General features: G+C 49.5%; 9 protein-coding genes across 9 annotated transcripts; 6 read left to right on the top strand and 3 right to left on the bottom strand.

Moving 5' to 3' along the window:
* Positions 1–1456: 1456 nt before the first annotated feature.
* Positions 1457–3134, top strand: MIND_00894200 (uncharacterized protein; the record flags this gene model as incomplete). The annotated part of the gene is made up of 8 exons (XM_037365590.1): positions 1457–1573; positions 1627–1721; positions 1850–2232; positions 2280–2484; positions 2531–2656; positions 2702–2720; positions 2771–2903; positions 2950–3134. The coding sequence occupies 8 exons, from the start codon at positions 1457–1459 to the stop codon at positions 3132–3134; spliced, it is 1263 nt and encodes a 420-aa protein (XP_037218832.1).
* A 9253-nt stretch (positions 3135–12387) lies between these two features.
* MIND_00894300 (Pribosyltran domain-containing protein) lies at positions 12388–13605 on the top strand (the record flags this gene model as incomplete). Its single annotated transcript, XM_037365591.1, has 2 exons — positions 12388–12655; positions 12713–13605. The coding sequence occupies 2 exons, from the start codon at positions 12388–12390 to the stop codon at positions 13603–13605; spliced, it is 1161 nt and encodes a 386-aa protein (XP_037218833.1).
* A 2580-nt stretch (positions 13606–16185) lies between these two features.
* Positions 16186–17861, bottom strand: MIND_00894500 (putative exopolygalacturonase X; the record flags this gene model as incomplete). Its single annotated transcript, XM_037365592.1, has 10 exons — positions 16186–16386; positions 16436–16445; positions 16492–16505; positions 16567–16739; positions 16799–16813; positions 16860–16905; positions 16961–17356; positions 17407–17508; positions 17555–17605; positions 17649–17861. The coding sequence occupies 10 exons, from the start codon at positions 17859–17861 to the stop codon at positions 16186–16188; spliced, it is 1221 nt and encodes a 406-aa protein (XP_037218834.1).
* A 238-nt stretch (positions 17862–18099) lies between these two features.
* On the bottom strand, positions 18100–19800 carry MIND_00894600 (Carbohydrate esterase family 8 protein; the record flags this gene model as incomplete). The annotated part of the gene is made up of 9 exons (XM_037365593.1): positions 18100–18236; positions 18285–18331; positions 18380–18525; positions 18576–18705; positions 18749–18770; positions 18821–19075; positions 19132–19288; positions 19336–19426; positions 19475–19800. 9 exons carry the CDS (start codon positions 19798–19800, stop codon positions 18100–18102), a joined length of 1311 nt encoding a protein of 436 aa, XP_037218835.1.
* Positions 19801–20347: 547 nt separating this feature from the next.
* Positions 20348–21557, top strand: MIND_00894700 (Dienelactone hydrolase endo-1,3,1,4-beta-D-glucanase; the record flags this gene model as incomplete). Its single annotated transcript, XM_037365594.1, has 10 exons — positions 20348–20405; positions 20455–20547; positions 20594–20625; positions 20675–20680; positions 20735–20764; positions 20812–20874; positions 20930–21062; positions 21112–21347; positions 21399–21434; positions 21483–21557. The coding sequence occupies 10 exons, from the start codon at positions 20348–20350 to the stop codon at positions 21555–21557; spliced, it is 762 nt and encodes a 253-aa protein (XP_037218836.1).
* A 103-nt stretch (positions 21558–21660) lies between these two features.
* On the bottom strand, positions 21661–22978 carry MIND_00894800 (uncharacterized protein; the record flags this gene model as incomplete). Its single annotated transcript, XM_037365595.1, has 8 exons — positions 21661–21979; positions 22032–22072; positions 22121–22194; positions 22245–22264; positions 22309–22417; positions 22464–22542; positions 22594–22749; positions 22799–22978. The coding sequence occupies 8 exons, from the start codon at positions 22976–22978 to the stop codon at positions 21661–21663; spliced, it is 978 nt and encodes a 325-aa protein (XP_037218837.1).
* Positions 22979–23382: 404 nt separating this feature from the next.
* On the top strand, positions 23383–27372 carry MIND_00894900 (Acetyl-CoA synthetase-like protein; the record flags this gene model as incomplete). The annotated part of the gene is made up of 16 exons (XM_037365596.1): positions 23383–24064; positions 24111–24271; positions 24327–24458; positions 24509–24562; positions 24612–24694; positions 24740–24774; positions 24827–24924; positions 24973–25131; positions 25184–25202; positions 25253–25403; positions 25451–25508; positions 25557–25585; positions 25630–26410; positions 26460–26493; positions 26542–26933; positions 26980–27372. The coding sequence occupies 16 exons, from the start codon at positions 23383–23385 to the stop codon at positions 27370–27372; spliced, it is 3261 nt and encodes a 1086-aa protein (XP_037218838.1).
* A 430-nt stretch (positions 27373–27802) lies between these two features.
* MIND_00895000 (MFS general substrate transporter) lies at positions 27803–29786 on the top strand (the record flags this gene model as incomplete). The annotated part of the gene is made up of 13 exons (XM_037365597.1): positions 27803–27875; positions 27932–27972; positions 28017–28150; positions 28198–28257; positions 28311–28353; positions 28399–28506; positions 28554–28599; positions 28648–29058; positions 29110–29173; positions 29226–29248; positions 29296–29353; positions 29404–29531; positions 29578–29786. The coding sequence occupies 13 exons, from the start codon at positions 27803–27805 to the stop codon at positions 29784–29786; spliced, it is 1398 nt and encodes a 465-aa protein (XP_037218839.1).
* Positions 29787–30129: 343 nt separating this feature from the next.
* Positions 30130–31525, top strand: MIND_00895100 (Polyketide synthase; the record flags this gene model as incomplete). Its single annotated transcript, XM_037365598.1, has 8 exons — positions 30130–30156; positions 30213–30346; positions 30400–30646; positions 30699–30904; positions 30954–31037; positions 31086–31170; positions 31224–31371; positions 31425–31525. 8 exons carry the CDS (start codon positions 30130–30132, stop codon positions 31523–31525), a joined length of 1032 nt encoding a protein of 343 aa, XP_037218840.1.
* Between the last annotated feature and the right edge of the window lie 22962 nt (positions 31526–54487).

The following is a 54487-nucleotide window of genomic DNA, read 5'->3' on the forward strand; positions in this document are numbered from 1 at the left end:
ATCCCTTCTCATTACGCGTTTGCTTATGAACATCTGCCTCTTTTCAAGACGCCCGCTGGCTTGATTGGCTCGATAACAAATTGATGCTGCTACTTGATCGCGAGAAGGTTGACGCACGTCTATATAGCGGGAAGGACTACGACCAGTATGTTAGCACGTATTGTGTGCTACAAATTGCTTATGTCCTTGTTCAGAGAGCTCGCCAAGGCTGTGGAACCATTTGTAAAGCTGGAAGATGAGGGCAAGTTCCGCTGCAAAACATGTCAGAAACTCTTCAAAGCAACCTCGTTTGTGGAGAAGCATGTCGCAAATAAGCATCCCGAACATGTTCGAGTGCTTGACGAGGTTTGTTCAGGTGACTCTCCCCAAGTTTAACTTGACTCAAGAGAGAATCTAGTTGCCATTCTTTAACAACTTTGCTCTTGATCCACATCATATCCAACCTTTCGCTCATCCGCCGACCAATTCTGGAAATGGGCAGGCCGCACCGCCCCAAGCATTTGGGTCCCACCGCCACAACATGGCGAATACCGACCTTATGGCCCTCCCTTGTCTTACCCACCTCAGAGTTGGGATGGAAGAGGTCGTGATTCTCATTCTTCCAATGGTCGACGTTTGAGTGATCATGATAGACTGGGAGGGTTCGCTGAGCTGCCTGCCAAGCCTGCTGGACTTGATACGGCATTATCTAGTGAAAGTGGCAGAGAGCATCACCGAGAGCGAAGAAATCGAGGTAGAGACGGTGGGCCCCCACCTGATGCAAAAGAAGACCCTCGCGCAGCATCTGGAATAAGGGTTAGCTACCACGATATGGATTTGGTTGCGGAGGGCGATGTCGAATTAACGTACTAAACTTGTATCAAGTCACATGTGAAGCACAGACTCAAATGACGACTGTCGAGGACCGCATAAAGGACCCTTCGTCTTCGTTTTCCTTCAAGCGGACGGGGACTGGCAGGCCTGGTACCCCTCCTCCAGTTGAGGAAGTTGAGTCAGACACGATGTCTGAGGCTGAAGACAGAAACGACACACCTACAAACCAAACCCATCCCCGTTTCTCCCGCGCATTTTCCGTTCCACAGCTCAATCGCTTGACGAACCCACATCGCCCACTAGGCCCTCACAAGGTCAATTCAGACCCAGACACCTTCAGCGCGGCAATAGCGGACCAACTGTATGAGCTTTCACTCGAGCTCACGGACATGGTCCAAATGGCGATCCAAACGCATTATCCAAATATCGCCCCCTCAAATACTAGAGCCGACAAAGGAGCAATTCTCAGCTTGCACACTGTCGGTACCAACCCCATCCATGTCAGCCTTGTTTACCGCGATGCGCAACTTAAATTATTTCTTGGCCCATATGTCAGAGTTTGGGAAGGAGCCTAGCAAAGACTTGACGCTACCGTCGATGTTCGAGCGCTATAGGGGAGCTGCTGCAAAGTGTTGGTGATGTGATGGGTGGAGCAGCGGCAGAAGCTGGTATCGACTTGGTGCTTTATCATGGCGACCTCAGTCTCAAATATGCGTGGGTCAGTGGTTCAGAGAGTGGCTTGACTGTTTCCCTTTCGCATGTGCGTGCTTGTTTTCTGTTTCTCTCTGAGCTCAGACCGACACTATTGCCTAGGTTCTCTGCCAAATAATAGCTGTCGCCTGTCCAGGGGATTCCATCGAAGTCGGGCTCTTCATTGGATTTGCTACCACCCATGGCCAGGACATCACGTACTTCCAGACACCATTGACGCGATTACGTCGTCACCGACATCAGAAGACGGACCAATAGAGTGCACCATCCAAATTGCTCATAATAATAATTACGGGGAGTCGCGGCCAAACCCTCATTTCTCCAGCCTCGTCCTGCGTCGCCTGCTTCGACAAATCGGCGGCTCGCTCAAGAGCGATCTCCCATCCTCAACAAGTGCTCGAACTTGCGAATTGACACTGACTCTAGATCGCGCCCCGGCAGATGCAGTCAGCCCAACAACTTCCACCGACTTTGCAGAACCTACGACAGAAGAGCTTTCTCTTTTTGCTGATAAACTGAAAGGCGCCAAAGTTGCTTTGTATGCCTCTTCAAAAAGCTCATTTACGCAACATGTAACACGGTACCTTGCCGACTGGGGCATGGATGTTAGCCACATGTCCAGAGATGGAGAGGTTGACGAACAGCCACCCGCAGCTCCAGAAGAGCCCCCAGATCCAACCTATGGCTCGTGCTCACAGTATGTTTTCTGTCCTTTTCCCGTTCAAGTTGTCGAGTGAATAATGGTGTCAAATTAGGCATGGTGCTTGCTCCGTGGGACGCCTTGGGCGGAGGAAGGCTGAGAACTGACGCGCAGGACCAAGTGCGTCGGAATACTGGTGCGAAAGGCCGCATGACTCAGATGGGCGGATTTGACTGGGAGCGCAACGAAAACGAGGTCAAAATATCTCGGGCACTCGAGAAGGTTGCTGAAGAAGTCGGGCGCAAAGTCTATTCAAGCTGGTATGTGGCTCCACGCTCGAAACCGAGCTCGCTCAATAGCCTACAGTCGCCATCGCCTACGTTATGCAAAAGACGCCTTACTGTTTCCCTATCATCGGCGGAATAAGCTTCTGCTTTTCTGCTTGATGACTCTCTGGCCTCACGCCTTCCACCCAGCAATGCGGGAGTCTACGTATAGGCCAACCGACACACACCAAGTCCCAATCTAAGCGCGCAGTGTTATAAGACGAGACGGCGTAAGAGGGTTTATTGTCGTCTATTGTCTGCTATGGCTTATTCTAACCAGCCTCCCTGTAAACCGTCATCGTCAACGTCTTCCGCTGGGTCAGAACAACTCTCCACGCGCCCTTACAACCCATACACGGCGGCATTCTTCGCTGCTGTCAACCGTAGCTCTCTCTCGAGCCGACGAGATGTCGGTATGTGATTTTTTGATGTCCTCAATCTTTGCTCACCTCCATGCAGGTTTGGAATTGTTGTGTCGCACCACCTACTACCCATGTATCTGGTCAAAGAACGATGGTTGTCTTCCGGAAACCCGCAAAGACAACATTCACGACCTTTACCAATGGGCATCATCCGTCACCACTCCCAGCCTGATAGCCTGCGTTTATGGGCCCCTGGGCGTTGGCAAATCGACAGTTCTTTGAAGCGTACAAAGTCGGCTCTATGACTCGGGAAACCTGGGGGGGACTTTCTCCTTCCAACGCGACAACGTGAAGAACGAATCCGTTATGCGCACATTGGCGCATCAACTCGCCCGAAATTTACCCAATCTCCATCCAATCATTTCGAGGGTTGTGCGGAAATCGCCATGTGTTCTGGAACAGAGCCCAGCTATTCAACTCCAAAAACTTATAGTCGAGCCATGTCGCCAGGCAGCAACTCCGCTTCCGCTCGTCTTAGTTCTCGATAGCGTTGACGAATGCGAGGGGGAATTGTTGCGGGAGGTACTCCTGCTACTGGAAAGCGCCATTCAAGAATCTGCGTCACCTTTGCATATCATATTAGTCAGCCGAATCTGGTTGGACATCTTCCGAACTGCCTCTGTTTCATCTTTCAACGTGGCCAGGTCCTTTGAAGACGTGCGAACATATCTCAAGATCGAATGCACGAAGATTCGTCATGGCGCCAGCACGTGGTTAACTCCCAAAGCTCTCGACATTGCGGTGCGCGTCTCCTGCGGTTGTTTTCAAACTGCACGAACACTGGTCAATCTTCTCGGCGATCCGGAATTCTGTCCCACAGAGCGCATTGAGCAGCTTTCCAGGCTCCGCTGCCGCACCTCCTCAGGCTTTCTCACACAATCCGCTTGATAGTCTCTTCTTCATGATTCTGTCATCAATGGACCCCTTATACCGCCCCTCAATGCTAGCGTTCCTCCATATTATTGTAACCCCACAGTTTTCTCGGTTCTCTATTCGTCACATCGAACAACTCTTGGGCCTCGAACATGGACATCTATATGCACATGTTCTGCCCTCTATCCGGTCGCTATTCCTACCGTATTCCGCAGATGATTTCGGTTGCGCAGGCGTCGAAGTTTTCCACCCATCATTCCTTGACTTTCTCGTTGACCCAGCACGGTCCGAGATGTTTTGTGTGGCAACTCCAACGTTCGATATGGCACTTGTCGGATTATCAGAACAGTTGCTCAGAGCACTATCATATCAGAACAGTGACCCTAGTGCTTACATCAAATCTCAAGAGCATGTCGCATGGTCAGCCTTTTTATCCTTTCTCTTTGTAAAGTCCTGAATATTTGTCAAGGTCCCATCTAGACGCTATGGTCGACTATATCACCTCCGTCAGCCTCGATGCCATGTACAATCGCGAGATTGTTGGTCTGGTGGACCGCATAAACCCTGACTTTTTCTTTTCATTCTCTGTCAATATTTGACCACCTGGGAGAATTGATTATTCATTGGCTGAAGGTTGGTCCAGCTGCAAGCCTTTAATGTTTAATCATACTGTGTAGGCTATGGATCCCTTACCCGCAAACACCATTTCTCGCTGGGAAGACTATGAATACCTGTTGTTCTTCTATAGCGTCATCAATGACTTGGATCTGGATGATCTAGAGACCAACACCCATTGCGATCAGCTTGCAGAACTTCTAAGAGACGCAGCAAGTCCAGTTAATCATCCTAACATCAAGCGTCTGATCCGTGCATCTCTCGCCATCCCGGCGCTTACCCCCCTCACCCAATTTCGGCTTTTACTTGGTGCAGAACATGAACTCCTCTGCGACACGATCTGCTTGGTACTGAAGCCGCTGTTTGGGCGTGACACACAGGCAATAGAGCAGCTATGGGCAGTAAATGCCAGAGCGATGCATCGTCAGCGAGCTGCGACAACCAAGGAGTCTTGTGGTGCTGGTGATGTCTATCGGGACCTAGCCTGCAACAGTCTGCAGATAATTAGGCAAGTATACGATTGTCAGATACCGTTCGAGATGATGGGGTAAGTTTGTTGCAACTGACTGTGGCCTTGCAGACTGACGCAACACAGTTTTTGGCTGGAATGGGGTCGCTATGTCCGTGAATCGCCAACAGGGGGTGAGGCATGTGACGCCCGTACTTGGTGCTTTGGGCTCGTTTGTCCCTCACGAGTGCATGTCAGAGTGGGATTTCTGTCGAAAGCGAGATTCATGATGTGTTGAAATGGCTTGAGGTATTTTCTATCTTGGTCATATTCACATTCTTACCTGCAACAGAATGTCCCAAGTGTATCTCAAAGTGAGTTGCTACGTTGGGAAGGATATTTACCTGGAGGCACTGAGCAACAGCGATATGTTGCTTTTGAGTCCCGTTGGCAATTCCTGAGTCAACTTCAAAGTTGTGTCTCTATGCGGCGCCGCCAGCCGCGTCCAGCGGACACGACCGTGCGGAACAAGTCGACTCTACTGCGGCACCTTCAAGTGCCTTATCCCTTTGCTGCGTCGCCTGGGTTGGTACACAGGAAGAGGAATATTACTACCCTGACCCTCACGTGATCGCCGACAACCTTCTCTTTCGACTTGCCTTCGACGGCCATCTCGCAGCCAGAACGGACCAGTTCAACTAACAGCGCAAACAAGGGGACCATGAGCACCATTCAATATAGCTGCTATTACTACTGCTACTGAACCGGGTTGCGCCAGGCATTCAACTGCATCGCCAAACGGCCTGGGGCCTGCTGCCTGCAGCCGCTTAAATTCCCTCGAGCATCTTGGCGCCAACACCTGCCGCCCAGCAATGTGGACAAGACAGCGCCCCTGCAACGGATGCACAGCCTGAGGCTGGCGACCTTCTCGTGTTCGAAGCAGCGAGCGCGGCCTAGCCAACCCTGCGTTCTAGCACCAGCCATCGCCCGCCATAACCCATGCTTTCCTTGGCCCGGCCAGCAACACATGCAGCCTCGTTGCTGCACCGGTACTGCCAACATCGACCGCGGCCACGACCTGTGTCAGTACAGTAGCGCCACACGATCGTCCGAGATAGCGCCGGGACGCGGGCTGCTGCTGCTAGCGCAACAAGGTCACGGTGTCAAACTGTGAGTGGATTTTGTGTGAAGTCACAGAAATTGCTTGCTGCTCACCATTGTTACAGCTTGAATATCCAACAGCGACGGGGGGTTGAAGACGCGCACCCTTCCAGGTCGTCATCGAGTATGGCGGATGGGGCAGCAGCATGGTTCACGGTCGTCGCGGTAGAAGAGATAGCCGGCAGATAGGTGGTGGAGAGAAACATGGTCGACTTATTTAGTGGTGTGTGGTGTGTTGTTCGTGCTTAATCCCAGCCAGCCGCGCAAGACCATGACCTCAGCGGAGTATGCGCCCTTGCGCTGCCCGCCTAGCGCCGGCCCCGTCGCCCGCATCACGTGCTGTGCCCGATGCGAGCACCAAAAAAAAAGACGACTAACGACCAACGCTTAGCTACTGTCTACATACGCTGCTTGCTCCAACCCCGCCTACCGCCCCGCTTCACGCGCTCGAGACGCGCATCCAACTCCTTGCTATCGACGCCCGACACCGCTGTGAAACGGTGTCAGCAATGAGAAGCGTTGTCTAAGGGCGGAATACCGACCTTGCTATCGAGCGGCCCCCACTCGCGCAACCAGCGCCGACGTCCCCGAGGGCCGACATCATCGGGCCGCCCTCGACACTGCTGTGGAACGACATCAGCAACGAGAAACGGCCCACGGGATCAAAGGGCAGGAACACTGACCTTACCGTCGTCCCGCTCGTCATTCTTCACTGGCGCAACAAGCACCGACGTCTCCGACATCACCGGGCAACGCTGCGTTGGCGCCGCAACGGGGCAGGGATGTAGAAAAACTGCGGGTTATAACGGCGACTCGGACGCAGGCTACCCCAGCGACAACAGGGCTCCTCTCCACCGAAATGACCACCTTGCGCTCCCTTCTTTCCCCGAGCAACAACCGCCGACAGCCTCGATATCAACAGGCAAGGAGACCAGCCAGCGCTGGCGCAACGAGGAGGTCTCTGTAAAAACGGGGTTAGCATTGGGTATAACGATGACAAACAGTACCCCACCAAAGACGAGGGCCTCTCGACCAATGTGAACGCCTTCCGTGCTCCCATTCACGAGCGCGGCATTCAGCACAGGTTCGATGGCATCGACTTCGCCAAAACAAGGTCAAGGCTGCGTGGAGGTCAGTTTTGGCAAGCGAGAGACATACCTTAGGAGCGCTGTTGTGGCCAGCGGCCCAACCAGACCTGTCGATTGACTCCAGTTCGGCAACGTTGGGGAAGACAAGGAGAAAACATACCTCATGACAACACCGCCTTGCTCGCGTGCGCTCTGGCTCCAGCGCGCCAACCACCACAGCTCTTCGTTGCCATTTTGGAAGAAGAACTGTAAATCGAGGTAAGTATCATCAAATTGAGACAAGATAGTAGAAATACTGAACGAATCGTCTAAGATATGCCAATCCCAACGACAAAATGCCTTCCCGCGAGATCTCCTTCGTGTGTACCACAGAAGGCCCAGATTGACGAGGAAGAGAAGCTAGCTCTGTCGATTTGTCAGTGACGTCAAGATGGAAGCGAATGGGGAGCAAGAATACGAACGACAGCTGCTGCAAGACTACAACGATCTCGAGTCAACACCGTGACTGCTGAAGTCAAGTCAGCACTGACCGCCACGGGCAAGATAGCGACAACATGCGCCTTGACAAACAGGATACCAACGTTACCAACAACCCTCCTCGCGATGGCATCGTAATGGAGCAAGACTGGAAACGAGGTTAGTTTCAACAAGTAATAGCAAGATTGACTCAACGACCTTTCAAGTTGGGAACAACAACCTCGATCTCAAGCTCCCCCTCGAAGACTCCAACTGCCGAAAGACACACGAAAAGAGCAATGACCATGTCCCCAGCACCCAATGAACATTGAACCCGGAGAGTCTGGGAAATAGTCAGTGAGGACGAGGAGGCAGAGACAACGAGCCGCGGTATGAACTTGAAAAGCTCGAGGGAGGAGAAGTTCGTCTAGAACCAGGTGAGCAACAATGAATGAAGAGTCAGTGATGACTTACATGAACTCCATGCTGGCCAGCATATTGACGACGAGCGAACCTGGGGCCCTGCTTGATGCCATAGCCAGTGCGGATGGTGTATGGGGCGCAGACAATAATTGGTATGAAGTAGCATACATGTGTAAAGCCTTGTGTGCCATATACATATTATAGTGGTTGCAGGTCAATGTCATGTAATTGCAGCAAAATGGAGGATTGAAGTGGATTATAATTAAGTATGGTCCAACTGATTGCCTTGATAGCTAATTTGGATGCCGGAAAAAATGTTATCAGCCGGATCACAGATCCGAGGGCTACATTTTCTGAAAATTTTCTGTGACAGAAAATTAGAAATCTTCTAACTCGGAAAATTTCCAGAAGATTCTCAGAAGATTGATGGAAAATTTCAAATTTTCCGTGACAGAAAATCCTCGGAAAATCTTCAGAAGATCTTCAGAAAAATTCAAATTTTCTGTGCATTTTCTGGGGCGGAAAATACATTAATGCCCGTAGTGATATTAGATTGTTTTCTTCTAGGGTAGATGGTTACTTCTCCCCAGGTAGATAGTTATTATCCCTCCCAGGTAGGCAGTTGTTTCCCCCCAGGTATATAGTTATTCACACCCTAGGTAGATCATTATGTTTCCCCCAGGTAAATAGTTGTTTTCCCCCAGTTAGATTGTGATGTTGTCACCCAGGTAAATAGTCATTTTCCCCCTAGGTAGATAGTTATGTTTTCCTCTGGCTTGGATTCAGAGTCCTGGTGGAGAAGTGTAAAATCTGGGCAGAAGCGCTCGCTGCTAATACTGTCACAGATAAGATCTGGCTTGTCCAGTGCTGGTGTCAGGCCACCGAGTATCAGGGAAACCCTGGTTCGGCCTCCTTCAGACTGTCCGAGCGCATCCAAGGCACATCCGACCGGTGCCCCCTCGGACGCCTCCAACCTACCTTGACCCTCGTCCTCGGCCTCCTTCGCCTGCACAATCACCGATCCGTCAAGACCCTCCCAATGATCACCTTGGGACAGAGCCTGCGACACCGCTCAGGCCTTCTGCGCTCTACGTCGGCAGTTACGGACGACCAGTATATAGTTGGCGCCCTAGCAGGCGAACCCTTAGAGTTTCTTCTCTTTGGATCCTCCCCTGCTAGGTCGGTCCCTCCGTGTATTTCCGTAGCTTTTATTCACGCTTTGGATCCTCCCCCTGCTAGGCTTTTGTCGGAGTCTCCAGGGTTGCCCTTACAGAAGGACAAGAGAAGAGAGAAAAGGATTGGAGTTGTTCCGCACAGAGGAGGAGTGCAAGTAACATTTATAATCAAGCTAAAGTACCGTAGCTACTTTAGCTGTTTAAATACCAATAGTAAGTAGAAAGGGAAGACCATAAGTAAGTACAAGGTACAGAGTGCACATGGAAAGTAACAAGCATAAGGACATACAGAGGTATAAGTAACAAGGTGAACGACATACAGAGTACAAGGTCGCTGGAGCGACTGGATCGGATCGGGCCTCGGCCCACCAGACCAGTCACCCGGCGGACCCGGCGGACCCGGCGGGTCGAGGCCCATGACAGATGCACGGATATGACAGCCCTAGCAGGCAGGCCCTTAGAGTTTCTTGTCTATGGATCCTCCCCTGCTAGGTCAGTCCCTCCATGTATTTCCTGTAGCATTTATTCACACTTTGGATCCTCCCCTGTGTAAGGGCAACCCCGGAGGCCTGAGATCAAGGTCCTAGCAGGGGAGGATCCAAAGCGTGAACATTGGTAAGCGAATACAAATGAAGCTGACCTAGCAGGGGAGGATCCAAAGAGAAGAAACTCTGAGGGTCCGCCTGCTAGGTAGCTGACTATATACTGCTTGTCCGTAGCTGCCGCTGTCGGGCACAGAAGGCTTGGGCGGCGTCGCAGGCGAGGTCCCAGGGCGACCGTCGGGAGGGCGTTGACGGATCGGTGATTGTGCGGGCGAGATGGAGGGCCGGACCGGAGTCGGAACCGGAATCGGACCGGAATCGGGCGCGTCTCCGGGCCGAAAGGGGAGGTTCCCCTGACACCCTGCTAGGCTTTCATCGGAATATGTGCGTTTCTCCTACTGGGGCGCCTGTTCCCCATTGTCACGTGCTGCATGTTACGGGTCCGTGGTGGCCCAACACCAGCGTCGGAGTGGATGGGCCGGGTCTTATCTGTGACAGAGCCTTGCATGGCCTGACCCAAAACCTGACAAAAATTGCCCTTTAAGGCTGTTTTGATGATAATCTGGGCCTGAACATGTAACAGAGGCCACAGATGTCTGTGCTGTGACTGTGAGTAAAGTGTAACATAGACAGTTGATTGAAATAGGATAGTGTTGTGCTCCAATGATTAGCCTCAGAGCATCCAAAGATACATAGGATATAATGCAAAGGTAATATATATTAAGAAAGAAATTTAAGCATACATTGTATTTATGGTGTAAGATATCAGAATTAAATGAGGGGGAATTTATATATCCCCATAGGGCAAAAGGCTGAGTGTGCCCAGGGTGCAGATATAACATCCCCCCATGTAATATTGAAGATCTCCCTAGGGACATGTTATTGATGCACAGGGTGCTATTTATTATTTACCCACTGTAATTGTAGAGATGTGTCCTGTGGATTCAAGGTGAAGTTGGAGTGGGTCGGGCGGACGGAGGTGGTGGCTCGGGATAACGTATCAATGTATCATGTGCTACCACATCAATCCTACTACAGGTGCCCCCTTCTGAAATGGCGACGTCCTCGTCGCCTGCTGAACTCCAGTGCCCACAGAAACCCAACTATAAACCACTATACTGCTAAAACTGCTAAAACTACTGAAATCTGCTGAGTTGGGTGTGTGGGATGTCGAAACGGCAAGTGTGATGGATGTCGACCCAGAATGGCGCCATGTCGATGATCGATGGATGGTGGTCTCGAAAGCTCTTGTGAAGACTGCGATGATGTCCTGAAAGGTGTTTGGGTGTGCGGGAAGTAGATGGGGATGATGGTCGATAGACTGTGATGGCACCCAGGCACTGCTACACTGCTGGACTCGTACTCGGTGACACCTGCAACAGTCGATGGCCAGATCGCTAGGGTAGGCGGATGGGAGACATGGGTATGGCCACCCATGGACCGAACGTGCAGAGCGGCGCACAAAGAACACTCTCGTCACCACATGGAGTGGGTCGGGCGGACGGAGGTGGTGGCTCGGGATAACGTATCGATGTATCATGTGCTACCACATCAATCCTACTACAAAGTGCATGCGACAGGCCTGTCTCATGTCTCATGTCCCATCACCAGATCAAGCGGTTTTCTGGACGGTCCATTAGCACAAACTTAAATCAGTTTGTGAACAACAAGCGCCGCTCATATCACTGAGTCGTGTTCTACATAAGGATGTTTTCGTGACTCTGGTGCCCTAGGCCATCCAAACCAAGACTTTAAGATACTCTCTTGTTCTTTCATGCCACTCCTTTTCGCCACCCCAGATGAATTCTCTACGTTCATAAAACTTCAGTCCAGCAACATTTTTCTCAAAGCACCGCAAATTCATCACAGGGTTGTGCTTCCCGAGGGGTCCTACCCCAAGGACGTGTTGTTTTACATGCTCTAGGAGAAGCGTTCCGACGCCTTGCGCTAGGAAATCTGGGTGCACAAACAAGAAGGTTATCTGCAAACTGCCATTAGGCCCCCGGAACAGCGATTCAAGCATAATTCTTGCCTCTCCTGGCTGATACTTCCCCTGGTCATCTAGTTTGGGGTCGTACCAAGCAATATAGCCAGCCAGCTTATCGTCGACTTCTGCAACCCAGATAAGCTCCTTTTGGAACTGGACTTGCAACCGCGTCCAGAGCTTTCCTGGCTCAGAGACGCCCGGCTCTCCTGGATCGAGGTCCGGCTCGAGGTCGTAGAATTCGTCACCTAATCTGCGGCCAGGGAGTGAGAAGTTGACGGAAGCGACAAAAAGCTGCGCGATGCCGCGGATGTCGTTGCGAGTTGCTTCACGGAGGTGGGGTTGCATCTAGATCCTGACGTTGCTTCGTCAGAATAATGTTTAAAAGGTATGCGCGGAGCCGGAAAGTACTGACTCGGTTCATCGTCTTCGCAGTTTCGGACTGCCGACAATTCCGTGTTATTCAGTCGTCCGACAGCGTCGATTTTTGCACCAAGATGGTTTAAATTTGACCCCGTTGCATCTGCCTGCAGAGATGGAGTACAATCTGGTACCAGAATCGACTAGTATCCTAGAGATTCTCGAAAACCACGCTCGAGCCTCTCCCTATAATCATAAGACTCTCTTTCTCCAATTATTGTGTTCTAAAATGCTCACAACGCGTTATGTTATGCCAGCCTGAGACCGTGACTGTCTGTTAGTGCTGACTCATGCCCTTACCACCCGAACTCCTACGGCTCATTGCGGGGAATATCGACGAGCAAAGCACTTTGCTTGGCCTTCGACTTGTCTCGAAGGGTTTTGGCGTCATCTTCACACCTCTGGCATTCCGTCTCATCACTGTGAGCGACAGTCTCCGCCGCGGACAGGCGTTGGCCGCATTGCAAGAATGTGAAGAAGAGCTTGTATCAAATATTCGCGAGATTGTTTTCCATGGAGACCCTCTTTCGCCAACAGACAACCCATCTAATTGGATATGTAGGAGTTTTGCTTGCGTATGACTGCGGGTGATTTGAACTAGAATTGACTGCCCAGCTGTCGATGTGGAGGAAGGGCTGCCAAGGCGCCGTGCATTACAGAGCGCATTCGCAGCATTGAACAAATTTCCCAAACTTGAACATCTACGCCTCGATTTTCACAATACTTGGCAGGAGGAAGACATTGTCGACATCCCAGAACAACCGACACACTTTCTCCTCCTCCAAAACGCCCTGTTCTCTGCTCTCGCCAGCTGTTCTCCAGCACCAAAGCTCGTTTCAGTTACCCTTCACAACGTGCTTGCAGTTCCAGATGCTATTTACGCGCAACCTGAGTTTCAAAGCTTCTTTTCAACATTGCAAACCCTTGACTTGTCCGTCCTCTCGGATGCAGAGAGTGAAGGCTCTTACTATCAGACCCCATTGGCCACCTTCTGGGACACCAGCATGGCCCATATTGTCCGCAGTGCCAAAAGCGCCAGATCGCTCACCATTCGAAGCGACCAGTCCACCGGCGCGTACCCTGCACTTTCTTTTGCTGCGACATGCCTCCCTAATCTAGAAGAGCTGTCTTTGACCAAATTCGTCCTCGATACGTCGAGCCCAGACTCAGATGTCGCCCTCTTCATTGTCAAACATAAACGGACGCTGCGACGACTAGAATTGCACGACTGCACGATTGATGGAGGAGAGGATTTGCAGTTCCCGCGACCGTGGTTCGCGGTGTTCAATTTGTTCAACGACGAGCTTATCCACCTGCGCTCTTTTGTTTTTCAAAGCATAGCGAGGCGTGGCCGAAGAGCACCTATCGGCGCAAAGTTTGGATATACGCGCCTGGATCCAGGCTGGGGTTATATGCCACTCAATGAGGAGGATGGTCCGGTTCAGGGAGCAGACCTCGATGCGCCAACGTTAGAAGGCTTCTTGGCGGCAGTCGCGGCAAGATCTTGATCCTTCTAATGACGGCCAGCAATCCGCCAACACACATCTTCTTAAGCTCGAGGAATTATGTACTTGCTCATACTAGCACTCTTTATCATCCAACACTATATTGGGATTGCACGACTGCTCAGTTGACGGAGCCTTGGTTTTGCGTGTTCGACCTTTCAAAGCAGCAACAGCGATAAAGTGGTCTTGATTACTGCGGTCAATCATCATACACATTCCCATAAACGATGATTCTATCCAAATCTGCTGCTGGGCCTGAAATGGAAATGAGCTTCAGGTTCAATGTCATCATAGCACCGAGTTTCACCTCCGTTAAGACCTGAAATTGCAATCGTATTCTCTGCTCCTTCGTTGAATGTGACATTAAGAGGTGTCGAGAGGATGATTCCCGCATTGGTGTCACGCTGGCGCAGCGTTATCGGTGCGGCTTCATTAACAGAGACCGATGCAAAGCGGAACAGAACGAAGGATTGGCCAGAAGCACCCCGGTTGTCTCCAACTGCCCATGCGTCAGCCAAGTTGCGTGAGCAATTTGAAATCATCATACAAAGGCCGTCCGGATTGTGGTAGTAAAATGACACCCATTGCGGCTTCCCAGTGCCGACAATGTTGTGCAACGTCAGTGTGGCATTCCCTATTACTTCGGAAGGACGATGAGCGACACGCAAATAACGGGTGGAGGCACATACACCCAGTGACAATTGCCGCACCAGAGCAGGTGGGACAAACAGTCGAATAGGCAGCGCCTGTAATTTCTCCGTGCTCAGCTTCGTATGTCGTTCCGCGCGGAGAGTTGACAAGGCCAGTCTTGACGTCGACCATGAAGAGATCATGCCAGGCAACGGAGAACGAGCCAACTGAATCGTCGATGCTCGCGGGAAGCCAGACATAACGACTGTCCCAGAGATCTGACGCCGTCGACCATTGGTCACCACAGTAGAGAACAGTGGTTTTGTGGGTACCGGCAACAGAGATGAGCATTGTACTTTGGGAGTTGTATGTTCGGGTGCCAGAGCTATTTGCTTTTTTAGGATGGAGGGAAATAAAGAACTCGACCACATACGGCGCAACATAGCTCTGGACACTCCAAGGACCGACAATCTTTTCTGCAGAAAACACTACGACGTTATTGGGTCGGTAGCCGGTTTTATGGGACATGAGGATGTAGTATCGTTTTCCAGCGAATACCATGGTCGGTGCCTCGAGGTCATAATCTTACAGCAAATGACTGAGATAATTGAGGCGTCCGAAAATCTGATGAACACACCAAAGAAGGTATAGACAACCTCTTCAACATTCGTCAAGTTTGTATTCAATCGAGTGATGAGGTTATCATGCGCTGAATCCGCATCACCATTGCTATATAGCGCATACGCATTGCCTGACGAAGTAAGCGGATGCTAGATTCGATCTAAAACAAACCATCAACGTCTTGGAACAAACCAAAGTCTTGACTGGTACCCCCGAGTGGGCTGAACGCGCCTTGGAATGTGTATGGACCTTGATTTCATTAGAAAAAGAAGGAGATAATTTGAAGATGATCGCATACCAGTAATATTCGGACTAGTGGCGATTCCCTGGCGTAAAAGCCCATACGTCGAGTTGTCGGAATGGAACCAGAGGACCCACTCGCCCAGCTTCTCGCTGAATACTACTTTCGGCCGCTCCGCAACACGCCCCGGGTCGATCTCGGTTCCATTTACCGGAGAGAGGGCCTGTCCACGGAAATCCCAGTTGAGCAAGTCTGTCGAGGAGTAGACGTTGATGCCAGAGAAGACGGCCTTATTTCCCTGCACTTCATTCTGACCAAACCAATAGTATGTGCCCTCGCTATGCACAATTCCACCCGCATGGGCACTGAGGACAGCCCCAGACGTATCATACCACGTTGCCCCTGGTACGATGAAGCGGTTTCTACGCGCGAGAGCAGTAGAAGCGGCGAGGGAGTAGGAGAGTGCAGGTAACTTCGCAGATGAAGAGCATAACTCTCAAACCATTCTGTCGCCATTATTTGAGGGGAAGAGGAGTTGTGGTCATAAGACTCGAGGGAGAAGAAGCCCACGTCAGTCGCCGGCCCGTCGTATGCCTCCGACCCCCGTTCGGCTGGAAACACCAATTCAACAAGCGTTTATAAGTGTTGTGCTGTGGTTGTGGTGGAAGTTTTCTCCAAAGTCAAAGTTGCCTTGATGATGTCAGCTACACGATCACGCAGCCAAGATGGAAATACGTGTTCTCCAATATGCCTTACAACTGACACCCACAAAGAGCATCGGAGTAGGCTATACATGACTGGGGCTCCACCCCACTTCTGCAAATGATGTCAGTACACTGGCAGCAATGCAGACTCATATGTGAAGTGAATAGGCAAAGGAAGTAAGAAGTTGGGAACATGGTAAATCTTAATATGCACAAACGTTCACAAGACATCTTGATAATATAAGAGTGACAATTACGTGCTAGTGCAAGTACCAAACAACGACGCAGAGTTTCCTTTGAGTTGCACATTTTGGCAGCTATATTTAGCCTTGCCAGAGGGCGGACTATTTTCACTTCAGTGCAAGAGAACCAACAAGAAAGGATGACCTACGTAAGAGCGAGGTTGTTGACGTTAATGTCACTGCAACGAGCTCCAGGCGAGCAGCCCATGCTTGCGACCGTTGAGCCAGTGGATGTTCCAGTGATGCTAGGAAGGCCCAATTTGAGCAACGCTGGCACCGCATATAACAGGACATACTTGTCAAAAAACACGTCTTGAATGAGTGTGTTCGATGGGAAAGCGGTACACTACTCGGATGTCAGTCAATAAGCAAGCACTGTGAATGGCTTGTCGCACATCGGAAGAGCTGAGAGGGAGTTTGGTCAACAGTAGTGGAGTTTAGAGATACAAACCTTGTCTCATAGCACTAAAAGAGTGTCAGATCATCACTCTCATGATCTTAAGCAACTTGCCTGGTCAATAATAACCGGATGGTCCGATTTGCTCTGGACGAAGTTGCTGAACGTGATGTTCTTGACAATTCCCGACCCTACGCCAGATCCCGCCCAGCACTTGATCCGGGCCCCATTTTGCACATTTGTCAAGTGAATATTAGTCGCAGTGACGTTTTCGACGATGTCGAATACGCCGGCAAATTGGCCTAAAGATCTGCGGAGCGTACCATGAATGCGGAATATCCTGCGAGGATTACTCTCCTACCCAACGGAGATTCCACTATAACAAGTTCAATGAGATGCTAACTATGTACCCGGATACGTACTGGGAGCCAGTGCAGTTGAGATTGGAAACGAAGACATTCGTCGAGTCTAGTCGATTAGATAAGATAAGATAAGATCAGCCATCGTTCTCGGTGAGGCTTACTAGGCTAACGGAGGCAATTAGAACAAGTGCAGCAGACGAAAAAATAGTGTCAAACCTTGAAAGAAACGCAGTCATCGCCGTTACTTTGAATCGATCATGAGAAATGAGCTTCAAGTTCGACAAATGAGCATACTTGATGACGGAGTTTGTGATGGTGACTTTATCGCTGCGGTAGATATCCCAGCCATCGGTATTCTTCGCGGCGTTGGACGATGTCGACGCAGCATTCATCGTGATATTGTTGTATGTCACGTTCTTCCCCTCGTTGACAAGATTGAACCATTCAGGGCTATTCAAAAACTTGACATTTTGAACGAGGACGTTGGTAGCTTGGAAGATAGTGAGGGTAATGGGACGGAGGAGGGACGAGTTCTTTGCGAAAGGGTCGTACCAAGTCTGTGAGATAGATTGAACTTAACGTCGCAAGTATGACCTTCGAGACGCACTTGCCCAGCACCATCAAGCGTTCCTCCACCGTCAAGAACGAGATTTGTGCCGCCCAAGATCCAGAAGGTGATTTGCGTTTGGAACGTAAAGGGAAACCCATTCTGTTGGGAGGTCAGTGCGAGTTCGACCCTCCATATTCATTTTTACCGCGGTCCAATAGGCAATATTTGGATTGAATTTCATCGTTCCTTGGAGGTTCTACGCCATCAACTGAACGAATAGCTAGTAGAATGGCAAATACCAGATGTTTGTTAGTTAAACCAGTCATGTTCAGGCGCGTCGAGATGTTGAGTGTGGTGCCAGTTGGGACGATAACGGTGCTACAAGATTGCATCGCAGTCAAAAGCTGAGGAGAATCGTCTTTGCCAGACCCCAGAGCTGTGACAGTACAAGACTGGCTATACGCAAAGCGAATCGTGACTAGACCACAACAGAACAGAGGGAGGAGACGCATGCTTGCTGTTCATGACGAAGATTGGTGCACCGGCTATGTATACGCCAAGATCTTCCGACAACGTTGCGCTTGGCGGACCGCGCAGTGGCGGAACTTGGTCTCATGGTCGAGGGCAGGAAGCACGTGCCTGCCGCACTGATAAAATTATCCCGACAAGTGGATTCAAGCCGTGCCGGAGTCACCGCCCATGCATTCGTGAATGAGATTGGAAACATTGGGTATGTCCACACACACAAGTTCAGAATAGATACTCAAAGTCGATCCATTTCGGATGCTCCAAGAATACCCCATCGACCGTGAAGTCTTGGGCTTTGACATCTGCTGCCGTCAGGATATGTTCTACAGAGACTCGTCCAGCGGTGTTTCCTCCAGGACCTCGAAAAGGGATTAGCACTGAGAGTGAAGAGGCAGTAGGAAGCACACCGCTTGAGTTAAACTCAGCATAAAATGTTGTGTTCAAGATTGCTGGCCTTACAAATCATTTTATCAGTCTGGGATGTCACTGAAACGAAGCCAACCTGGCACTATTGAATGGTTCAAATCCTGCAGATCGAATGCTCTGGTCCATAAACGTCGAAAGAAACACCGTTACAGCCAGGTCGTTCCAAGGCCGGCCTAGAAAGCACGAGTTGGTGGTGACAGTGGTCGCGTTTGCATCGGGAGACTGGTTGTGAGCCAACTCAGCGCCAGTGAAGAAGAAGAGAAGCAACCTACACGGATGATTTTCGAGTCAGAAATATATGCTCCGTATCTGTTGCGCGGAGCATCAGTAAGATTAGTTCCTTTCCATGCGACGAGGCCGCCGCCGCAAGCGCGGTTTGCAAAAATGGTGTTTTGAAACCAGCTGAAAGCATTCAATTGCTTGAAAGAAGCGGGTAAGGTCTTACGCGGTCCCAAAACCAAACAGGTCTAGCCGAATGATCTGAGCATCGGAGACAACTCGACACAACACAACTCACAGTCTGTCTGACCAAACACCACACTATCAACCATGTAGGTGCTTGCATTCCTTCCGGTATACCAGGTGTCCTGGAAACTCGCAAAGGAGCATCCATAGAACGACGCATTAGCATAAGAGATATCCGTGGCAAGAGCTTGCGAGATGGCAAAGTTGGCAGCGCGATTTTGGATGTCAATGTTGTACGCTTTGAAATTGACGTTGCCAAAGACAGGTTGAAGTGGGGCCCCAGTTGGTCCCGCGCCAATGAGTGCAGCTATCGCGCCATGAGCATTCAAATGCGGCGGTCATTAAACGGTGCCGTCAACTTACCAGCCAGATTCGGCGCAACAGTGAGTACAGCAGAAGATGCATCGTCCTGGCCACTCATCACGAAGTTGTTGTTCCAGATCTGCACGAGGTTCATGTTAGCGGATGTGGGATTTGCGAAGGGTTTGGCAGCCAAGGTGGCATTAGCAGGAAGTTGGCCCTGAGAGTGGTTTAGTGGAGTGTAGCTAACGAAAAGAAAAGAACAACCAGAAGTGTGAGAGGACCGTTGCGCGAGATATTCACGGTTTCATGATATGATCCGGCACCAATGAGGATAGTGGCAGCACCCTCGCCAGGACTGTTTTCCGTCTGATTTTTGATCGAACTGCAGGTCAAGGGCGCTCACAGAGACTCGATTGCAGACTGGATTGAGTTGAACGTGGCATAAGGGTTGCTGACATCTTGAGACACAAATATTGTGTTGGTGGGGCATCCTAAGAGTGGCGAAATCGATTGAGGCTTTTCAACTTGGCAGTTATAGTATGTCGGCGAGAGGGCATGCACGAAGGAAAATTGCATGGCCAGGTAGAATGAGGGGCGATGCATCGAATTTGACAATATGATCAGGCGCCTTGTGTAGCTAATAAAGACCGTCTCATTCGAAGCTGCCCATCGTGACCGAGATTTGTCGACAGGCGGGATGGTACGGGCCGCAGATAGCTTTCGATTCATCACGACTCATCAGTGTTACTTAGCAGAAAGATGATGCGAGGAGGCCAACAATCTATCGACCAGCTCGTTGGGGGGGGTTTGTGGCATAGACTGTTGGGAGCTTTCGAGCAGATAGTTGCCAGTCTAAAGTATAATGAGGAGCTTTGAAGACTCAATGAACCGAGGGAGTTTACCGCCAGAGAGTTAAAGAGTGGTTTCTTCAGAGAGATACCATTGCACCGAGGAGTAAGAAGATATTGGCTAAACGAGCAAAGGTGTTGAGAAAATTTGCGGCACGTGATGTGACACTCACCTTTGGTGTGACCACTACCAGCTTGCTACCAGCGCTAGCCGCTGCTAGCCACGACCTGACCGTCACCTGCCGTCACCTGCGTTTCCTGAACTTAGCGAAAATCGAGGATATGATAGTCCGGCAATAGCTATCGTCTGCTCGCACGAATTCCTTGCCATTGGAACGAGTATTGCACGACTTTCCCAAGCGTACACACAGATTCGCATCTCCTGCTTCCTCGGAAGGCTTACGGAAGATTCTGACTTTCAAAATATCATGAACACCTCAGACGAGTGCTGCTTCAGAGGCAATTTGCACGCCGGAGAACCAAAAGGTCTGTATGACATTAAATCTGCGTCTTGACTCTTTGAAACACCCGGTAGGTACCATCGAGGTTATAAATGGCGTCTCAGTCTATCGTTCGCGGTCTTTAGAAGAGTCAAACGACGACACAAAAGCAATCATGTATCTTCCTGGTCAAAGTTTCACTTGCTCATGAGGCACCACTCACTCGACTGTCAGATGTCTTCGGAATGCAGCTCGTGAACAATAAGGTATCCTCGAATATCTAACTTGAAATCAGTGCAATAACACGACTTTTAGCTTCTGGTACGCTAGCGAGCCTGTGTTGCCAAAATGAACAATTCTCATCCGACGCGGAAGGCCGATAGGTTGACTGCGACTGGTTATACAGTGCGGTATTTTAAACCCATTTTCGGCACAAATCTCAGTTCCTCCAGGTATTTATGCCTGATTATCTAGGCGGCGACCCTCGTCCTGGCTCTGTGGATCAAGCGCCACCTGTAAAACCATCCATCACCCATTCTCCCCAACTTGAACTTAAATTATTGAATCCAGCCTTCGTTTGATGTCAACGCGTGGAAGGCTGCACATACTGCAGCCCAAACGCGTCCACCTCTTGATAAGGTGATCATGGGGCTCAAGAGCGAAGGTTACACTGCGTTCGCTGCAACAGGCTATTGCTTTGGCGGTGCGTTGTGTTCAATTTTGCTTTATAACGCAATAAACTCTGCCAATAGCGCGGTATACGGTGGACCTGGCGCTGGAAAATGCCATCCAAGTTGCCTCCGTCTCGCATCCATCCCAGCTTCGTGTTCCCCTTGACATTGACGCGTTGGTGGCGACCTCCAATGTGCCGCTGCTGATCAACTCCTGCGAGTTCGACCCGCATTTCCCCCAAGAGTGGCAAAGCATCGCGGACGAGAAGCTAGGCGGCGGGAAGTATGCGCCGGGCTACAAGAGGACATACTGGGAGGCGAGCTGTTTTCGAACGAATTTTTATTGAGGAGTTGACTCCCTTTACTAGGGATGCTCACATGGCTTTTTGACGAAAGGCGACTTAGTGCGGCCTAGCCAGATGATAAGCACAGAATCCTGATTCTTATACTAGTCCGACCCCAAAGTTAAGTCCGGGCAAGATGGCGCTGTTGAAGCAACGATAGCCTGGATTCGGGAGCACCTCTAGAATTTACAATCAAGCACGAGCTCATGATCAACAACCTTACAACGCGACGTAAACAAACCTGTTGAGCAAAAACGTATAGACAAAATAAGTAACTCTTCGAAAATCAAACACTCAATTTACTCTGTCGAAGTCCCAATTTACTCTGGCTGCCATCTAGCTCGTCGAGAGGGAGGTCGTAATCCCTCGTGGCGTGAACAGCCCTTGAAATATTGACGGCGACGCCTGGGCGCTGTATTCCAGACGATACGACCCCTGTCGACTTGAGGTTGCCGGTGCTTTCTGCCTTGTGCGCCCAGCCAAGACCAACACGGACATGTATGAGCATGCACGAGATCCCGCTCATGACCGGCCAGCAGTCCACGGCATTGAACTGCAGATTGGACCCCGACTGGTAGGTGACGAAGAAGAACAGACTCCAGGTTCTGATGAAAGAGCTATGAAATGAGGGCAGTTCAAGATCGAAAATCGGCGCACGTGTACAAGGCAGCGCTTTCGACGATTATTCCGAGTACAGACTATCAGCTATCAGCAACAAAGAAGGATTCGTCGTTGAGTTGAAGCACCATGAGGTTACTAGTATCGCCCACAAATGGTTTGATCGCACGACTGGACTTCAAAATACGCCAAGTAATGAAACCTGGACGAGAGTCAAAAAAGATAGATACTGAAAGCAGATCCAGGGCTGACCAGTACTGTAAATATTCGTACTAGCTGGGTTTAGCACATGTATGATGGAAGTTGGGATGCATACGAAAGCGTGAAGACAGCATCGCTAGTTATCCAGCGACCGGCTTCCGACAAGAAAACATTTTGTCCAGGTTTATACTGGGTGAACTGGTAAGTGATCCCAACACCACAAACTAAAAAGAGGTGAGAAGAAAGTCGGGGCGGAAACGTATCACTTGCCGGTGAGGCCCAGAAGAGTCGAAAGAGGGAAGATTAGGACAGCAAACTTGCGATTCCAGATGATCCATAGACGGTGAATCTGGTCAATATAATCAATACCATGAACCGCGGTGTTGATTGGTCAACGCACAATCAGTGCGTCCCCGATTGTCAGGGTGGCCATGAGAAACCCGGTTTTAACGACCTCAGTAATCTGAGAGAGGTCTCCGTAGAATCCAAGAGGAGATGTCCCGTTTTCGAAATATAAGAAAGCCAAGAAAGACCGGTCTACGGTGAGAATCCAATGCTTCATGGTTTGCTAAGTTGATTGGGTAGAAAATGGACGGGAAATTTACCGCAGTAATAGTCGAAGTCATTGCGACAACCCCCAGGAATATTGGCGAAGAGAGTTTGACGTTGCGTGCGCGAAGCAAAGAAATCGAAGTGATGGCGAGGACCATGAATGCCCCATAGAGGCAGCTTTCAAGGGCTACGGTCGCGAGATTTACGGGGACAAGGGGTATTTCGGCGACCATACTGGGCTTACGGTGGATTTCAGCATCCTGACCGCCATGGTTTTATGTGAAGGAGCTAAGTTGGGATTCATCAACCACGTGATGTTTCTTTTTTTTCAAAATCAACACTCTTACTTCTTGACCAATTCTTGACACGCCAATATACCCGTCTCTTCCTCGGAGTGCACCCACCGTGGCGCCTTCCGTCTACGTTCTAAGATGATAGTCAACCGCTATCTCGAGGCTATCTCAGATTCGAAGTAGATGCTGTCTCCATTTTACGACTGACAGTTCATCGCCTTCCAGTCAATTGTCGAGGTTATTTTGGATGGAAAGTTTTGGGTGGGCCAAAGATGGATGCTCCACACATATCCGTCTCTTAGCGGCGGCGATACGCGGCTCAGCGCTCTTCGCTCCTTTCCACCATGGCACAACCGCGTCTGTTGCCCGCGCCTCCCCAGACTCAGGCTCTCCAGTCCAACACTTTTCGCCCGCCTCCACTCGATGGCTCTTTGTCTATGCCACAAATCTACGACTGGCACTTTAAAAACAACCCTACTCATCGACTCTTTGTCTTTGCGCAGTCTGACGGTTCTATCAGAACCATCGACTGGTCAGAGGCCGTTCATGCCATCTGGACCGGCACGAGCATTCTCAGATCCCGCTTCAAGTGGGTATCTGGGGTAGAAATGTCGGTCGTCGGTATCCTGGCGGCGTCTGGTGAAGTCCTTTTCCTCGATAAGGAGCTCGCTCATTTCGATCCAGACACAATCCCATACTTTACTTTGATAGCCAGTTGCTATCGAGCGAACTACGTGCCTTTCCCTATTTCTCCTCGAAACTCAGCAGCCGCTGTAGCCCATCTAATCAACAAAGCTGGTATCAAGCATATCCTGCTCGGCCATGAGCCTGCTATGCGCGAACTCATCACCGCTAGTCTCGCTATACTGAACCAACAATTTCCCACTTGTCAGCCACCCGATGTCTCCCATGCTCCGCTGTTCGAAGAGTTGTTTCTCCCCGAAGATGAACGTACACTGACCGCCGATTCCGTGCCATATGAGTGCAAGGGTCCCGATGTGACGGCGGTTATAATGCATTCTTCAGGTTCGACCTTTCTTGACATATAATGACATATTTATTCTGCTCTAAGGCTCCACCGCTTTCCCCAAGCCTATTTATTGGTCCAACCATCGAATTATTCAAGCTGCTCTTATTCCCTGGTTTGGGGAGCGCGACCTGACGGATCAACTTCTTTCTCTGCATACGATGCCGATGTATCATGGTATGGGTATCCTGCAAACCATGTGGACGGTAGGCGGATAGCGTTTGCTTGAAGTCGCGCATGTTTTTGCTGACTATTTACGAGGCTTCTTGCGGCTTAGTTATCACGGCGTTCGAACCTAAAGCTATACCGACTGTTCCAACACCCGTCAATCTCTTTGAAGCAGCGAAGGCGACCAATAGTGATATTGTGTTCTGTGTTCCTGTGTTCATTGAGGTATAATTTGTGTCGTATTGACGAGGCGTTCATCTGAGGTCTATTACTAGGCTTGGTCTCGTGAGCCAGATTATGTCAAATGGCTTGCGACACGCAGTGGTGTAGTCAGTTTGCGACGCTCCTTTGTGTATATTGGGTGCTTAGGCTCGATAGTTATTCGGTGGCGGGCCCCTCAATAAGGAAGCTGGAGACTTTATGACATCACATGGGGTTTCGATATTTATTCTCTATGGGTCGTACGTTCTTTCCGACTATCTGGTTTCTGTTCACTCTCCGTTCAGTTCTGAGGGCGGTATTATGAGTCCAATTCTCCCCGGTGGGCTTGCATGGTTTATCTGAGCTTCACAGTGCTAATACATGTCCTGCAGCCAAGGTCGGCTATGACTGGGAATATTTCACATTCCCCAAACTGGTGACGCCCGAAATGGTACCACACGGAAACAATACTTTCGAACTCGTGATGGTGGTATGTAGGCCAGATTCCTATACTGCACACAAGTCACATGACTTATAGTCGAATGTCTTCTGTCGACCTGCTGTTCTCAATACCCGGGTCGGAGGTGTCGAGTCGTATGCAACTTCAGACCTACTTGTTCCCCATCCTACCAAGAAGGGTTACTGGAAGATTTTTGGACGGACAGACGATCAAATCATCCATAACACGGGGGAGAAGGTACATATGGCGTATACCCATCCCGTCTTCCCAGACCTAATCCTTGTCACAGACGAATCCAGGACCCTTAGGTGAGATTGTAACACCGAAAATTGAGAGCACTCATCCATAAATCTCATAGAAAATTTATTGAATCAAGACCCTCATGTCCACTCGGCCGTCATGTTTGGCCGGGGGCGATTCCAAGCAGGTGTTCTCGTTGACCCAAAACCTGCGTTCAAATTCGATCCGGCAGACGAGCTCAAGCTTGCGGCCTACCGAAATGTAATCTGGTTTGTTCTCTGTATTTCCTTGTTTTCTACGTTGAAAGCCGCTGTAGGCCTACTGTGCTGAAGATGAATGAATTCGCACCACAGCACTCTCGTCTCTTCAAAGAGGTTTACATCTTCCCAGCCGCTCAGTTTACGCTTGACAAAAATATGTAGATGATTCTTGTTGAGAAGCCCAACAAACCGTCGGTTTTTTTCCCGTAAGAAACCTTGTTGACCCATTTCACAGGTTCACTTACACCGCGAAAATGACTGTTCGACGACAAGCAGTAATAGCAGACTACGACCCTGAAATTGACGCATTATACGAAATCGTTCAGACGTCGGCCACGCTCAACATCGCACCGCTTTCCTCTTGGGACTCGGAATCGGTCTTGAACTTTGTGCGCGCTGCAGTCAACAATGTCCTCATCGCGCGCGTGGGGGACGAGGATGACATGTTCCAACACGGCTGCGACAGTCTCCAAGCAACCTGGATTCGAAACGCCCTTCTCCGTATGCTGCAAGAGCAAAAAGAAATTGATATTCGCCGAGAAACGAGGAATTTCGTCTACGACCATCCGACAGTGTCTGCTTTGGGCGCATACGTCTTTGGTCTAGGCAATAGTGGCTCTCCGCAAACCGACAACACATCTCAGTCTGTTGAAACAAAGATCAGGAATATGCATGCCATGGTCCAGAAGTACTCGCGCAACCTTTCGCTCCCTTACAAAGGCCTCTCGAATGCGCGTAACCCAGAGTTAAAGAAGGTCGTGCTCGTCACTGGAACTACAGGAGAACTTGGATGCTACCTTCTTACTCAACTTTTGCGCGACCCGAGCGTCGAATTCGTCTACGCTGTCAACCGTCGTGCTCCACACCTCGCAGACTTGTTCAGCCGCCAGAAAGCGGCGCTCGTAGATCGCGGTCTTGATGGCAACATCCTCGAGTCCGCTTCGACCAAGCTGCTGCTTTGCGAGAGCGATTTGAGTGAAGCTCATCTGGGCCTCCCGGACAGTCTCTATCAGGAGGTGCGCCTTTACTATTCTGCTCCTTGATGATGTCTCATTTGAGTACCAGATTCATAGTCATGTCTCGCACATCATTCACTCGGGTACGTCGCGTGGAAAAATCATCTCCTCCATATTCTGATTGACTCAAGCATGGCCGGTGAACTTCAATATCAGTCTGTCCTCGTTCGAGCCCAACATTCGTGGTCTACGAAACCTTATCAATTTTGCACTCGATCCGCATCCACGAACTCTCTTGTTTACCAGTACCATCGGTGTTTTCAACACGCCGTCCACCGATAGACCCCTGGCTGAGGCCCCCATCGAGGCTGACACTGCCGCTGGCAACGGGTACCAACAGTCTAAATGGGTGGCCGAGGAGATACTGCAAGACGCCAGGCGCTCATATCCGAGTGCGAAGCTGATGACGGTTCGAGTAGGGCAGTTGTGTGGAGGAATCAACGGCGCTTGGAACACGCACGAATGGCTTCCCGCGGTAGTTCAGAGCGCGAAGCATCTTCGATGTCTACCTGATGATACCGGAGTAAGTGTCTTTTTAATAGCGACTCTGTTTTAACTTACCAACACAGGTTGTGTCCTGGATTCCGGTGCACATCGCGGCAGCTGCAATCATTGACTTCCTTGACCCTCCAGCGGCTCCAATCACGCATCTGATCAACCCCAAACCTACCTCATGGCACAGTCTTGCGAAGATCATCGCCGCCGAGCTAGATGTCCCCCTCGTCTCGTACATGGAATGGTTTTCCCGTCTTAAAAAAGCCACCCCCGATCCAAAGTTCCGAGCGCTGCAATTTGTCGACTTCTTCGAGCCGAAGCAATCCGTGGAAGCGTTTGGATTCCCAAAACTGGAGATGACGAATGCCTTGGAGAAATCGAAGCACCTGAGGGATGGAGACTGTGAGCTGGGTGAGGCTGACGTGCGACAGTGGTTGGCGTATTGGCGTCGAGTTGCGTTGGTATGATTATTTGGCAAGTTCCGACTGGATTGAAAATAGATTTTTCGTCGAGGGATGACGTCATTGTTTTTTTTTGTCGTTTGGTTGAAAAATTCATCAAGAGTCGACAAAATTAGAATAACGAGTCTTATTGCACCTCCGACCTCGGCGAGAAGTGCCAAAATCCTCTCCATCATGCGATCAAACGATCAAACAAACAAGTCACCCTTCACCACCACCGCGCATTGGCTGGACGAGCGGTGTTTTTGTGCTTCTCCCGTTGGACGTCCTTCCATTTGCTAGGGCCAACGGGCCGCATCGGCCGACACAGTGATTTGTGGGTTGCTTGGTAATGTTTGGTGCCATGCCAGACAGGAAAGGCGTTGACTCCGCCGCTTCGTGCTCGTTGTGCATTGCAAGGAGCAAACACTTCAACGGCCTCACTGGCATCTGAACCATGCATTTGGAGGGAAAGAATGAGGACGCTAGCCCAGTGGATGCGACTTCTACTCGAAAAGCCTGGTTAACACGTCAGTTAGATCCAAGTTGGATCCTACTTCGTCGGTTGAGACTCATCGGTCGTCAGTGGCTGGAGCTTTTCTCCTGCAATTTGTGGCAGTTGGTCCAGTATGTCCCGCAGTTTTTTGGACGTTCGATCCTCAAGCCAGTAGATCATGTCGTTCGGTGTATTCCAGGATTTCTACAGCACCGACTTTCTTGAATCTCATTCAGCATCGGACATTAGTTGGATCGGAGGGGTACAGTTGTTTCTCTATCTCGGCTGCGGGGCGCTAGGGGGCAAAATGTAAGCTGACTTGCTCGTCTGTATGCACTCACTTAACCTGCCTTGAGGTACGACTCAGGCTTTCGGCGGTTGACGTTCGTTTGTGGGTCACTGGTTCACGTCGTGAGGTACTCGGTGCACATTGTTCTCGTGGCCTTTGACTCACTTTTCGCCGATCCAGCTTCTTCATGCTGTCGTTGGCAAAGAGGGACCGCTACTACCAAGTAAACATTGCGCATGCTCAAAAGTCGGTATTCATATTTGAACAGGTTATGCTGAGTCAAGGCATCGGAATTGGCCTCGGTGCTGCTCTCGTCTACGTGCCAACCTTTACGGTCGTTGTTCCTCATTTCAAAGCGCATCGTGCATTGGTGATGGTGGGGCCCCATTTCCATTGTTCGTCTTTTGCTGTAGCTTTTTCTAGGGTATCCTTTCTACCAGCACTCCTCTCGCCACCATAGTTTTTACTAGTATGCTTGAATTATCACCTGATTTGTGTGTTCTGACGAAGCTTGTAGTTTTGTTCAACGAAATGATTTTTCACGGACCAGGGTTTGCCTGGGCAGTTCGTACAGGCGCTTTTCTCTGCTCTGCGGGCTTCGTACTGGGGCAGCTTATGATCAGCTTTGTGGTGCCGCAATCAACGGATTTAACATCTCAAAAACCCGAAGACTCGACACTCTCCCATAGCTTGCGTGCATCATCATATTTGCTCACCCTTCTCGCCGGATTCTCAGCGCAACTCGGGACGCTCTTTCCCACATTTTACCTGCAAACCTTTGCCCAGGCGCACGGGTTTTCAAAGGCGCTTGTTCTTTACATCCCAGTCATCATGAACGCGGCTACAATTTTTGGAAGGATCATTCCTAATTTAGCTGCGGACAAATGGGGTCCCGTGGAAGTGTACATCCCGTGTCTAGCGGCGAATGGTAGGTGGATCGTGCAAGCACTCGAGGCGTTGTCTCATCTCTGTCTACTAGGTGTCGTGGCCTTTGGCATGTTGGGAGCCCAGAATACTGCGGGTCTCGTCTGCTTTGCGATCTTGTCAGTCCGACGATTCCTTCGTGAAGGTGCTGGTGCTGATGGTTTCCCGTAGCTTCGGCTTCTTCTTTGGATCGAGTAAGTCAAGCAAACTATGACATGAGACCCCTGTCCTGATGAAGTAGGTATATCACTCTACTTTCCTGTTGTTGCAGCTCTCGTTCCCAAAGAGGGACAGATGGGGTGCGTCTATATGGGCTTTCTTTGGAGCGAAGCTCACTCGAAACCAACAGTCGGATGCTTGGCTATGCTCTCCTTCCTGTTGGTGTCTCCTCACTTGTCGGTCCACCGATCGCGGGCAAGATCATCGGCCCGTCGACATCCATGCATTGGTGGAAGGGCATCATATTTTCAGCGGCAAGTCGCGATCGTTTGACAGACCAGCCACTAACATGTCCTGATTGTAGATCACGCTGCTCGCCAGCTCCATGATTCTAGTCGTCGCACGTATGGTTCACAAGCACAGATACAAGTGATAGCAGTCGTCGTTCTTGGCAATAGAAGCTTTTTTCCAATTCTCATCAGCACTAGTATGCGAGTTGGGAGGATTTGTCCAAGACGGGTGTTCAGTGCTAATTGGCCGGGAGTCGCTTCCAAGATCGCGCTGTGTGGTTGACCGTTACTCCGATCGGAAGATTCGATCGGGATGGGAGCAAGATGATTCCGAAGGCGGATCGGAGGAAGTAGCGTGCGGGAAGTTTCTTGAGATTATCATTGACAAGGTTGCAGGAGTGAGGTCAAATGCACACCCCACCGCTCCTTGTTGATGAATGTGATTCAGCGAGACACAGCTGGAATAATGGCCATCCATCTAAGAAGGTGTCTTTGAATGGGAGTCGTTGGAGACAGCCGGCTCTCTGGGTGAGCGCTGGGTGCCAAAGTTCGGATCAATCCAAGACTGTCGTTTGTTTATAAGGGAGTGTGTCCAACGAACATTCGATTCAAAGTAGTATACTACGATGTCGACACTTGAGCCTATTGCGATTGTATGTCTCCCCCGTACCAATACTCAATTACTTGTGACTTATTACTTGTTCTCGAGGTTGGAATCTCTGTCGAGTTTCCGAGTGGCCAACACAGTACCTCAAACCTCGATCATGAAGCATTCTTCCAGTTCTTGTTGGACAAAAAAGAGTCTTATGAGAAGTTCCCTACAACTCGGTTCAAAGAAGAAATGTAAGACTCAAGTGCCATAAATCTGGGCCGTACTTCTAAGCACGTTGAACCAGCCACAAAGGCCCAAATCTAGGAGAAGTCATCACCGATGTAGGATCCTTTCTGAAGGATATCGCGGATTTCGACTATGTTGAATTTGGGATCACAGCAAAGGACGCAAAGGCAATGGCCGTCTCGACGCGCAAGCTGATCGAAACTACATTCTTGGCTTTACTGGACTCGGGCATTGACTATCGCAACCGCAATGTAGGATGCTATATGGCGGCGGTGGCATTCGATACAACAACCATCGGACATGCAGTAAAGAGGTTTTGTGCAATCGGTCTTCACAAACTGATTTTTGGAATATTAGGATGAACTTGAACCACGAGGCACATTTGCTGGCTATCCATACATGGTTGCCAACAAGATTTCATACCACCTTGATCTTCTTGGCCCCTCTATCCCACTAGACACAGCATGCAGCTCGACGATGACAGCCGTACATCTAGCAGTTCAGGCATTAAGATCAGGAGACTGTGAAGCTGCAGTAGTTGGGGGCTGTCAATTAAACCATCGGTATTTAAATCTTCTATTGAATAATGATCCTGACTGATAGTTTATATAGTTATCTCGACTTTATTCAGTATAGTCAAGGCTCAATTTTAGCACCTGATGGAAAATGCAAACCATTTGATGTTTCTGCAAATGGGTAAACACTTGCCCTCAACCTGTATCAGATTCTAATTAAATTATATAGATTTTCTCGCAGTGAAGGAGTTGGTGTAATTGTTCTCAAACCTTTATCCAGGGCATTAAAGGAGGGAGATCATATTTATGCATCAGTATGAGTTTAACTCTGCATCTCTCTCTCTTGCAGATACTGATATTATATAAGATCTTGGGTACAGGTATCAACAATTCTGGAAGTGAAGCACCAGTCTATGCACCTGTAGCATCAGCTCAAATTGATGCTATGAGAAGGGCATATAAGGACACAGGACGGAATCCTACTGAAGTTGATTATGTAGAGTTACATGCAACAGGTATTTGTTCTAATTTACGGTTTTTAAATCATTTGATAAATATAATTTATTAGGCACAGCAGCAGGAGATCCAATAGAAGCAAATTGGGTTGGCTCTATATTTGGACGGAATAATGAACTAGTGGTTGGTAGTGTAAAAGGCAGCATTGGGTAAGATAAAGTCTATTTAAATTGTTAGTTAAAGTTACTTATCTAAAGTATAGCCACCTGGAAATTGCTTCATTTATTGCTTCACTTTCTAAAGTCTGTTCAATGTTCCAGACCTATATCATCCCTCCAAATGTGAATCTATCTACACCCAATCCAGCAATCAAGTGGCAGGAATATCAGATGTTTGCACCAACTGAATCTATGCCCTTGAAAATACAGCATATATCTAACCAGGGACTGATATCCATTGCTAGCTCAGGCATTGGTGGTTCAAATGGCCATGCTCTCTTGGAAGGTCCTCCAGTTTTAGATGCATCTATTCCTTTACAGAGAGATAGACCAATTCTTCTAGCTAGTGGTGGTCTCTCTCCTCGTACTGCTGAGTTTAACAAAGATCTCATAATCAAACTCCTTTATGAGTATCCCAAATTATCTGCAACAATTTGTACAACTTTTGCCAGACAAACACGACAAATGACATGGCGATCAGTTTCAATATTCTCACCTGCCAATACTGCACAGAAACCTGTGTTTCCTCCACCTCGCCTTGTTTCTAGAGCCAGACCACCACTTGTATTTGTTTTTTCAGGCCAAGGACCACAGCATTTTGAAAGTATATCTTTTCTTGATAGTGAAAAAGAGTATTACTAAACTAAATTATCCAGTGGGCCGACAGCTTTATCAACAATATGATGTGTTTCAACATACAATTCAATATCTGGACAAGATCTATGAGACAGTAACTGGAGTGTCTCTTATCCTTACTACAGGGATTTTTGAACATACCTCAGCTATTTCATTATTGCCTGAAATTTGGCCAAGCAGTATTACCCTTCCATCACTATGCATGCTTCAGCTTGCATTTATTGATCTTCTGTCTTCTATTGGCATTGTTCCAGATGCTGTTATAGGGCATTCTGCAGGAGAATCAGCAATGGTTTATGCTAGTGGTGCTATTTCTCTAGAGATGGCATTCCGCTTATCTATTGCCCGTGGATTTGCATTGCTAGAAACAGAGAAAGGTGCAATGGTTGCTTTATCATGCAGCTCATCTATTGCTTCTAGTATTATACAAAAAGCACTGGAACAACATCCAAATAATGTAGCTGAAATCAGCTGCTATAATTCCTTAGATTCTATCACCATTTCTGGAACCCCTACTATTGTTCAGACCATTGCATTGTTGGCAGAGAACCAAGGAATCCTTGCTCGCATCCTTCGTACACATCTTGCAGCTCACTCAAGTCTGATTGATTCATGCAAGTCTAATTACCAACAGAAGTTGCAGGAAATATTTGAAGTATATCCAGGTCTACACCAGCCAGCAGTTCCAATATACTCAACATTGACTGGCAAGCATCTTACTGGATCATTTACTTCTGATTATTTCTGGCAAAATACAAGAAATCCTGTTCTGTTTGCTGATGCTGTCTCTGCTATTCACCATGATATTCCATATGCAGTATATCTTGAGATTGGCCCACACCCAGTACTTAGCAGCTATATCTCAGCTCTTACTGCTAAAGATAACTGTGTCATCCCCTTTATGAGGAGAACCAAGAGCAAAGAAGCCTATCATGAAGTTTATACCTTTCTTGGAGCAATTGGAGAGCTTATTATATCAGGAATCAACAACTTAGATTTTCATGCTTTGAATTCAACATCTCCAAGCAGGAAAAAAATTCCTCTTCCATCTTATCCATTTCTCAAGAAATCAATATCATATTATCCAGAACCTAGAACTTTGATTTCCAATCTTGGAAAAAGTGTTGGCTTCCTAAATAAAGCAAACTTCAGAATCAATGCTCTTAGCCATCCATCCCTAGCACAACATGTGATAGCACATGAACCAATCTTCCCTGCTGCAGGCTATCTAGAGATTGTAAGATGAATTAATCCTTTTGAACCTATAACTCAACTGATTTTAGGCATTTGAATTTGGAAAATCATACCTATGGAATGTGGAATTTGTCAATATGATGCCATTGCTTACAGACAAAACTCTTGAAGTACAAGTTGTACAAAATGGTCTCCAATGGCAAGTTAAATCTTTGTCTCATCTAGCTGATGCCCCTGTAAGTTTATATATTCTATGAAACAAAAAAAAATCGATGAATAATAATTATTTCTTAGCAAACCATTGGATCAAGACTACATAGCCAAGGATATATGTCTGAACACATCCCAGAACAATGTGCAAAAATTGACTTAGATACACTTTATTCCGAGATGAAGCCTTTAGATATGAATGGTACATCTGATTAATACTTATACTTAAGATTACTCATACATACTTTTCTAGCATTTTATCAGCATATGTCTTATTTTGCTCAGTTTGGAACTATGTTTCAACGAGTAATAGGATGCTCAATATCAGAATCAGAGGCGTTATGTCGTATCCAGGCTATGAGTGATGATCTCACAGAGTATGTTTAATATTATAAATAAATTGCTCAATCTAACTATCCTAAAGCAGCAAAACTTATCACTTTCATCCAATTTTGCTAGATGCTTGTATTCACTCAATTGTCCATCCTGCACTTACTCGGAATCAAGATACAACAGTATATTATCTTCCCTCTAAGGTGCAGAGTGTTGCATTATACAGGTCATTCTTAGGGAAACAACTGCCTTCAACGCTGTATAGTTATGCAAAATTATGTGAATGGACACCTAGTATGTTCTTGTTTTTTTTAAGGGGTATACAACTTATCTCCTTTTCTAAATAGCCTCTATGTCATGGGATATCAAGATTACAGATGAACAAGGCATAGTCCTTTGTTATTTAGCTGCGCTTCAAATTCAGCAACATGAAACTGGTGAACATATCCCATACCAGGGTCATTTTACTCTTATTCGTCAACCTCTGTCAAATCAGCAATCAATATCAATATCTCAAATGCAAAACACTGTAGATATAACAAAGGTATAGGTTTACATTATAAATATATAGTTATTAATCCTGACCTTTTCATTATATAGAATTTATTATTGGTTCCTGACCTCTATCAATTTGACAATGTATCAAGTTACTCTGTCATCGACTTGTAGCTATGGCTATACATAAAAAGTTAGTCCATATCTTGATTTACTGTTCAGGTATGTTTAATATTTGATCTTTTATCTATAATCTGAAATATTAACTCTAGATTCATCAATTTATTCAAGTCTATTTTCTCATATACAGGGACTAGATCTGAATATCTCTATTGATTATACACTAGGGTTTACTGATTTAGAGAATAACAGTCATTCTCTTACAGCAACTCTTAGTCCATTTCATAAGCTTAACTTAGACTCTCATGAATCTTCTATATATACACAGCTCAGTTTTGATCTTGCTCTACTATTAGAGCTTCCAACTCAATTATCATCAAGATCAATTCTTTATCAGGCAAACAAACTGCTGGTATCTGGAGGGTCTCTGATTATCAGCAGCATATCAAAAGGTTAACCCTTTTCTGTTGTCAGTTTATATTTTATTTACCAGATGTTGTAGAATCCTTATCAGAGATTGTATCTCATCAGTCATTCTCAACTATTAATTGGTACCAAGACCATAAACAACTTTGGTATCTAGAAGCTCAGGTAGCTAAGATACCAACATTTGGTCCTTTGAACCAGATAGCAACCTTGGCAATATCTCATCTGCACATCATTCACTTTGATCCTCATCAGATTATTCAATATCGTGATATGATCTTAGATCTGGAGCAACAATCTAATTGCATTCTATGGATCAGTGCTACTGATGATTCAAAGAATGGCACATCTCTTGGCTTTTCAAGATCACTTAGAAGAGAGCTTACTGCTACAAAAGTTTATCTAGTGCTTTTTGATTCCATCTATGATTTAAACTCTAGGATGATAGTTCTTGAAAGGATTTCAAAGCTTGACAATATAGAGCAGGAAATCTATATCAATAATGTGGGAGAGATATATGTTCCACGTATAGTTCCCTCTCCACCTAGGAGCAGAGCTATACACTTTGATATTCAAAAGCCTTGGACTTTACATAGCACTAAGCTAGTTTGTACAGATAGCTTCCCCTCAACTCCTCCTAATTATGTTCTTGTTGAAGTGGAATATCTGTCTTTTGCAGCTATGGGATTTTGTGGTATTTCTGGAAGAGTTTCTCAATCTGCCTCAACTCTCTGGTCAGAGGGAATTTGGATACTAGGTGTTATTGAAGAACAGACATGCAACCTTGTGTTGATTCATGAAAGTCAAATAGTAGAATGTTCCCAAGGCCAAGCACAATTGCTTACTACATTTGCACTTCCATTATTGGCACTTGGGATACTTGTTGGAAATAGAGCACTTTATCATTCTGCAAGATTACATGGTCAACAAATCCTGATTACAAATGCTGATACTCCAATGGGCTCTTGCATTGCTGATCTAGGAGCATTGTTATCAATGAATGTTATCCAGACTTCTCAGCCTTCAGCCAAGATACCTCTATCTACTATTAGCTCCAGTAACTTCATTTTCTCTGGTTTCTTGGATAATACAGATATCCAATGTATACAGAGTAAAATACACCCCTCAGCTCATGTTCTTTGGTGGACTTTCTCACAATCAGAATACTTAAAGCAGAACCCATGGATTATCAATGATATTTTCAGCTCTTTTGATTTGCAATCTTTGTCCAAATTCTTCATAAAAGATAGCTCATGGTCTCAATCACCTAGTGATGTTCTTACCATTAAACATTCTTTATATCAGATTCAGCTATCTATACCACTCTTCAGAGCTGATAGATCATATCTACTTATTGGAGGCATTGGATCATTGGGAGTCCAGATTACTTGGTGGATGTATCAGGTATGTAGATTATCTTATTATATAATTAATGCTCACAGCTGTCAAACTATATAGAATGGTGCTCGAGAGATTATTTTAACATCACGTTCAGGTTATCAGTCACTTGTACGATCAGGAAATGTCCCAGCACTACGTCTTTTAGATTGGCTTCAGAAACTACCTGATCTGAATATTAAACTTGCTGAATGTGATGCTACATCTGTTTCAGCTACTACAGACTTGATTCAAACATTCAAGCATCAACTGGCAGGATGCTTTCTTTTAGCTATAACTTTTGAGGATGGTGCCTATGCTTCACACTCTGAAGAGAGTTTCTACTCTACATTTGCAGCCAAAGAGGGTGCTTTCCAGGCCTTACAGAAAGCAATATCAATCCAAAGCTTGGAATTTGTAATCATTCTATCTTCGGTTACTGGCCTATTTGGGAGTGCTGGACAAACAAATTACTCTGCGTATGTTAAAATCATTTAATTCATACTTCTTCTTTTAGTTAATTCATTCTTTAGAGCAAACACAGCATTAGAGAGCTTAACAAAGCCATATCAAAATACAATTTGCTTTGTAGCCCCTGCAATCATGGAAACTGCACTCCTTACCAATCAAAAAACCTTACAGCTTGATACTCGCTTCAAAACCTGGACAAGTTGGGCACATTCAGCAAGACGTAAGTAATATTGATTAATCTATATAGCCAAATATAACAGCCTATATAGAACTCTGTCAATACTTAGAGAATGCTATTTCTTCAATTACTATTGGCTTATCACAACAAGTATATATCCCTACACTAAATTGGGAAGAAGTTCAAGCTCAACTTGGTAAATCACCATTATATGATCATCTAGTGTATACTTCATCATCCAAGATATATGGCAGGGATCAAGACAAGTCTGATAACCTCTCATCTATCAGAAATATTATTCTTCAGACCCTAGAAATCAATAATGATGATTTTGTTGATGAGGTCCCGCTTACCTCCTATGGTCTAGATTCATTATCAGCTGGCCGACTCTCAGTTCTTCTCCGGCCATATGTAGCTATTACACAGCTACAGCTTTTGGCAGATATGAGTTTCAATGAGATCTCTCTAAAGATAATACAGACCCCATTGATTCAGGGCAAACAAGAAAACCAGAATATAGTGAATAGGTTTGACTGGAAGTATCTCAATCAACCTGGTGAAACAGTAATCAAGCTGGTTGACACAGATGGCATACCATTGATTTTGATTCATGGTTCAAGTGGAAATATTGTAGCATTTATGCCTCTCCAAGAACATTTCAACTCAGCATTATGGGCTATCCAAACAACTCCTGAAACCCCAATGAACTCATTTGAGGAGATGGCAGACTTTTATTTTACCGAGATAAAGAAAATGCAGCCAGTAGGACCCTATCGTCTTGGTGGATACTCAGGGACCAGCTTACTGGCATTTTTCCTTGGTCAGCGCTTTCAAAGCAATGGTGATCATATTGTACAATTCATTATGATTGATCACTTTCCTCTTTTATTTGTCCCACCCTGGTTGATCCTTGATGATGACACAGTGACAAATAAATACCCTAGCCAAGCTCTAGTTAAGGGTATATTAGAGGATATGCTAAAGCTATACCGGCAGGAGAAGCAGTCAGACCGCAATAACATTGCAGATGAGCTTAGAGATGCATTTTATAGAAAGCCAGTACGAAGCTTTATTGCTGACTACTATGCCACATTTCATAAGACTGTGGTTATGATTGTTCAATTTCTACTTAGGATGCATTTAGATATTAGAGCTCCTCAACAGCAGGATATAATGCGTAAATGGCTTCAACAGCTTCATGCTCCAGTAACTCAAATTGTTGCTAGCAGAGGAGCAGCTTCAATCATCTCAGAACCAGAGTGGAAGGACCTTGGATGCTGTTCATGCTTTGCCAATGCCAAAGTAATAGAGGTGGAGGCAGGACATTTCACTCTATTTGAAGCTGCTTCAGTTATTGAAGAGTTGCAATATGGATGGTAATTATCAAGTTGTCATTTACAGACTGGTAATACTCAAATGAACTATGTTATATATAATAGATGATAGATGATATACTGATCAATGCATTTGATTTATCATCTTCAATATGGAGTATGAAATATAGCAACATCAGTAAGAGGTAGGCCAATTGAAATTCTTATAAAAGTTTTTGATTATATTCTTCTCTATCATCTTGTTTGAGCCAGGTCCTGAGACTGAAAATGAGTTTGATTCTGTGATTTGTACATATGTACAAACAGTGATGTGATAGGCTCCTAAGGTTTGGGTCAGCAAGAATGTTTCCACTTACATGCCTTCAATTATGGATAATATGACAAAACATGGAAGATAGCATGAGTTGGGGCATGAGTGGCAGCCTATACACAAATAAGGATATAAGATTGCCCCTGTCTCTAATACAGGAAGGTCTAATAATAAACACAGACATTCCATATCTTTCAAGCTGTAGGACTATGACTAAAGTTTTATAAGGTTGGAGTGGGGAATTGGTAGTAGAAACTAGTCAGTAGAGTAGCTTGTTCAATCTAGTGCTAAGCAAGTAAATATGTTCAGTGTCTATTATATCTAGAAACCAATTTTAATAACAAATACTGACTAATAATTTTTTTCATATTGCAAGTGTGTCACATTGACCTGTACACGCATACTGTGGGTACACAGAAATAAAGAACTGACTTGATATTAGAACTAATATTTTTTGAGCTCTAATTATACAAACCTCTGATTGGAAACTTGAATATTGTGGCCATAGCAAACTGGATACCAAGACATACTGGAAAGTGAGACATGACCTTCCTATCAATTAATATGTGTATAATTTGGAGGGTAGAGCATATGGAAAAAATTCCGAGCATTTGACTCAGCATAGGTGGTGGAATTTACCTTTTTGTCACGTTTTTGACTGCTTGGAAAGTTAGAGCTGCTGTATGCTTGACAAGATTAAGCTGAATATTTTCTAGAATATTCATGGAGGATGCTATGTCACAAACAACACCAAATCAGAGGATGCCAGTTGGCTAGTGAAGACAAGCAAGAAGCACCATGAAAAGATATCGTAAAGATGATGCAATTCGAAGACTGGGGTACAAGACAAAATCTACTCTACTTATATACACTACTACCATGTGTTTACCATGCCTAATACAAGAGACAATGACATCATACTTTAGCCATGCCTTTACATGCTGTTTGCCTCATATTTAGCTCCACGCTGTCAATCAACATCAGCATTGACATCCGACGATCCAATCACTATCTTATCGTCTATCTTATCTCCTCCTTGTCTTATCTTATCAATCAGGGCCAAAATAAAAGATTTAAAAGGCAAAGAAAAAGGTTTCTTGACCCAGGGTTTGACATGCTAGATGATATTCAGACCATTGCATATACAACAGGTACTCCATAGTGTTCATAAATCCTGCTTGTCTTGCTTGTTAGTACATATTTAATATGGCAACTGGAAGTAAGTGAATATATACAAGGCAATGATGAACTAAATTACATCACAACTCATAGGTATGTACTTGTCAGGGGAAGCCCCCTTTTGGCCACTTGGAGACACGTCCGATTCTGGTCCGACTCCGGTTCCGACTCCGGTCCGGCCCTCCATCTCGCCCGCACAATCACCGATCCGTCAACGCCCTCCCGATGGTCACCCTGGGACCTCGCCTGTGATGCTGCCCAAGCCTTCTGTGCCTGACAGCGGCAGCTACAGATAAGCAGTATATAGTCAGCTCCCTAGCAGGCGGACCCTTAGAGTTTCTTCTCTTTGGATCCTCCCCTGCTAGGTCAGCTTCATTTGTATTTGCTTACCAATGTTCATGCTTTGGATCCTCCCCTGCTAGGACCTTGATCTCAGACCTCCGGGGTTGCCCTTATAGCAACGAGGGACCAAGTTAATGGGCCCTTTTGGTTTTGATCTACTGTCAGGGGAACCCCCGCTTCGGCCTCCTTCGGACCCTCCGAACGCATCCGAGGCGCATCCGACCAGCGCCCCCTCGGACGCTCCGACCCACCCCGACCATCGTCCACGGCCTCCTTCGCCCGCACAATCACTGATCCGTCAAGACCCTCCCAACGATCACCTTGGGACAGAGCCTGCGACGCCACTCAGGCCTTCTGCGCTCTACGTCGGCAGTTACGGACGACCAGTATATAGTTGGCGCCCTAGCAGGCGGACCCTTAGAGTTTCTTCTCTTTGGATCCTCCCCTGCTAGGTCGGTCCCTCCGTGTATTTCCTGTAGTCTTATTCACGCTTTGGATCCTCCCCTGCTAGGCTTTCGTCGGAGTCTCCAGGGTTGCCCTTACAGCAGAAGAAACTCTCTACGGGATTAACCGGTCAAGATTGCCAGGTTTGGTGCTGACTCAGGCTCGGAGTACGAGTCCGTACCCCCCTCGTCACCGCCCCTGCCACTTGACCCCTCCTCCTCTGCTCTTGTCGTCTTTACGCCCGCTATGTCTACCGGAGCTGCTCCGGACGCTGACGACGCGCATGGACGCACTTGAGGCGAAACTAGACAACCTCACCAATATCCTCACCCACCTTGCTTCCCAGGCTTCCGCTGCCGCACCACCTCCGGCAGCTCCCGAACCGCCCGGCATCTCCGAATGCCCCCGACGCGGATGCGTTATTTGGTGACATTACTGTCGCCTCAAAACTGGTCTTACGACCAAACCCCCGTTTGCGTTTAACGGAGATCGCAAACGCAGCCGCGCCTTTCCTACACGCGGTCAAAACCTACGCTCGGCTTGCCCCGGAGGCCTTCGTAGTTAACGGAGAGCCGAGCGAAGAAAAGGCCGTCCGCTACGCCATGTCCTATATGGCGGAGGGACCTGCTCAGCAATGGGCAGAGAGTCATGGGAGCAAAAACCCCTTCCCCTTCCCTCGGTGGAGCCAGTTCCTCTCCGAGTTTCGCCTTCGGTTCGTCGAGGAGAACGAACAGGACCTCGCTCGCTAAGTTGGAAAGCGCGGGTTATCACATGGGAACGCGGGATGTCTACGGATATACCGACGACTTCGAGGACTTGATGGACCTCGCTGGCTTCGAAGACGCGTTGGTTAAGGTAACCAAGTACCGCCACGGACTTGACCCCTTGATCAACAACGGCATCACCTCTTCGAACGACCCCCAGACCTCCGTGACTATCTGGGCTGGCGCACTCGGGCTTTCCGACAATATGAAGCCCTGGTGCGGCGAAGCTCATTAAAGGAACGGCTACCCCCGGACCGCCGGGAGCTCCGCGCGGCGCCTTCCCCATCACTCGTTCGGCAACTCTGTTCCCCATCCGCCCGGTGGCCCCGCCTGTGCCACCCGCGGCCCGCGCCCCCGTCCCGGTACCTCCGGCTCCCGTCCCTATGGAGCTGGATCGTACTAGGGCTCGGGGTGCCCCTCGTCGAGCCTGCTTCAGATGTGGCGACCCCAACCATTTGGCTCGGGACTGTCCGCTCCCCGCCGACGTCCGCCATGTGGACATCCTCGACGAGGTAATCCAGCAACTTGGCGATGAGATGCTGGGAGAGCTGCTTGCGCGGCTATCCGATACTGCGGCCTTAGCGGAGGCGCATTCGGAGGCTCCGGCAGAGGATTTTGTCCCCGACGAGGTGACTGGTGTGCCCTCGTTCGCGTCCATAAATCGTTTCACTTGTTTGTATGATGAATCAACTCCCTTGCCCTACAACGAGCCCGAAACGAAAGACGCACCCTCTGCCCCCTCCGAAGCCCCCGTTCGGATTCGCCGACTTGCCTGGGAGAAAAAGCTACCTGGCAGTTATACCATCTCTGCCGCTCCTGGCATTAACTCGCTGCACCTCCCCCTTGAACTTGAGTCCACTGCGAACGCGCTCAAGCTCTCCCTCTTGGGTCTGGTCGACTGCGGAGCTACCGGACTTTATCGACACAGAATATGTCAACCGGAATAATGTGCCAGTCCGAAATCTCTCAGTACCCATCCCGGTCTACAACGTCGACGGCACCCCCCAATGATGCTGGGTCTATTCGCCAAATTGCGGACCTCGTTCTACGGTACAACAGACACTCCGAACGTGTTCAGCTGGCTGTAACCCACCTTGGGAAACAGGACCTGATTGTGACGCTGTCGTTCGGGGAGCTTACGCGGGGTGGAAGCGAGGAGTTGTCGTGTCGATAAGGGGGTCGGACAGCCATTGGAATCCAATGGCTGCCCGACGGTTGACCCGTAACCTACGGCGGGAGGGAGCAGGGAAGCGTACTCAGGCAGTCGGGACGGGTCCACGAGAAGGAGGAAAGACGAGGCACAAGAGAGAAGAGGAACTTGGTTAAGATTGCTGCTGGCGTGACTTTGGTCACGCTTACTGTTACAATACTCGTGACTACTGTATGATCATATGACTACCCGTATCTGATAAGACTGATCTTCTAGCGTTTGAACGGTACTGAGTCGTCCAGGTTGAGGTCGTACCCGTCACAGAGCCCCCCCACGACGAAGAGTCGTTCATATGTCCTGATTTTGCCGGAGAACGGAGGCAGCCCAGGGTGCCGAGGCCGCTATACCTTCCAACAGCGGTTGCGGATCTGGATCATCCACCTCCATGTCGGAGTCCTCTCTGAGCGTCCCACCCGATCCGAGGATTTCTGCCTCATTGCTCGTGTCAATCTCACGGGCGCCGAACGTTGCGTTAAACCAAGGGTGCGCCTCCAGCTGGGTCACTACTCCATTCACAATTATCTGGTTAGACGAAGCGGGTGCAGGGGCCATCAGAACGTCGGACGTCGCGGCTGTTGATTCAGGCTTGTCAATACCGTCTAGGAAGGCCTCGACGTCCGCCTCACTGGACCCTGTCGCCACCGAAGCCGAAGGAGACGCGAGGTTCATCGGAATCCGTGAATTCTCTACATTCTCCCGACTCGGCGCGACCAAGGTGTGTGAGCCCAGTAAGAATGAGGTCTGGCCCTCCGGCGCCAGCGTATCGTCGTCCCTGTCGATTGGCGCGCCGCTCGCTGTCAGCACGTGCGACCCCAGCTGGAAAGTGGTCGAGTAGGTCGCAGGGGCTGTGCTGGTGTCCTGCACGGGCAGAGGAGTAGGCGGCGAGTTGTTCATGGAGATCTCGTACGAGCCCAACGCGAAGGGGCCCAGATTTGCCGCGCGACCCAGCCTGATTTCCCTTTCGATGCGGCGCCGTTCATCCCTTCTCAGCTTTCCCGGGTTGTGCTTGGATCGCTTACGGATTCGCTCCCCTAAGCTTACTCCTAGTCTGGAAGCTAGCGTGGCTTCAGGGTTGATGCTAGGTTCGGGTTCCGTCGGAGGATTAACGACTGCTTCTAGTGCTGGGGCCGGGCCCGTACTCAGTGCTGGCGGTATCCGACCCGCATCTGAGCTTCCGGGGCCCGCAGGAGCCACTGTACTCGCTAGATTCGAAGTGGCTACATCCAAGAGGGGCGAGGAAGGCCGAGCTACGCTGACGGAGTGGTCGGATGGCGGAGGAGCTTCAGATGTGACCGCTAATGAAGGGATCCTGTAGGGAAGGCTAGAATCCGGGTTGTTCGAGGTCGAGGCCCGAGAGGAAAGGGTTCTCATCTCTGCTTCGCGACGCAGCCTTTTCTCTCTGACCCGGCTGGACTCCAGCCGGTTGAAAGTATCAGTCACGGAACCCATTATGAGCTCGTATCCATCGCGGTCGAGGTAGTTAATAGAGACCCATTGCATTTCCCTCTCCAAGAAACCCATCGCTCTCCTGGCGTCCGTCACCGATCCCATTTCAAATACGACACTATTGCCGGCCAGCAATACTACGCACGATATCAGCCAAATGCCTGACCCTTTGGATGGCGGATAGATTGTAGAACTCCTCGGCCGACAACGCGTCGCTGCCTCTTATCTCGAGGCGGAAAGTAGCGGGCGCGGGATCAGGGATTTCCGAGTCTATCAAGTCGCCATAGTCAGACTCGTCGTCGCAGTCCATGCGGTCGGCTGCCACTGAGGCCTTCCTCTTTCCTTTGTCCTTTGGCGGTCCATCATCGTCCTCACCGTCGTCATCGTCTGATCCCGATCCTTGATCGCTTGGCGAGCGAGGGGCTGGTTTCTCCGGTTTCGGGGCCTCTTTCTCGGGGAGATGGATAGGGCGAGGAGAGGGGGCATCTAGCGGAACGCTGGACTGCACTTTCGTGAAGGTGGCTGTATAGTACATCCAATACGAGGGGCGAGCTGGCTTCCAGTTGCCGTATTGGTCTCGTACCACATAATCGCAACGTGGCGCGGGCATCCCGTAGATATCCGGGCGAACCACTCCTAGAGGGGGTTTGTACCCTAAGATGATGAGGGTTCGGCGAAGGTCGCGGTCGTAGAAGGTGCTCCTTGGGCCACCGTCGGTTCGGGTGCCCCGTCCCACCAACTCCATCCTTTTTCGGTCACCTTCCCCTATACCCATGATGAATTTCTGCAGACTACCGGAACCTTTTCGTAAGTTGATCAGCTCAGGGGGGCGAATCCAGGGCATACGATCCGGATAGAGGTTCACGAAATCGAGGTCGCGGAGCTTGTAGTCGTCCTTTAGTGGGTTGCCCGTGATAGCCGGTCTCCGGCCATCACTAGGAGTATGCGCGTTTATAAGGCGGTAGCGGCCGACGACGTCTTTATCCTTCCGATTCGGGGGAGAGGGAGAACGCCCGGAGAGAGCGAGCCGTTGTGTCGCTTGGCAATTTCCAGTCGTCGACAGTAGTTATCGGATCGTCCCAGTCGCTAGGGCTCGCTGGCCAAGATGATCCCCAGCCTCCGGTATCCGTTGGCGGGGAAGAACTTGCAGTGTTGCTGTAGGAAGACGTCCAATTCATCGTAGGGTTGCTTGGCCAATCGCTTTTGGGGCGGCGTTGACTCCAAAAGGAGTGTTGACCTTCTTCGCGGAATAACGGGTCAGCACGCTGTTCGCTAGCCGGGTCAGGAGGGGGAGCGGTGCCGGACTTGTACTTGGAGGGAATATTCAGAGTGGCTAAACTGACGCCTCCCCGAGGGATCTCGGAGTATGGATTCGCTTTTAACATTGATAGCGTCTCGGTGCCGTCCAGGAAACCTGAAGGACTGGTGGTGTGCAGGAGGCGAGATGCTCGATCTTCCGGAATCCGGCAGACAACAAAGCACGGAATGCCAGCGCGCACCAGACGATCAAGGGGCTCACGCATACATCCGTTGGCCCAAAATCCCATGAATTCCTCCCTAGGCTCCGCCATTTCACGATCTGGACCACGGGCTAGGTCTTCCATAAAGGTGTCCATCATGTCGGCCCACAGGCGAGATGCTCGATCTTCCGGGAATCCGGCAGACAACAAAGCACAGAATGCCAGCGCGCACCAGACGATCAAGGGGCTCACGCATACATCCGTTGGCCCAAAATCCCATGAATTCCTCCCTAGGCTCCGCCATTTCACGATCTGGACCACGGGCTAGGTCTTCCATAAAGGTGTCCATCATGTCGGCCCACGCTAGCATCTCCCGAAGAGCGAAAGACATCTCGGAGTACTTGTCGAAAATATCGTCCCATATTTGCGGGGAGTTTAACGCTCTCTTCAAAGGCCAGAATTTGGTGACGTCCGGAGGGGCGAGGTGTAGTTCGACGGGCCAGTTCTTCGCAAAGGGAAGTCGCGATGAGCAGGAATTGATACGCCCCACTATGTAGTTGTAGCATTCGATTAGTCCATCGATGCCCTTGTCCGTTAGCGTGCCGGTGTCAGCGGACATGGGTCTCCATATTTCGGTCAGAGGACGGAAAGCCGGGGACCAGGCGTCGTCACGCTTGACTGACGTAGGGTTCCTGAAGAAGGCGAATATAGGAGATGGTCGGGTATAAATGTACTGCGGACTAGATCTAGGGTCGAATCGGCCCCAAGTTGAGTCGTACCTACGCGCATTGGCATCCAATGGCGGGACGATGTTGCTAGGAGGGGGAATGCCCGGAAGGAAGACGGCACGTCTGGAGTTGGGAGACCAGACTTCGTATAGATCGTCGATTATGCGGATAACTCGATTGCTTGAGCCCTAGCTGTAATATAAAGCCTAATATAGCCTGGCTGCCCCAGCACCAATAGAAGCCTTTAGCCCTGGCACTCCCATAACCTATGGGGAACCCACAGCTTTAGCCTTTGGCATTCCCAACAGTTCGGCAGCTTGGTGGCTGTCAGTATTTGATTGATCACACAGCCGATCTGCCGCTTATTGCTTCCTGGCACGGCAGGTGGGGTGCTTGGGTGCACGTGATTGCCCGCTTGCTTGCTTGCCCGCCCGCCCGCCTGGCCGCCCGCCCGCCCGCCCGCTTGCTTGCTTCCCCGCTTCCCCCCCGCACGCTTGCTTGCCCGCTTGCTGGCTGGCCCTTGCGCTTGCCCGCTCCCGCTTGCCGCCCGCCCGCGGCTTGCTGCTTGCTGGCGCGCCCTGTCCGCTACCGCGCGCTTGCCCGCTTGCCCGCTTGCCCGCCCGCCAGGCTGCCGTTGCCCATCGCGCCCCACATTTTCACTTTCCATCTTATTTCTTGTACTTTTTTAACTCAAATGCACATATTTGCCCTTCACTGCTGTCGAAGTGCCTCAAAAAATTTGACAAGTCCGTTGACAGCTCTCTCAGAGTGCGAAATTTTTACAAGTCTTGCAAAAGTGTCTCTTTCTACCAAGTACAAAAAAAATATGTATAAAATTGTCCGTCCGTTCAGCGTGTAGGTAACAGAGCAAAGTCCATGGGAGCTCAAACCGCATCAGCAGCCTCTTTCAAACGCTCCAGCACCCAAAGGACATCGGCAGCCGCCTCCATCCATTCGGGCGATCGCTGGTCCTCCTCCCTAGCCCACCAGTTCAGCGCTGCGACGACAAGCAGCATTCCGTCTTTCCCAGGTGCCACCAGGTCACCCCACCCTTGCTCAATGCTCGGCGTTGTCGTTCGTAGAAGGTTGCCGTCGGGGCCTCGTTTCCTCCACGCAGGCTGCATAGATGACCACCAAGCGTTGAACGAGTCGCGGAAGCTCGCGATATCGTTTCCGAAACGGATACCTGGATGCTTTGCGACCCATTTCCTTCCATCTCGTATCCATCACACGGTAAATTCAAATCTTTCTTTTCCCTCAGAAACATGAACACAAATATCACCTTTTAATATATATTTCCTTTGGAAAGAAATAAGATATTTTATCTGAATAAAAATAGACACCAAAATGATTTCTTTTTATCCATCTTTAAGTACCATAGAAAGACTCTCTTTTCATCACAATGAAAGAGCAATTAAAAGACTGCCATTTTGTCCAACTTTCTGTCTACAACAAATTGTGATCTTTGTGTTTTTGCAAAAAGGCCAAGTGAAAATCAGGGCTTTTGATGTGCCTTTTGTGTTGCACAAAGAACAACTTTCATTGACACACAAAGACATTCAGAAAGATCGTCTTTCTGTGCCTCTTTTGGACTATCACAAAGAACATCTTTGTGATTGCCCAAAAGGGGAAAGGAAAGGGCATCTTTCTGTACACCTTTCAGTGTGACTAAAAGATTAGCTTTTTGTCAGGACTAATAGGCGTGAAGAAATATGATATTTCTGTGCTACCCTAGGGTATACCTTGGGGTATACCCTAGGGTACACCTTGCAGCTCAGGTAGGGGTACCTTGGATGATATTGTGACAGAATGCTTATGTGATTGCCTACAATGCCCACTAATCACATCATCATGAGGCACATGCCCAGCTCCGCTTTGAAACAAAATCCTTGAAGCCGCTGCGTCCAAAATTCAAGTCAAACAGTCAAAGTGATTGCTTATTACAAACAATATATACATGAACAGTGTATCAAACTACTCTACACTACATTATACGGAGCACTTCAGCCTCAGACTTGATAAAAAGGATCAGTTGTTCAATACCTCGGACGATTCCGTTGCGCCCACCACAGAGACGCGGAGCATGGAGTTCAATATGGTTGTGACCACATACGGAACAGGGCACCCTCCCGAGCCAGGCGGGCCTGAACCATTCGTGGCAGACCTTTTCTGCGCCGCGTTAGTACGACAACGCGGGCACTAAAAGGAGTGCTACCCATTCGCTTGCGATCCCGGACATGCCACATTGCAGCCCAGTAGCGAGTGGTGCACTTGTTGAGCTGTCGGAGGCGATTCTTGGGTAAAGACGTGTGTCCGATCTTGAAAACGCGCTGCCCATTTCGCAATTTGAGGTCCAAGGCGTAGATTACGCCAGGACCGTCTTTTGGGCGGAGAGTGGTGATGGTTGGAGATCAGTAGCGCTCGCACTTGAATGGCGAGACGGAATTGTTGAGGGGATGGGAATTTGAGAGCGAGGGTTAACGCGCTGGTGCGGAAGCGTCCATGGGTGCGTCGGACGACGCACGTCATGGGGAAAGAGGGAGAGAGGCATGAGGGCGGGAGCGGGCCGACACGGACTGGGCCGGGCGGGGCAAGCAGGGGAGGGTGGCGGGACCAAGCGTCCGGCGGGCGAGCACGACAGAGGGCGCGGTAGGAGCGAGCAGGCGCGAAACGGGCGCGGCGAGCGTGAAAGGCGCGGGAAATCGGCAAAACTCAGCGGGCACACGCGAGACTGGGCGCGAGAGAGGTCGGGGGGGGCGAGAGAGCGAGAGAGAGCGCGAGACTGGGCGGGGGAGGCGCTGGACGGCGCTGGATGGGCCGATTTGGGCGGCAGAGACCGGATTTGGGCGGGAAACGGCGGGAAACGACGGGAGGGCGGTGGATGGGGCCAGATATGGGCGGGAAACGGCGGGGGGAGGCTACGGGATGGGTGAATATGGGCTGGATAGCACTGGATGGGCCAGATCTGAGCAGATCTGAGCAGATCTGGGCGGATTTAGGCGGGAAACGGCGGGAGAGCGTGTGGATGGGCCAGATATGGGTGGGAGAGGGAAAGAGGGCGCTGGATGGGCCGAATATGGGCAAGAAGGCGCTGGATGGGCCAGAGATGGGCCAGAGATGGACCAGAGATGGCGGTAGAGGGCACGGGCGGGCGCGAGAGAGGCGCGGCGGGCGTGAGAGAGGGCGCGGCGGGCGTGGACCGCGTGCGTCGGGCAAACGGGCGGCGCAAGCAAAGGTTGGGTGGGTAGGGGCGTTTGGCTGGCGGCAAGGGTCAGCCGTCACCTCAGCCGTCACCCTAACGACATTGATCGGCGATCGGCGCCGATCATACGCAGGTGACGGCACATGACCGGCGACCATCGGATGGTGAACCCGCGCCATTTGCCGCTTAAAACACCAGCATGCCAGCAGCAGCGGCATGGGCCCGTGCCGCAATTGTGGTTTAAGCACCATATATTCACCATTTTAGCATGTATTTTTTCTGTCCCGTCCTATCTACGCGTTGTTCCGTAGATTTTTAGCACTGACTCAAGTGAAATTAAGAGAGGTACGAACCTACGGCCCGTAGGCGTACGAACCAGCACCAGCATATTAAATTTGGAAAATTTTAAACTTGCAGCCACTGAAATGCTCGAAGTCGGGTCAGTCATCGTTACCCTTGCTCTACTGATAACATGAGCACTTACAATCAAGGAGTGGTGTGTTTTTGGGGAATCGCCGAAACTTGCTATTCAGGCTGGAGAAGAGCATTGAGGCTTGAGGATGAGCAGCGCTGAGCAGTGTACGACGCTGCACAGCGGTGGCAAGACCGGAAGGGCCCTCCACAGCGTAGTTGTGAATTTGACGGCCGGCTATCTGTCCAAGAATTTAATTTCAAGTATCGGGTGGATTACATAATTGGAGGCGTTGTAGCCAATCACGTAAGCAACTGGTCACAGCCAATTTTTTGGGCCTTCCGTTCTTCACATTGTAACTTGCCATTCAAACCTCAAACCACACTTTCCTACTATGCGGGCTCAATGGCTGCTTGTAGGACTCAAGAACCGGTGCTAAAACTTCGAGTATGCCAATATACAGAAAGGCTGGCTGATATGCTCTGTTTTCCTTTTGCTGTGAAGGCTGAGCAGCATATGGCGGGCAGCATATATCTACCTATCCATTGCCTCAGATTGCTGCCAGCCCCGAATTTGAGCTCAACGTCGCGTCGCCAGTGGGCCCGACACGTACTCGGACAATCCTCGGCGACGATCCGTGCTAATCACTTCTCCTTCCGTTCGGTCTTGCCACACCACTACGGCTAATCAACACCCGTTCCGTGGCGACGATCGTCGATGATCGGCGATCTTATCCGAGCACGTGCGATTCCATCTTCTTCTTCCCCACCACCTCCGTCAGGCGTCCTACGCTGTGGAGGCTTGTGCAGCGTCGTACACTGCGCAGCGCTGCTCATCCTCAAGCCTCAATGCTCGTCGCTCGTCTCCAGCCTGAATAGCAAGTTTCGGCGATAAAACAAGCCACAAGCCGACCACTCCTTGATTGTAAGTGCTCATGTTATCAGTAGAGCAAGGGTAACGATGGCTGACCCGACTTCAAGCATTTCAGTGGCAAGCAGGCCTTGAACTGCAAGTTTAAAATTTCCGAATTTAATATGCCTGTCATCTGTTTTGTACGCCCTACGGGCTGTAGGTTCGTACCTCTCTTCATTTCACTTGAATCAGTGCTAAAAATCTACAGAACAACGCGTAGATACGACTTGACAGAAAAATAGATGCTAAAATGGTGAATATATAGTAATTAAATCACAATTGCGGCACGGGCCAATGCCGCTGCTCGGCATGCTGGTATTGTAGGCGGCAAGCGGCGCGGGTTCACCATCGGCCGGTCGTCGGTCATGTGCCGTCACCCTGCGGATGATCGGCGCTGACCGCCGATCACTGTCGTTAGGGTGACGGCTGACCCTGACAGGGTGACGGCTGACCCTTGCCGCCAGCCAAACACCCCTACCCACCCAACCTTTGCTTGCGCGGCCCGTTTGCCCGACCCACGCGCTCCACGCCCGCCCGCGCCGTCTCTCGCGCCGCCCGCCGCCTCTCTCGTGACCGCCCGCGCCGTCTACCACCCTATCTGGCCCATCCAGCGGCCATCCAGCGGCCTCTTGCCCATCTCTGGCCCCTCCAGCGCCCTCTTGCCCTCTCACACCCATATCTGGCCCATCTACCCACTCTCCCGCCGTTTCCCGCCCAGATCTGCCCAGATCTGGTCCATCCAGCGCCATCCACCCCATATCCACCAATCCAGCACCCCCCCCGCCGTTTCCCGCCCATATCTGGCCCCATCCACCGCTGTCCCGCCGTTTCCAGCCCCTCCCGCCCAAATCGGCCCATCCAGCGCCCTCCCCCCGCCCAGTCTCGCCGTCTCGCCCTCTCGCGCTCTCTCACGCCCGCCCGCGCCTCTCTCGCTCTCTCGCGCCCAGTCTCGGGCGTGCCCGCTGACTTTTGCCAACTTCTCGCGCCTTTCGCTCGCCGCACCATTTTCGCGCCTGCTCGCGCCTGCCCTCGCGGTTTTCGCGCCTGCCCGCTCCCCTGCCGCCTGCCAGCCCTTCTCCGGTCCGCCTGCGCCCGACCGCGCCCTCTGTCGCGCTCGCCTGCCTGACGCTTGGTCCCGCCACCCTCCCCTGCTTGCCCGCTCTCGCCCTCGATGCCTCTCTCCCTCTTTCCCCATGACGTGCGTCGTACGCGCACCATGGATGCTCGCACACCCGTTAACCCTCGCTCTCAAATTCCCATCCCCTCAACAATTCCGTCTCGCCATTCAAGCGCGAGCGCTACTGATCTCCAACCATCACACTCTCCGCCCAAAGACGGTCCTGGCGTAATCTACGCCTTGGACCTCAAATTGCGAAATGGGCAGCGTTTTCAAGATCGGACACACGTCTTTACCCAAGAATCGCCTCCGACAGCTCAACAAGTGCACCACTCGCTACTGGGCTGCAATGTGGCATGTCCGGGATCGCAAGCGAATGGGTAGCACTTCTTTTCGTGCCCGCGTTGTCGTACTAACGCGGCGCAGAAAAGGTCTGCCACAAATGGTTCAGGCCCGCCTGGCTCGGGAGGGTGCCCTGTTCCGTATGTGGTCACAACCACATTGAACTCCATGATCCGCTTCTCTGTGGTGGGCGCAGCGGAATCGTCCGAGGTATTGAACAACTGATCCTTTTTATCAAGTCTGAGGCTGAAGTGCTTCGTATAATGTAGTGTAGAGTAGTTTGATACACTGTTCATGTATATATTGTTCATAATAAGCAATCACTTTGACCGTTTGACTTGAATTTTGGATGCAACGCGGCTTCAAGGATGCCTCATGATGACGTGATTGGTGAGCATTGTAGGCAATCATATAAGCATTCTGTCACAATATCATCCAAGGTACCCCTACCTGAGCTGCAAGGTGTACCCTAGGGTATACCCCAAGGTGTACCCTAGGGTAGCACAGAAATATCATATTTCTTCAAGCCTATTAGTCCTGACAGAAAGCTAATCTTTTAGTCAAACTGAAAGGTCTACAGAAAGATGCCCTTTCCTTTCCCCTTTTGGGCAATCACAAAGATGTTCTTTGTGATAGTCCAAAAGAGGCACAGAAAGACGATCTTTCTGAATGTCTTTGTGTGTCATTGAAAGTTGTTCTTTGTGCAACACAAAAAGGCACATCAAAAGCCCTGATTTTCAATTGGCCTTTTTGCAAAAACACAAAGATCACAATTTGTTGTAGACAGAAAGTTGGACAAAATGGCAGTCTTTTAATTGCTCTTTCATTGTGATGAAAAGAGAGTCTTTCTATGGTACTTAAAGATGGATAAAAAGAAATCATTTTGGTGTCTATTTTTATTCAGATAAAATATCTTATTTCTTTCCAAAGGAAATATATATTAAAAGGTGATATTTGTGTTCATGTTTCTGAGGGAAAAGAAAGATTTGAATTTACCGTGTGCATGTCGTGAACTGCTTTGGCCTTCCTTGCATTTTGAGCTTCTTGCCATCGTTGGCATAACCGTAAGCGTGTTCGAGGGCCGCTAAGGCTTCGACAATCCTTTGATATTCTGGGCCCAGATTCCGGCGGCAGAACTCCGTAAGGTACCGCAAAAGCCAGTCGGCACAATTAGGCGGACGCGCAATAACGAAAGCCACGTCAGGCATATCGCGCGGTATCGCCGTCGACGTTGTCGTTGTCGCAGTCGTCGACGTTGTCGCTGTCGTGGTTGGCGGTGTTATCGTCGCTGGTGGCAAGACTGGAGGCATGGGGACATCGTCTTCTTCGCTACCTGACACTGATGTTGTTGTCGGTGTTGTCGTCGCTGGTGGCAAGACTGGAGGCATGGGGACATCGTCTTCTTCGCTGCCTGACACTGATGGCTCAGTAGTGGGAGGGGCTGAGGTACTGGGTGACGCATTTTGGAAGGGTGGCGAAGGGGAGCGAGCGGGAGAAGAAGGGGAGCGAGCAGATGGGCGGGAAGGAGGCGGGGAAACCACAAGACGAGAAGTAGATGCATATAATGCCTCGCGAGCCTGCTGTTTCTCCATCTCGGAGCGACGCAAGCGCTCGTCAACCTTCTCGTGGATAATGCGCTGATGTTCGGCGATGCGAGCCTGGATCGCTTTCTCCTTCTCCGCCTTCAGTGCGGCTGCCGCTTGGCCTTCGGGGCTGGCCGCATATACCTTAAGCGCCTCGATTTCGCTGGCACTTTGCGCAATACGCCGTTCCTTCTCATTGGCAATCGCCGCACGCTTCTCCTCCTTCCTTCCGCTCGGAGTCAAGTCGTGCCCGTTCAGCGGCTTCCCGTTGCTCCCTTAATTTCTCCTCGTTCTTTTTCGCGAGGTCTTCGGCCCGCTGTCGCACAGCACTCTGGACGCCGCCGACATTCGGGGCAGGAGTCGGGGCAGGAGTCGGTGGGGGTGGAGGCACTTGTGAAGCAGCAGTCGGTGGGGGTGGAGGCACTTGTGAAACGGAGGAGGACGAGCTTGCGACAGCAGCCTCGTTGGGTTTGTTCGGCGCCAACCTCTTTGGTTTAGGTCGTGGCATGACCTTGGCAGGAATGGCGGCGGCTGGCTTGGATCGCTTGCGAGGCTTCTGTGTCGTGGCTGTTTCCGACTCTCCGCTTGAGCTTCCCTCGGAGGCAGCAGATCGACTGCGCTTGTTAACGTTGGCTTGCTTCTTCTTGCCTTTTCTGATCGCGGCGCGCTTCTCCAACATTGTGAGTGCAAGGTCGGGGTCAGAGTCAGAGTCAGAGTCATCGGACTCGCTGC

The sequence above is a fragment of the Mycena indigotica genome (assembly GCF_014461135.1).
Source record: "Mycena indigotica strain 171206Taipei chromosome Unknown Mind.scaff0007, whole genome shotgun sequence".
NCBI classification, from domain to species: domain Eukaryota; kingdom Fungi; phylum Basidiomycota; class Agaricomycetes; order Agaricales; family Mycenaceae; genus Mycena; species Mycena indigotica.